Source organism: Rhipicephalus microplus, chromosome X (genome assembly GCF_043290135.1).
Source record: "Rhipicephalus microplus isolate Deutch F79 chromosome X, USDA_Rmic, whole genome shotgun sequence".
Classification (NCBI taxonomy): domain Eukaryota; kingdom Metazoa; phylum Arthropoda; class Arachnida; order Ixodida; family Ixodidae; genus Rhipicephalus; species Rhipicephalus microplus.
Window position 1 is genome coordinate 416553708 of NC_134710.1, and position 72089 is coordinate 416625796.

A 72089-nucleotide genomic window follows, 5' to 3' on the forward strand; every position below is an offset into this window, starting at 1 on the left:
TTACGAATACGCTGCCACCATGTAGTACGAGAGCCAGAGCAGCTTTTTAGGGGCCCCTGCCATTGTATAGTATTTTTAGAATGAATATAAAGAAATGAACGAATGAATGAAATTTTTAATAATTACTTACCTGAATAAATATTTATATAACTAATAATACAATCGAAAATTTCTTATATGAAACTTTTTCCAGTCATATCAAATTTAGGGTCCTGGAGCCATGATTGTATGGAATTTTATCAAAGAGCATTGTGAATATAAATTGACCGTAAAGGTGGAAAGGAGTAATCTAAATTAACCGTAAATAAGCTCTTCTAATTTATATAAAAACTAGGATCTCTCAGGGTATTCAAGAGTATAAGAAGCTGCGTGTCGGGAACTGCCTTGCAAGCAATGCTAAACAAGCTGTACGATATATAATTAATAATCAGACTGCAAACTTCAGAGAACAGACAACACGGCGAATAACAGCTATGATAACCAGCATACTGAGTAGCTTCAATAATGAACAGAGGTGAATATTTTTAGCATTCGAAAACAGAGATTCCTTGCTCATAAATGTCGTATTGGTGGATTCGAGGTCATGTAAATGTTCTAGATAAAATAAAAATATTTTGAACCACGAGAAGTTGTTCACGACTGCCTTTTTGTACCTCTTATTTTCTGCTCATAAACTGAAGACATTGAAGAGCTCATCGCCAAATACGCCTCAATGGAATTTGATGGCCAGGAAAGTACCTTTTCAAATAAACACTAGATTAGAAGTAATTACCTTGACATCAAACGCGAACTAAGATGGTAGTAGCTACGACAGTAAACTGAGAACAACATAGGCTGGGAGTGCTTCTCGTAAGGACGTTTCTGTTTTTAGGAAATTGTGCGGAGTTATAGCTAGGAGACCGTGTATATATATCCAATATGGTGGGTAAGCTAGCTTGCTGCAAGTAATTTTTAAATACTTGCACAATTTTAACAAATCATAGAAATAATCAAAAAATCATAGAAAACAAATCAAGGAAATAATTTTATATTGCTGCAGGTAACGGAGGTTCATAAACAAGCACGACATTTATCCTACCCACCATTTATCACTAGTTTTTCTGCGTTACCAGGTTACTCAGCCATATTCGTATTTCTTATTTTCTAGGGTACTGAGTATCGAAGAATAGACGAAAACTTTCACCGTTTTTAAACATGTAAATATTTTTTGTATTGAGGCTTACATTGCTGCTTTTGCATTTTTTATGTTGAAAAAGGAATCCGCGTTAAATACACACCCGTGAAAATGCTGAATCTCTAGCCGTGTGTACGTTCTGACTGTGTTTTCTCCTTCCAAACCGACCACCCGTTTTTGCTTTCGCCTCCTCTTTCTCTACTATTTAAATCGATAAGAAATGCAATCACTGACGTTTCACATCGGCTAACTGTGATATAATATTAAGAGACGCCGCAGTGAAGCACTGTGAAAATTTCTGACCATCTGACTTTCTTAAACATACTCCTTGATTTAACCACCGGGGCAGTTAATAAAGTACCTGGGCTCTCTGGAAATCCGGTCACAGCGGCCGGTATTCTGCACGGCGAACTTCGGTCAGTGTTCCAGCACAATAACGAATAGACCACCGCAGAGTTAGATAAGAGAAAGTGTTTGAAGCACAACCATACTCGCACTAACATGGGCAGTTCCTGGCTTGAAGAAGACACCACCACTTGTCTGAAAACTAGCTTTAACCATGGTGCCTTTTACAGTATTTTCTTGTTTTGTTAGTACACAGTAACACTAAAAAAGCTAAGTAGAGAGGCTTGGAAAATCACCTGGTGTCATTTGTGTGCACGCATGAAGTCATAAATTAAATATGTTGCTGATTTAGCAAAGTACAGTGGCCACATTTTCCCACTTGTTTACAACCAATAATTGTGTCTTGAACCTCAGATGGGGATTGACGCATTGAATTTGCCCCAACTGCTGTGGACTAAAGGAATGTTTCTAGTCGATGGTGTGACACAATGGGCACAGCTGCTGGGATGATTTCCACTCTCTGGAACGCACTGTTTCAAAACGAGGGGTGCTCATTTGAGCAGTCTTGACCTTGTGCCCCTCTAGGTAACGCTGAAAAGTGAAGGCAACCAGCACTGCTGGCCTCTGGCCAATCGTCCAGATGGAAGAACACAACGTCTAGGCACAACGCCGCAAACAGCGAGCAAAATCGCAGAGACAAAAGACATGATACTTAAGTCCGACATACAATAAACTATGCAGCATTTAAACAGGTATATCTACCACAGGGCTGAGCATTGCACGGCAAACAAGAGAATGAAGCCCCTTCAAATTTATCATCTGAGTCTAACAGTTCTCCTTCCATTCATTAGCCGGTAGCATGGTATGCGGATAGACTAAAAGATTAAGCACTTGAACATAGCCCATGAAACATGCCCGTGGTATGGCTGATGACTTTTTTTTTGGAGTAAACCTAGTCAAATGCATCAGTAGCTTGTGGGACTTGTACGGCCGAAACGAGTTAGGGCCTCCTCTTATCATCGTTCACGTCCTTGATGGGGAAACTCGTGCACGTGAAAGACAAAAAAAAGTGATTGACACTAGACTGACATTATTCATAGTTTTTACCAATCATTATAAAACCCCCTTGTCGATGACTTCAACATTCATATTAGGGCTAGCTTTGTCGTCAAAGCTCACTCCGCAGACATTGTGGTTATAAAATCATGGTTATCGTCAAAACATGGTGGTATTTGAATAAAACCAAGTTTCAACAGATGAGCTACAAATAAAATTGTGAGAAGAGCACTGTAAACTTGTGAGAGCACAAACGCTTTATACTAGTCCGTGACTACAAAGTAGACAATGTGAACCTCAAGACAGCTTTGTTTTCGACTTTATGTTGCTTTACGTCACTCAAATTACATTATGTGGGGAAATGCTCTTATTACATATTTTATTCACAAAAGACATTTAAATTTCACCAATAGCGATCATATTCTAGCAAAACCTTATAAAAACCTACAAGTGCAGGTCCTTTACACTTGTCAGATACTTTAACTTTGACATGGTGGAGCTTAGGTCCAAGCTTTTCCCAATAGTCATCATTGACTTCGTGGAGATTCCTGGATTTATAAAAACTTGCTCCTTTTTCCTCGTGGCTTGTCTAACGGTGGCTTCCAGCATGTACAGCAGTGTTGCCAGAGTGTGCATTTCTGCGGTCACCGATCACGATTAACCACCTTTCGTGGTTCCAACAATGTTTACTAGAAGGCGCGCCGCCACACAAGTCGTCGGTTTTCGATGGTCTGCGTGCTTGCCTACTCGAAGTGGCTTTGAAAGAAAGAGAACGGAAGAGAAAAGTGTGGCCTCAACACTCTCTCCAACTCAACTGGCCAATTCAACAATGTCACTAGGGGGACGGGAAGTGGGAGATAAAAAGGAATGTGAAACAGAGAGGACAAGAACAGGATGACAGTGGTGTTTGATCTGGCCGTACGTGAACGCGCGTTGCACCGCGCAGAGAGGAGAGAAAAAAGGAACATGAAGCAAGCCAGCTGGGTGAGGAGGATCCTCTTGACTATGTCCACTTTGTTTTCGTCGAGTCCCAGGCACAACAGCACGTGACAAAATCCTAAGATCAGTGTTAGACACGGGTATCGATATCCTGACAAGCATCTTCACCTGCCTGCTCTCAACAAATGAAGAACGCCTGATAGCTCCACGTCTCCACTTTATAAGCGTTTTAGACATTTGACTCACGGCAACAGCAACTATCGCATAGAAGTGCAGGAGATTAACGTGCCGATGACCGTGGCAAACATTGTGCATTTCCTGCCACCGAACGTGCTCAACAACGCCGCCTTGGAGGTACACAGCATGTGCCGGCTTGTTAACACGCATTACTACAGAAATGGTCTCGTCAAAATAAATGCCCCTTGAACTTCGAACAAGCTTCTCTAACATCCCGTTTGTGGATATTACGGGGAATTTTAGATGCAAAGAAGCTCTTCGACTAGCCAGTGAAATGCTGTTCGGTACGCCCGTACGAAACATCTTGCCGCAGGTGTTGGTGCGGGGCCAAGTAGGTCAAGTCACAGCTACGTTGACGTCACTCTCTTCCTCACTCGCATCAGCTGCCGGCCTCTCCGCACGCTGGCAACCAACTACTTGCTCGTAACACACTTCTCTCTCCCCTTACCCTCTCCATATGCGCAAAACTCAACCGCACGTCCAGTGCAAGCATTAGACAGAATTAGTTGCGCGTCCATTTCAGCCATAGAGAAGCAGCACACCAGCCATTCGCAATGGCCGTCTGCATACGTGCGGCTACTGCGGACGCGCAACTAAATCTGTCTACTCCTTCGGCTCGTTGATTGGAATGAAACTTACATGAAACACAACCCGCCTCCCTTGCCTTTTCGTTTCAAACAAACGTTTACTTAGAAAATGCTACACCTAGATTCGCTTCAAATCGTTCTTCAAGCATACGTGCCGATGGCCCTTTAAATCGGGTCAACGCCGTGCGCTCTACTGCTGCTTCGCATCCTTTTGTAATTTTTTGAGCCCAAAGTGTTTATGCGGGAGTCAACCATGTCTGCATTGAAATATTTTTTTCGCGGAAATGACGTCACGAAAATATGCCTCATCAGGAAATGAAGCCGAAAATTCCGTCAAGAGGAGTCGACCCGATTACCTCTCGGTAACGAGCCACATATGTCTGGCACGCTACGCACTGAGCCACGGCCACAGTCCCTGGACGCTCACAAACACACCTTTTATGTCTAGCACTGTGATCTAGCAGCGACCGTTCAAAATTGAAGGAATGCGTCATGACGAAGACAGCAATGATTCTTTTCTTCAACGCGTCGTTTCTACCTGTTCATCCTGTTCGGCGCATTTCTGATAGGAGAACTGCAATTTATCGATGCAACACCGCAACTCCACGTGCCCACATGACCCTTACCCATGGCTTCGCTCTTAGCACCCACCCATACAAAAAATTGTGCGTGGTCTGGCTGTAACTTCACATTCTCCGTTTACTCTCATCCGGAGTGTTTTTTTTTTTGCAGGTCAAACCGTTTCGCATAAGTGACCGATTCGTAGACGTCAGCAAAAGATCAGGGCTGCCGCGGCTAGAGCCCCTTCTAATACACTGTGCCGTGGTGCTTTTTTTTACCATTCGCTGTCCGTTTGAAGCCGTGACAAGCCGGGGCTATGGGTGAAAAAACACATGAAAAGACTTTGAGTCTGTGAGAACGGCAACAGTGTGACGGCTGAAGAGATGGCCACAAGTGTTCAAAAATGCCTTGGATATAGAAATTCGTTCCTCCGTTGAGCAAACGAAAGTCGTTAAAAAAACAAGTTCCGTGCCAGACCTGTTGACATGCAAAATTTCGCCTGCTGAGACGTGTTCGCGATTTGATTCGCGTCAGACTTCCGTGAACACAAACATGTGTAGGTGCCTTCGGTGGCAACGCTGTTCGTGCTTCTTGTTTTGTGAAGTCGCCTTGCTGTGAGAGAGCCGGCCAGTGCCGAAATGACCCATGGTAAGACTTCTTATTTGCAGCGTTTAGCGTTAGCAAACGACCACATCCACTGCTTACAATTTGTACGGACAAGCGCGTACTATTACATGCTGCTTATGTAAGCAAGACATGTTGGAGGGTTTTGTGATGAAATGGTGCAAAAGTGTTATTAGGCCATTCGTTTTTTTTGCCTGTCATTTATTGTGAAAACAAGCTATAGCTGTGGAAGTATTATTTCGCGGTGTTGCAAAACATTTGCGCATGCTCTATTAGTTTCGCCTGAACAGACAGGGCGAATGAGTTGTGCGCTACCTTGTTGAACTCTCATCTCTATCAGGAAACTATTCAGTGCCTTGATCGCCGTGTAGATGCTTTCATTCGCTGTTATCTTTTTGGTGAATTCCACATTTTACAATACCAGCGCGCGAGTTGTTTGAATCGCAAAGGCGACTTTCCGAATACTGTTGCGTTATGATGTCCGTCACAACTACTCGCTTCCTCGTTGTATTTACTGTAACATATGACTGTGGATCTCAGTTAGAGCTGGGATGCAAACGCACGCATGTTTTCTAAAATTGCTCCTATTTTTGATACGCTATGAGATCAAAGGGCTGCAAAGGTAGGCTTTCTAAAAATATTTCTGCGATATACCAGTGTGAGACTAGCTCTGAAATCTGTTTAGGGGCAGTGAACTGGGAGAAACACCGAACAATTCATGTCAGGAAGTCATGTACTATTATCCCGGAAAAAGATTTTTGCAATGCCAGAGGGCACCAAATTAACTGTGGTTTTTCAACAGCTGTATCAACTGTGGTTTTTTTCAACAGCTATTATTCAGTCTGACAGATTTTTTTTCCATTTTGAGTTGCTAGAATATAATAATGTGTGTTAGAATATAGTAATGTGTATTTCAGGTGGACAAGTATACAGCACAAAATTTGATGTGGGACTGTGAGAAATTCATTTCGAACGTAGTCTGAATATCTATATCTCACAGGACTCCCTTCCTCCCTAACCAGTTAGCAAGTTTACCCAAGGCAGTTTTATAGCGCAGCGTTTGTGTGCCAGTTCCTGCGCTAGAAGACATCACCGCCAGTGGCGTAACCGCAAAAACGATTGCATTTCGTAGACATTGAGCAAGCGCCACTGTCGTGTATAGCAGGTGTTAGTGTCCAATGGAAACGGAAGTGTCCACCACATTTGTTGGGCCGGCCAAGAAAAATATCCTCAGCAGGCCTCATTTTCTCACCAAAGTAGACAATGAAGACAGATCCCACTTCAGGAAACGCAATACGGACATAACGCTAGCCGATGAGTTTTGTATAGCTTGCTGTCTCAGAAACTCGAAACCGCAAAGAGCTACGCCATTAATGAGTAGGCACACTTCTTATCGCTCTATGTTTTCTCTCTGGCCAATCATGCCAAGGACATACTTCACAATCCCATTCTTAGCATTGCTCTTTATATTGCCTGTCTGATGAAACGTGTATGGATTAAGAACAACCCCTTGAAGTCGTGGACTATACCAGTATACTGCTGATGTCCTACCAGAGACCACCACAGAGTGGGGAGAATGGCTATTTAGTTGCTTTTGGAAATCTCCGCTGTACCCTTGGAATATTGAGTAGCTCAGATGAAGTTGGTGAACTGTGTTCCGCAAAACTGGACAATGGCTTGCTGCTCACTGCGCTTACCGAAGACATCGTGCACTTCCTGCGCCTCGCATTAGCCCGACATGAACCCACACCAATATTAGCTGTGGTTGACTGGATTGTAATGTTGACATAAAGACAAACGAGACCTTCCCGTCACAGTTCCAAAGACATCGTCTTTGAGAACCAGGCGATGGTGTTCAAGCTCAACATATCTCTGACCACAAAGCTCGCTTCATTGCTATAAAAGACAAGCTGACATATGTTCTCTAGTGAGAGGGTGGAAAATAAATAGTGGAATGCGGCAGTACGTACATACCTGTCTGTCTAAACAGTTCGTGTAAACTACCAAAACACCTAAAAAATTTTCATTAAGAAGTATTGTGATGGTCAGTGATATGTTTCTTTTTTTACTGTGGCACAGGGGCTGTATATAGATATACTGTCAATGCAGTTTGATATCGTTACTGCACGACTCATGCTCAAGTGGTTGGGCAATTTTGTATACAGCGCGCACATTCCCGAAGTCAAGGAACATTGGTTCCTGGTGCAGTAATTTCTTTACTTATTTTCAATACCACCAGTCTCTTTGGATACCAAGGCAGGTGGGCATACAGATAACAATGTCTGCATGCTAAAATGGCCCCGCCACAGTGCTCTAGTGGCTAAGGTACTCGGCTGCTGACCCGCAGGACGCGGGACCAAATTCCGGCTGTGGTGGCTGCATTTCCATTGGAGGTGGAATCGTTGTAGGCCCGTGTGCTCAAATTTGGGTGCACGTTAAAAAACCCCAGTTCGCCGAAATTTTCGAAACCCTCCGCTACGGCGTCTCTCATAATCATATCGTGGTTTTTGGACGTTAAACTCCACAAATCAATCAAAGTATGCTAAAATGCACATATTGCAGAGCACATTGCATTTCATACAACGAAGTGTCATCGTCTCTAATACAGCCTTAGTATTTACAATGAAAAAATCGAGGTTTATACAATTTATTTCAATATGAAGTCCTAAAACAATAAAAGATGAATGGGCGCAAATATGAAACTGTTATTTTCCATGGTTGGGGCTTATGTTTGATCACATGGTGAATAAACGTTTCATACTGCTGGGTTAAGGTTGTTCCACTCCCTAACTGCAGAAGGAAAAATGAGAACTTAATGTGTCGACTAGTAAACGTGTTCAGCTCATTCAATAATTTCTTAGGAGTTGCAAAAGTATTCACGCAAATAATTTGCTTAGTGACACCTCCCAGCCTTGCTAGTCTAAACTTTTTGATATCTAAGCCCGTTGTTTAGACGTTGCACAATTCACAGTATTTATGGGGATAATATATACATGAATAAATACAAGGCATGCGAGTACTTCAAGACAGGAACAAACTAAATACACTAGGTTAGGATGTATAGAATATATCAAGGAAGCCATGCTGGATTCTTGTCAAAATTGTGCAAGGAAACGCAAACAATTTACCAAAATATGCATATTTCAGTAGCCCCAGCCTGTGAAATCCTACAGTACTTGATTAGAAAATTAAAATAGGGGACGGAGTTCACAAAGAATCTCGGTAAGCTGCCGCTTGCTTAGAGCGCATGAAAGCTACTTTTCACATTTTAAGTTACAATCGTTTTTCTGGGCCTCCTTACACAGCTGTTGAGTGATCATCGACGCAGTTCAATGAATCCACGCACATAGCAAGAGGCAAATAAAGTCTGCTCGCTGCTATAGATTTACAGTGAGAAGTGTTTGAAAAAATTGCAATAAAATTATTTGCGCCCTAAATTACTGATTCTTTCTCTAGGCATTTAAGCACGCGTATTGTGATGGTTCTTACTAAAACGAAAGACATCCCTCGTGGGCATTCAACACCAGTACAAACAGCATAACTAGCGTGAAGGGGAACAGCATAATTTATCACAAAAAATCCTGACAGTTTGCAGAAAATAAATACTTGCAGAAACAGGAGCAACAATACTAAATATCGTATGGTTGCATGTTAGTTTCAGCTGTCATGCACTGTCATATAGTACAGCAAATACCACGACGAAGCGAGTAGGCCCGCCGCGATGGTCTGGTGGCTAACCACAGATCGCATGATTGAAACCCGGCTTGGGTGGCTGCATCTTCGATGGAGGCGAAAATGCTGTAGGTCCGCGTGCTCAGATTGGTGTGTAGGTTAAAGATTCCCAATTGGTCAAACCTTCCGGAGCCTTCCACAAAAGTGTCTCTCATAATCATATGATGGGTTTGGGACGTAAAACCCCACATAATAATCAAATCAATGGAGAAAGCGACTAGGCTGTTACGAGCACCATAATGTGAACGTGTCTCAAGAAAACATACAGAGAGAACTGTCTCGTTCTGTCTTCGCGATTCAAACATTTCACGTGCTCGAATTGTGAGATTGGAAAGCGACAAAAGAGATAACAGCGAAAACAAGCATCTACATGAAGATCAAGCACAGAACAGTTTCCTGATGAAGATGCGAGTTGACACAAGACAGCGCACGATGCATTTGCACTTTGTTTCCAGCCCAGACTAATTGAACATGCGCGAATGTTTTGCAGCATCGACGGAATAACACGTCCACATCTATAGCTTGTTTTCACCTTAAATGCCCCCCCCCCCCATAAAACAACAAATGGCGTAGTAAGACTTTTGCAAAATTTCATCAGAAAAAACCCCAATATATCTTGCTTACAAAAGCAGCATGTTATAGTACGCACTTGTCCGTACAAATTGGAAGCAGCGGATGCCGTCCTTTGATTACGTCAAACGTTGCGAATACAAGTCCTTACACGGAGCATTATGGCACTGGGTGGCTATCTGCCAGCAAAGAGACTTCACAAAAAAAGAAGCACAAACCGCTTTACCACCGAAGTGACCTCCGCATGTTTGTATGCACAGAACAGTGACCCGAAACAAAGTTCTAGCACCTCTAAGAACACTAAAGCCTCTATGACGACAGATGTGACACTGAACGTGCTTTTTGCCGACTTTCGTTTGTTTCAATTCAAAAGAGGAAATCATGCTCAGATCCAAGGCTTTTTTAGACACTTCTTGCCATCTCTTCAGTCGTGGTACTATTCCCGTTATCACAAACTCACAGTCTTTAGTTTGTTCACCTCGCGCCAGCTTGTCACCACTTCAAACGGACTGCAAACGGTAAAAAAAACCGCGGCAGCACTGATTATGGTGCCCAGAAAAGTTTTTCCTGGTGTCAATAACGAGGTCACAAAGCTGAAAGATTTTACGACAAAGACTCCAGTGGGTCCAACCGCTCGCTCGTGCAGCATTTAAATGGATGGATGGATGGATGGATGGATGGATTGATGGATGGATGGATGGATGGATGGATGGATGGATGGATGGATGGATGGATGGATGGATGGATGGATGGATGGATATGGCTGTACTCTTTAGATCGGGTGGTGGCTAGTGCCACCAAGCCGTAATACTTAAGGAACCAAACACTAGATTTATTTTTTTTCCTAAATTGTGAGGTTGAGGATTCGTACTTTGCAGCAAAGGGTTCAATTTTCACTCGTGCCTTGACTCCAGCCACCAATCAGATAACCTCCTTCTAGTTAATTCTACCCGCTTAAAGTCTATTTTGCCCTCACTGTCCCTAAACCCCAGTGCTTTGAAAAACTCTGCGCCATCAACCTGAACTACAGGGTGAAGCCCTTTACAGAACATTATCAAGAGTTCGGCAGTTTTTTCTTCCTCTCCACACGCAATGCGTACCGTGTCTACCCCTTCGTATTTGGCCCGATATGTCTTTATTCACAATACTCCCGTCCTGGCCTCAAACAGTAGAGAACTACCCCGAGTATTATGATAGATCCTTTCTTTGGCTATTTCCTGCTTAAAAGTTCGATAAATCTCTAGTGCGGACTTCTTAATCATGCCAATTCTCCATATATCGGTCTCAGCTTCCTTCGCCTTCTTCTCAACCGATAATTATTTTTGTTTTGGCTCCCTGCTGTTTTCCAAGTATTTACCAGGCAATTTTCTGGTTCGCTTCTGCCTATTTGTATCGACATTGTATCATGTACAAGTAGCTGAATACCTTCTTAGACCAACGCTCCTCCCTCATTTCCCTCAATCGCTTCTCAAATTTTATCTTGTTGCTAGGTTCCCTGCCTTCAAATGATGTCCATCACATATCACCTTGTACTCCCTGATTCGATGTATTCTCGTGAGCTCCTAAGGCAAGCCTACCTATTCCACGTTGCTTAATATCTAATCTTGCTTGAACTTCTGATCTCATGCACAAGACCACATTGCCGAACATCAGACCAGGAACCATGACCACTTTCCATACTCCTCTCACAACATCATACCTATTGTAATTCCACAGTGCCCTGTTTTTCATTACCACTGCATTCCTGTTACCTTTAGTCGACACGTATATTTCGTGTTCCCTTAGGTACTCATCCCCATTGCTTATCCATACGCCCAGATATTTATATTCATCTGTTACCTCTAGCGTGACCTACTGTATTCTAAGCTCAGTAGCTTCATTGTCATTAAAAATCATGACTGCTGAGTTTTCCTTACTGAATCTGAAATCTAACCTATCTCCCTCATTACCGCAGATGTACACCGATCTCTGCAAATCTTCTTTGTTGTCGGCCATCAGCACTATATCATCTGCGTACATCAATGCTGGTAGCGCCTATTCAATGAGTTTTTCTTGTTTGACGAAAGAGAGGTTGAAGCCCAGTCCACTTCTCTATAATTTGGCCTATAATCCTTGTAGGTACATCATGAATAACAAGGGTGACAGAGGAGACCCCTGCCTGAGCCCCCTTTCACCTCTGTGTGCTTAGATACCTGTTTTTCTCACTTTATAACTACCTTGTTACTGTTATGGATCTCCTTTAAAAAATTAGTGACTACATCTTCCACGCCTAGTGTGTCCAGTATTCCCCACGATTCCTCTTGAACCACGCTATCGTACGCTCCCTTGATATCCAAAAATGCTAGCCACAGGGGCCTGTGTTTCTTTTCTGCTATTTCGATGCACTGCGTCAGTGAGAACAGATTGTCTTCCAACCTCCTGTGTTTCCGAAACCCAATCTGCAGTTCCCCCAGCACCCCCTCATCCTCTATTCATGCCTGCAGTCTTTCGTTTATAATCTGCATCGCCAGCCTGTAGACCACTGATGTCACTGTTATCGGATGGTAGTTCTTTATGTCAGCTTTGTCCCCCTTTCTTTTATAGGTAATGCTCATCCTGCTAAGTTTCTATCCATGGGGAACTTCTCCATATATTATTATTTTGCTCAATGCCTCTCTCAAAGCCTGCTTAGACTTCGGACCTAATGCCTTTATCAGCATACTTGTAATGTCATCAGGTCCTGTTGATGTACTACTAGGAACCCTTTTCTCAGGCCTTTTCCACTCTTGTTATGAAAATAAAGCCATTGCGCAACTTGATTAATCCTTGTCTATTGTAGTGCATAAAGCACTCCTGTGTTGAAATTTTTCCGTCACCCTTGTTCTTATATGTTCAATAGCTTCGTCCCCTTCTAGCCTAGCACTTTGAGATGTAGTTATAAACCTCTCCTCTAGGCTCGTCTCATTTCTTAGGGAGTTTAGATGGTTCTGAAATTTCGCAGCTGCCTCTCCATCTTTTTGATGTACTTCTGCCAGCCACTGGGCTCCTATTCTTCTAATCTTTTCATTGATCAGAAGGGATGCATCCGTTCTACAGCTTAGAAAGATTTCCCATTTTCTTTCAACATCATCTGTCGGTTCACCCCGCTTCTTAGCATATCTGTGTTCCCTAGAGGCTTTCTGACGTTTTGCTATGGCTCTCTTAACTTCCTCATCCCACCAACTTTTGGGTTTGTGTCTGCTTTTCCGGGGTGACTAGTCACGTGCCTTAGCAAGCTCTAGCTCAAACAGTCTAATAAATTTCCTGTATGTCCACACTGTTTTATTATCCTCAGTGATTACTTTCTCAATTTGTTTAGTGGCTATTTCAAATAGCTTTTCTGAATAAAACTTTTCCTGTAGTTGCTCATCTTGTCTCTTTCCCACTTTCACTGCTCTTCCAAAACTTAGCTTGATACGTTTATGATCACCACCCAGACTTCTGGAGCCACCTTCATCTATGTGCATTCCCCTGAGCTTATCATATATCCTATGTGACATCAGTGCGTAATCTGTCGTCGACTGCAGCCTTCCTACCTCCCATGTTATTGCCCTTCACACTTCTCGGTACTGTTGCAAACGATAAAATCCAGCCTTTCACACATATCCATTATCATTTTGCCTGTTGGGTCGGTATACTTATTCATATGCTCTATGTGTGCATTCATATCTCCTAGTAAAAATATCTCGCATTGTCATCCTCATTCCTCAATGTTCTTTGATATACACTCCACCATTTCTTGGTTTTCCTCTCTGGTCTTTGCTCTCGTCTACAAGTACACGAACCAAGGAGTGTCATTTGCCCTGCCACTTTCCCTTTTAGCCATAAATTTTCCTTGCACTCCTCTTTGGCCCTTTGCCAGTCTGTACTTTTATGATAGAATGCCCAAATACCACCCCCCTTTCTGCTGCTTTCTGCTCTATTACAATATTCCCACGCGTAGTCCACTTTGTTAAGAGGTTGTTCCATGTCCCTTAAATGTGTTTCTACAAAACCGTATACCATCGGCCTCTCCTCCCTTAGCTGTTCTTCTATCTCTTCCCACTTCAGCCTGTTCCTACCGCCCTGCATGTTAATAAACCCTGTGCCAGAATTAGCTCGGCACTCGTGGCTACCTCTATTTCTGCCCCGGACTCTGCCTATCTTAGATACTGGTGCCACTTTGGAATCGTATCTGTCCATACCACCTGTCAAAGAGTCTTCCTAGTTGTTTTCCTCGTTACTAGCTATCCTGCACCCCGAAGGGCCCGCTTGCCCCCAAAAAAGCTACTGCGCGTCCTGCAAGTCACCAACCTAACTCATGACCTAGCCGCCCATCGAAGTGAATTCTGTCCCGTTGAAAACTACCCCCCTCCCCCTATGCACCTCTCTGTTTATTTCCACTACCTCAAAGTCTTTCTCTCGACTTATCCGCCATATTTCTTGGTTTGCGCTGACAACCACTGTTTGCAGGTGGCTATCACACAGCGGTACCTCCGGTATCATGCATATCGCTACCAGTATCTCAGGAGAAGTGGCGCGCATATCATCGACGCCTTTCGCCAGTGTAGTTGCTAGTCCTGCTGTATCTACACTTAAGACATCGTTTAAACCGCCTGAAATTATCACGAGGTTCCGTCTATCCGCTGTAGTTTTGAGTTTTGCGCTCGCTTGCCTCATGACTGCTTACAGCTTGCGTCCTGGAAACGCCCCCACTGCAACCCTCTTGTCACCTCTTACCCTCTCTTTGATGGCTTCTGTGTATGAATTTAAATTCGAGTCCCCAGTGATTATCACATGCTGTGACTTTTTAGCTGGAGCGTCCTGCACCTGGGGGACTCGTACCTGTGACGCGGGCTGCTTTGTCCCCTCCCAGCCCCACCACTACTTCGCTGAAGCTGGGCCTTGCGACAAATGAACTGGCTGAACCTGTTTTTTCAAAACTTGCTAGCTCTTTCTTCTCCTTCGTTCTGGTTGCCCGTTCCCTACTGTCCTCTCCGTAGGCCAATCCTCTGTTTACCTTGGCTAGTGCTTTCTCGGCGGACTTCAGTTTTCCTCCCATAGCCCCGTTTACTCTTGCTCTGTCGCCAACGCAGTCTCGAGCTCGGTGATTCTGCTCAGCATGTCACTCTGGGTAACCATCATTTTCTCCATTTTTTTCTCAACCTCACATTGCCTACACTTCGCGTCAGCCTCTTCTCCTTCCACTTCTACACTTGGGTCCACTTTCAAACCAACCCCACATCCTGAACAGTTCACAGTCTTTTTAACCATGTCTTTCCAACACTGACTGTTCTATGACTTGTCTCACTCGATAATTACAAAACTCGAGCCCTGCCCTACGAAAAAGAGAAAGTTTAAGCTCTGCTACAAAAAATTGCGTTCTCAATGTACGTGCACCTCCCCCACGTGGTGGCAAAAAAAAGAAAACCAACAAAAAAACTTAAAAATCAAACACACACACACAAACTAATAAATACCTCGTGACTGACCCCCGAAAAAGCCGTACAATAAAATAAGTGCTACAGGGATTTCAACTGCTGTCCTCGAATTATAAAGACAAGCTCAAAACATGCAAAACAACTTATCTGCGCAGTCGATAGGGAGCGCCCAAAAAACACGTCCATCCACCGTGACAGTCCGAACCGAAAGACTTGTCTAAGTCAGCGCTCTCTGGCGTTACTCATTCAAACAAGCTTTTTGATTGATTGATTGATTCATTGATTGATATCTTGGGTCTGACGTCCCAAAACCACCATATGTTTATGAGAGACGCCGTAGTGGGGGGCTCCAGAATTTTCGACCACCTGGGGTTCTTTAACGTGCGCCCATATCTGAGCACACGGGCCTACATCTCCGCCTCCATCAGAAATGCAGCCGCCACAGCCAGGATTCGAAGCCGCGACCTGCGAGTCAGCAGCCGAGTATCTTAGCCACTAAACCACCGCGGCGGGGCAAGAAGCTTTTTGGGTAATGGTACCAAGTCGCTGCGCTCGTCACACAGGCCACCGATACATTGTAAACGAAGAAAAAATGATTTTCAGAGTAAACTAACGGGTTATCTTCATCTGAACAGCACTTACGAAAAGTAAGCGCAATTTATATCGCGTACGGGATAAAGATGCAGAAGATTCAGGATTTCGGTACCAGTTTATTGACATTCTTTTCCACACAGTTGCGTTTGAGCATATAGACATCAGTTTATTGTCTTATCAAGCTCAACTTTAGTGAAGTTATTTATTTTTTATTTAATTTTTATTTACCTATTTATTTATTTTACCCTCAAGGCCCGAGGGCATTACAGAGGGGAGTGGTGAACAGAAAACTGTACAAACTTGGGTAGTAAATAACAGAATAAGAACGTATTACAAAGGTGCAATACAACAAACGACTAGAAATAGCAGTACATACAATGTAGCAAGGGAATGCTTTGCAATGATAATAAAAACAAACAGAGTAGCATGACATTAATTCCTGTTTATACAACTTTACAAGAATAATAAGGGGCCATGAATTCCATGGCAAGTTAAACAATGTTAGCTATAGCCTTTCGAAAAAGTTTATTACGAATGATGGTGTCTATGTCATTGGAAAGGTGGTTCCATTGTCGAGATGTTCTAGGGAAAAATGAATGATTAAAGGTGTTGGTGTTTTCTGCTTGAATTCCGACTTTGGAGCGATAGTCTACAAAGTGCAATAAGTAATGTGGCTGTGAAATGAAGTTATTATTAAGAAATGGGTGATGGGATATATTATAAAACAGAGTTAAGCGAGCTATTTTTCTCCGTGACGCTAGTGATGGAAGACATAGGTTAGCTCTCATTGAAAATATGCTGGAAGTGCGGTTATAATTGGAAAAAATGAAACGAACAGACGTGTTTTGAAGGAGTTTTAGAGAGAAGATGAGGTTTTCGTTGTGTGGGTCCCACACTGCTGCGGCGTATTCTAGTTTCGGGCGCACTAATGACTGATAAAGTAGTAATTTCAATGTTGACGGGGTGTTAGAAAATTTGTGATGTAAGTAACCCAGCGTGCTGTTAGCTCTACTGGTTATGTATTCAATATGAAGCGACCAGGTTAGGCTTGAAGTTATATGAACGCCTAAGTATTTATATGAATTCACAGAATCTAAGGAGATAATATTCATATGGTAGGATGGAAAGGTGGTGAAATTTCTATGAACACGTATAATTTTAAATTTGTTAATATTTAGTTGCATTCGCCAGGTAATACACCAATCACTCATAAGGTTTAGATCTGATTGAAGAGCATTACAATCGTCAGTACTGTGTATTTCACGGCAAATTACGCAATTGTCGGCAAATAAGTGAACATGAGATGTCAATGTAGATGGCAAGTCGTTAATATAGATTAGAAAAAGAAGTGGTCCTAGTACTGATCCTTGAGGCATGCCGGAATGAACTTCAGTAACAGGTGAGTCATGATTATTAGCAGTAACAAATCGATGGCGGTTACAAAGAAAATATTCAATCCATTTCAGTATGTTATTATCAAGGTTCAAAAGACTAATTTGAAAAGAAGTAGTTGATGCGAAACTTTGTCAAACGTTTTACGAAAATCTAAAAACACACAGTCAGCAAATGAGGCGTGATTTAAAATACAAATTAGTCCATGAGTAAACGATATTAGTTCCGTTTCGCATGAGTACGTTTTACGGGAACCATGTTGAGCTGTGGTGAAAAATGAGTTGGAGTTGAGGAAGTTAACCAGGTTGTTGAAAATCACGTGTTAAAGATGTTTGCAAGAGGTGCTGCTCAGTGAGATTGGGCGGATATTCAAGGGTGAGTTTTTCCTGCCGGGCTTGTGCAGAGGAACCACCTTCCCTATTTTCCATTGCGAAGGAAAAGTAGAGTCTTTGGATTATTAAAAGATTTTGGTCAATATGATGGAGCTGAATACGCTAGTGCTTATTAAAAATTTGCTGTTGATGCCGTGAAAGCCTGGACCTGAGTTAAAGGGTAATGTGTCAATAAGCTTAGCAATGCCAGATGAATGTGCTGTTACAGGATCCATGATAAGATGCATGCGCTGGTGTCCGCTAGGTGAATGCTGCTTGAAACCGAGAAATTATTGAAAAATGCGTCATTTTGCAACAAGCGTTTATTAAGATTATGTTGCCTTCTGTGTCTTTTAGAATAATAATGCTATCGCAAGAAGGATTAATGACGCGCCAGAACTTGCGAATGTCTGTTTTGATCATGCCTGGACGAGTGTGGGTTAGGTAAATATTTTTAGCTTTCTTTAGGGCAGATAAATATGTACGATTAGCAGCTTCATAAGATTCCCACCCTGCGCTGATAATGCACACCCTGCGCTGATGATGATGATGGTCACCCTGCGCTGATGATGCAACGCTTGCAAGAAAAGGAAAGTGTTTTCAACGCCTTGCTAAGACAACATGGTGGTGGCGCCTGCCCGTCGCCTTGAATTTTACACCTTCTCACCTCCGAGACAGGCGCGCACGCCACGCGCTTAGTTTTTCAAGACAATAGCCAGATAGCGCTCATGTCTCACCTGTGACGTGACTTGACGCACTCGCTCCCCTCCACTGCACGCTCGAGGCACTCTAACACAGCACCTCAAGAATGCCGTTCAACAGTTTTCTTGCCAAGAACATAAAACAAACGTTTTGTTTCCTCCGTCCAGACGCAAGACTAACGTCTTTCGACGAGATTTGCCGTGACACATGCAGATATGGGGCCAATTTTTCAACCCTCCTCATTTTCACTGTTTTTATTCTTCTCTGCTTTTATTCTGTCTTTCTTTCCCCTCTTTATTCTTATTTGTCTACCTCTCACTTTACGTATTTCTTACTCATTCGTGCTCTTTCAATTTATCTTCCCGTTTTTCCATTCCTTTCTATTTCGCATTTGACTACACTCTTCCTATTTCTAATAAGTGTAGTTAAGCCTTCTTTACGCCTAGTTCTCCTCTGATTGTGATAAGAGATCATAATTATTGAGGCGCTCGAAAAACAAGTCTTCTCGCAGGCGGAAGAGAACGCTCAAGGAGTTAAACAAGGAGCATTGCCACCACTTACTACAGCATGTTACACACGACATGTCACCATACGAACGCGGGGCCCACATACAGTGATTCGCACTTAGTATGCGTGGCGGCAACTTTGACCACGCACACCACCTTGAGTGTTACGAAGACAAAAATACTTGAACAAAATTGCTCGCACTTCGTGCTAAAAAAGGCTGAAGACGTATTACGGAACTTTTTTGCCTTACTAGCACTAGCTAGAACAACACACACATAAGTGTAGCCCAACCAGCCTGAAGCATTTATTAACCATATGCGGCTGCCGCTCAAGCACCGCTATCTTGGAATCATAACTCTCCAGTTTGGAATTCTTATCAAATAAACAAAAACTGCTACGGTGAACTAGCACGCACGAAAGCGCTCGATTCTTTGAATTGAACGTCTCATGAAAATTTTCGTTTCATTTTACGACCCGGAAAACCGGGAAACACTCGTTTAACACATCATTATGAAGGCGCCCATAAATCCAAGTGTGCTCCCAAATTTATTATTTTTCATAAGTATTACTAAGTATTATCAAGCACCCAGCACTGTAGGAAAGCGCTTCGCATAAAGACCTCTTATCTATATAGAGGAGCCTTAGTTTCTTAAATACCGAAAGGTCACCTACCAACCTAACGGCCGCTTCCAAAGCTAAGCGAATGCTTGAAAAATAAATCCACCAGCAAGTCCTTCTTTTAACAGATGTCATTGTTGCAAACTTCTTCAAGTTGTCTTTGTAGTTGGAAGAACTGAAGAATATATCTATATATAAAATGTTCAAGGGTTTTTGGCACACCTGCCATGTTATATAAACCTTTTCAAGGAAGCTACCAAATTTGTCCGATATAGTAAGAACACAAGGGAACGATAGAGATTGAAGGCTTTCATCGTGAAAAATTTAGCTGCATTTATCACCCCAAACTTAATCGTTCTTTAGCTAGTGCTCTGTAGTTACCACCGCGATGTGGTAGATTACACTCCCTTTTCTCCCTTCTGTCAATTTTCTAACGCCTCTTCACACCCTCTTCATGTTTTTTTTATTTAGTCTTGGCTCATTCTGATTTCGTGATGCAAGAGACAGCACAAAGAACACACATGCGTTAAAGTAAGCAGTTCACGCTTACAAACAGACACAGCTCTTCTCTTCTCTACTACGCAATCGTCTATAATGTGCACATACTGACTTCAAGGCAGGTTGACAGTGAAACATATATGGCCTATCATGTACTTTTATTTTAAAAGCATACACCAAATAAACTTATTCGCGCATATTTCAATACTAACAGAATACTCTGGCCATATTTCTTCACACGTTTGCCATGGACAACTGTGTCTCGATCTCAGACAGGGGACCGAGGCACAGTTTTCAGCCCCTCTGCAGCGAACGCCGGCGGTTCTGTTCGATGACGCCGCTGTTGTCGGCGACGCAGCTGCACGAACGGCTACCGCCGACCGGGAAGCCCTGCTCCGCATAGGGGCCGCCGAATTCCGCAACTCTCTCGCTACATCCGTTCAGGGATAGACGGGAAAAGCGGGGCTGCTGACGCTGCTGGCTCCTACGGTGTCTCCCAGACGGACACCGACACAACGGAGCAGGCTGCGGTTAAAGAGCGAAAATTCTGGGTAACGTCACAGCAACCTCACTTTCGTTGAGACATTTTAGCTGCTGCAGGAGACAGTTGTCATCTAATCATACGGTCAACCACGATGTTTAGCCTAGTACGTACGTCACACCTGAGTACGAAGGCTCTTGAATTTGAAACACCACTGACCGACAGTTCCTCTTGCATTAACCAGCTGGCAGCACCCTATGCACAGAGCCTGCTACCTTTGAATGTAACCTTGGAAACACTACAACCAAAGCCCCACGTTCAATTAAATGTATGAATTAGTGTAAAGGCGCCGTCATATGCAGCTCGTAACGGGGCATTGTAATTGTTGATTTAGAGGCCATTAACAGTTCATATTTCCCAACAACGGTGATAACAGAGGTTGATCATTTGAATGTGACAGCGTCATTAAAACCCCACATGAATGGCAATACAAAGTTAGAAACAGAAGACCTCCCAGGATCAAAGGTAGTCATTGTTGAAGCATCTTTGGATAAAGATCACATGCAGACGTAATGTCATGCAACAACTGTGATTACAGTTCAGCCTATGCAATTTATAGACAAGATAACAAATGTAAACATCTAATCGTATGACTCAGGGGAGGTTACTGATGTCAGCTTACTGTTAATCGGGGTGACAGTGTAAGCTCTGCTTTACAATCAGCATACTAGAGGTTACATATATACTTCTAATATTCAACAAACAATATGCAAGCGTTTTATACACCACTTCAATACGCTAACAGCTGATACATTACGTATAATGTCGACATATCAACGCCCAGTTGCATTTATTTTGTTTTCATAAATCTTACGTCTCTGGTCCGTCGTTAGTGATGTGTTACGGAACACCACGAGTTACAGTTTAACCACCTGGGCGACCGAAAAGCCTCGAAACCGATTATATGTACACAGCTACTTTATTTACATAAACAAACGAGAAAGGTTTGTTCTTCTCGTAGCACTTTGCTCAAAGTCAAAAAAGGTAATCACTGAAAGGCAAAAGGGTGTTAAAAGGGTGTGTGGTTCGTCCTTTAGGAGACTAATGGGGCATTCAATTTCAACGCGCTCACAACGTATCTACTCAGAGCCACGTTGCCAGCTTGATGAGAGCGTACCTGTTGAGACCTTGTCGTTATATTTATGTGCAATATTTGATAGAATCGAAACGACCAGCACGAGAGTGCTGCATCTTCAACCTTACTGCCTTTGAGTGTGGAAATTTCTGTGCTGCAGGTGGATTGAAAGATCCTGTTGGAAAGAGCATAAACGCTCACGAACACACACATTCTCGAAAAACAATTGCCCGCACCTTCCCTGGGGGGAACACTGAGGAGGATGCGGAGCATATTGTTACGTGGAAAATAACAGTTGTCGGTCCGCAGCCACAACGCAGCTCACTGAGAACGTCCACTTCTTTTCTCTCAGTCTGAGGCACCTCCTTGGGTATGCCCCACTATGCCCTCTTTCAGTCAGACGAAATCACGTAACACAACCCCCGGCGGCGAAAGCGCCGACCCGGCGAGTTTACGGGGCCACAGCAGGAGCAGTGTGGTAACGCTTGAGCCTTGATACGTGGACGATGTCCCTTGACAGCAGAGCGGAAGAGGTTGATGGATTATCAGGGACAATTTCATATGTAGTTTCGGTCACTCGTCTAAGCACGCGGTATGGGCCCGTGAAACGAGAGAGAAGTTTTTCTGACAGGCCTGCATGTCGCGTAGGGGACCAAAGAAGAACGAGAGAGCCTGTTGGAAAGTGTTCGTTGCGATGCCGCTCGTCGTAACGATGCTTCTGCGAGTCTTGGGATGCCATTAACCTGCTGCGAGCAAGCTGACGAGCATGGTCGGCTCGGGTAATAGCGTCGCGTGCATATTCAGAAGTATACTGCGGAGCAGCTGGCAGGAAGGTATCCAACGGCAATGTTGGTTCGCGTCCAAACAGAAGGTAAAATGGCGAGTACCCGGCAGTGTCATGCCGGGAGGAATTGTATGCAAACGTCACGTAGGGTAGTGCAAGGTCCCAATCACGATGGTCGGCCGAGACGTATTTTGATAGCATGTCTGTCAAGGTGCGGTTTAAACGTTCTGTAAGCCCATTTGTCTGGGGGTGGTACGATGTCGTGAGCTTATGTTGGGTAGAGCAGGAACGCAGGACATCGTCAACCACCTTCGAAAGGAACGTACGGCCTCGGTCTGTCAGCAGTTGACGAGGGGCTCCATACACTAAAATGAGATCGCGTAGAAGAAAATCAGCGACGTCTGTAGCACAGCTTGTTGGCATGGCTCGCGTAACTGCATAGCGGGTCGCGTAATCCGTAGCCACCGCAACCCACTTGTTTCCGGAGGCGGATGTTGGGAAGGGACCGAGAAGGTCCAAACCAACACGGAAGAATGGCTCCGATGGGATGTCGATGGGCTGAAGATATCCGGAAGGTAGTCTTGACGGCTTTTTGCGACGCTGGCAAATTTCACAAGCGTTGACATAGCGACGTATAGAACGTGAAAGGCCAGGCCAGTAGAAGCGGCGGCGCACACGGTCATATGTGCGGGAGACACCAAGGTGACCCGCGGTTGGCGCGTCATGGAGCTCGCGTAGGACTGTAGAACGCAGGTGCTTTGGTATGACCAGAAGTAGGTCGTGACCATGGGGCGATAAATTACGCCGATATAAGGTGTGGTCCTTTAAGGTAAACATGCGAACGGAAGCGTCTTGCGGTGAAGATTCGAGCTGTTGTATTAGGCGGCTGATATCCGGATCGCGACGCTGCTCGTCCCCAAGATGAAGCAGCTGGGAGATGGAAAGGACGCAGCCCACAGAATCAGTGCTCGTAGGATCGCAGTCGGCCACAGCGTAGCGTGACAGACAATCCACATCTTTGTGCAGTTTTCCTGATTTGTACACTACGGTGTAAGAATACTCCTGGAGGCGGAGTGCCCAGCGGGTGAGACGACCTGTGGGATCTTTGAGGGAGGCGAGCCAGCAGAGAGCGTGGTGGTCGGTAAGAACTATAGATGGTCGGCCGTATAAGTAAGGGCGAAATTTCGCGACTGCCCACACCAGCGCTAGGCATTCGCGCTCTGTGATGGAATAATTACGCTCCGAGGTGGACAGCAGCCTGCTGACATAAGCTATCACGCGATGCTGCCCACGTTGTCGCTGAGCCAACACAGCGCCTATTCCGTAACCGCTGGCATCGGTGCGCACTTCCGTCGGTGCCGTAGGGTCGAAGTGAGCCAGCACAGGAGAAGAAGTGAGCCAAGTGGTCCGGTCGGAAAATGCTGCTGCTTGCGAGGGACCCCAGGTAAACGTCTCATCCGGTTTGAGTAAATCTGTTAGGGGCCGAGCGATTTCCGCGAAGTTCTTGATGAACCGCCGAAAATAGGAGCAGAGCCCCACAAAGCTGCGGACATCTTTGGCGGTTTTTGGCACAGGAAAGTCCTTCACAGCTCGAACTTTTTCTGGGTCAGGCTGTACACCGTAAGCGTCAACAATATGTCCAAGTATTGTAATGCGACGGCGACCAAACCGGCACTTAGATGAATTCAGCTGAAGGCCGGCGAGACGGAATACATCAAGAATTTTTGACAGTCTCTCAAGGTGCGCTTCAAAAGTGGGAGCAAACACAATCACGTCATCCAGATAACAAAGACACGTAGACCACTTGAATCCATGGAGCAGGGAGTCCATCATTCGTTCAAAGGTGGCGGGGGCATTACATAAGCCGAAAGGCATGACTTTGAATTGGTAGAGGCCATCGGGTGTTACAAAAGCCGTCTTCTCTCGGTCCATGGGGTCCACGGCAATCTGCCAATAACCAGAACGAAGATCTATGGAAGAAAAGTAGGCGGCACCATGGAGGCAATCAAGGGCGTCATCAATGCGGGGCAGAGGGTATGCGTCTTTCTTGGTGATGTTGTTAAGGTGGCGATAGTCCACACAAAATCGCCACGATCCGTCTTTCTTTTTAACTAATACCACCGGGGATGCCCAAGGACTGGAGGATGGTTCAATAATGTCCTTCGCTAGCATCTTGTTCACCTCCTTCTGAATTATGCTCCGCTCAAAAGCAGACACTCTGTAGGGACGGCGGTGAACAAGGTTGGCATCACCTGTGTGTATGCGATGCTGGACAAAGGACGTCTGCCCAAGAGGTCGGTCACCAAAATCGAAAATATCCTGGTAGGCCTCGAGAAGATGTTGTAGGGCTTCAACTTGCGGAGATGGAAGATCAGTGGCGATCATGTCTACAATTTGACGGCTGCCCGAATGTGTTGCGAGTGATGTGCACTGCGGTGAAGCAAGTGTGTCTAAGGCAAGCACTTCAATTTGTGAATCGAGCAACGGACACAGGTGGGCCACAGAAATGCCTTGTGGAAGCACATGATTCATGTAGCCGAAATTGACAAGAGGTAGACATGTTTTGTTATCTGTAATGCTGAGCACCGTATAGGGCACTGCAACATTGTGCGCAAGGAGTACGTCGGTGAGAGGCGTAGCGTAATAGTCACCGTCGGGCACAGCTGGTGAGCACAGAAAATCGACGTACGTCACAGTTTTCGAGGGCAGGCGAACAAAATCGCTGCATTGTAATCGGCATGTAGGTTGGTACGGGGCGGCACTGATTTGTGGTAGTTCAAGGCGGAGCACACCAGCGGAGCAATCAATCAGAGCAGAATTGGCGGCAAGAAAATCGAGGCCTAGTATGAGGTCGTGGGGACATGTTTCAAGCACGGTAAAAAGGACGACCACTTGATGACCGGCTACGGTAAGTTGAGCTGTGCACATACCGACGACAGGGACTTTTGCACCATCTGCAACTTGGACGACACTGGTCAAGGGGGGCGTGAGGACCTTCTTCATGCGACAACGAAAACGCGAACTCATAATACAGACGTGAGCGCCCGTATCTATCAAAGCTTCAACAGGTGTACCATCAACATATACTTCTAGGGTGTTCCGGTTCAAACGTAAGGGCAACAGAGGATTTTTGGGTAAGGTCGACAGGGCAGCTTCACCTCCAGAAGCTGCGCAGCCTAGTTTTCCGGGGACGAGCGGCGGTTGAACGATGGCGAGGGAGAGCAGCGACGCGTGTTTGAACGAGAAGGGCGGCTTTGAGGCGGTGGCGACGACGGGGCAAAGTGGCCGTAGTCCTCAGGGGCAGTAAATGCTGTAGATTGAGTGCGGGTTGGATAACGGTGGTTTGGTGGACGGAACGAGCTACTGTAAGCGGGGTACGAGCCAGAAGACATAGATGGCCATTGACTGCGGCAGTAACGAGCGATGTGTCCTGCGCGACCACAGCGAAAGCAGATTGGCTTATCATCAGCTGTTCGCCATTCAGACGGGTTCCTGGTTTGAATAGAGTACGGACGGCGACGTCTCATATCCACAGAAGCTATCGAGGGACCAGTATTATCCAGTGTGGATGCAGTGGACAGGATACCAAGGTTTGCGAATTACTGGCGGACAACAGCCTGGATCAAGGCAACAGCTGGCGTTGAGGCATCGGGCAACGTCGGTAGTTTGTTGGCAGCCGGATAAGCGGCCTCGAGTTCACGTCGGACGATGCGCGTCACGTCTTCGGTTGTAGACGGATGACAAGGAGTGGCTTCGCAAGACGACGTTGCCGCGGTGTTGGGTAGGCGCTGAAACTGCTGCAAAATGCGTCGACTCTTCGCCTGCTCGAGACGGCGGCACTCTTTGATCACAGCGTCCATGGTCGTTACGTTGGTGAATACAAGCAGACTGAACGCATCGTCGGCGATTCCTTTTAACACGTGCGAAATCTTGTCGGCCTCAGTCATGTTGGGATCGGCCCTTTGACACAACGCTAAGACGTCTTGAATATAAGTCAAGTAGGGCTCAGTGGACGTCTGTGTACGGACAGCCAATTGCTTTCGGGCATCAAGTTGTTGACCAAACGGGTTGCCAAAAAGGTCGCGGAGCTGTTGCTTAAACATTTTCCAGCTTGCGATTTCGTGCTCGTGGGTCTCAAACCAGGTGCGAGGGGTCTTGTCAAGATAGAAAATGACATTCGCAAGCATAACGGTTGGGTCCCAGCCATATTGCTTGCTGATACGCTCGTACATGCTAAGCCACTTGTCCACATTCACGTTGTCCTCTCCAGTAAAGGTACCGGGATCACGGGGTTGCGTTAGGGCGACGTACCGGGTTGCTGTCGTTGCTGAGGTAGGTGGCGAAGCCGTAACCTCACCCGGAGCCATGGTAGCAGACTTAAGGAGGCGTCCACTGCGTAGCTCCATTGTCAGAAGAGCACCCAGCACTTCCACCAAAATGTTACGTGGAAAATAACAGTTGTCGGTCCGCAGCCACAACGCAGCTCACTGAGAACGTCCACTTCTTTTCTCTCAGTCTGAGGCACCTCCTTGGGTATGCCCCACTATGCCCTCTTTCAGTCAGACGAAATCACGTAACAATATAATTGGTTAACGGGGTGATAAAGTCCGACTTACTTGGGTCGATGGCTAAATTGGTTAACGTGGTTGTGAAATGGGGTGTTAAATTGCGACTTACTTGGGTCGATGGCTAAATTGGTTAACGTGGTTGTAGGAGGGGGTGTTAAATGAGTGAACACGTACACACGTATGCGAAAGGGCGGCGCTGGTCGAAGGGACGTCGATCATTGTGTTTGTGGATTCGTTGGAATTCATTTCACCGCGACCTTGGACGTCGACGCGCCGTACAAACCAACCGACGAGCGGCAACTGAGCGAGCGAGCGCCGACTTTGAGTATAATACAGCGCGACGGCGCATGCACTGTCAGCTGTCGAATGTTCGAGAAGGGGGAGAAGCGCAACGGCGCATGCGCGTGCGTCAGCTGCCGATGTTCTCGAAGCGCGACGGCGCATGCGCGCGCGTGAGCTGCCGATGTTCTCGAAGCGTGACGGCGCATGCGTGCTACATTATACAGCTAGCGAATGTTCGTGAAGAGGAGAAGCGCACGCGGTGTGTAGAGGAGGAAGGGTGCACAGATGGTGGAGGAGTGAAGCGCGCGCGGTGTGTAGAGGAGGAAGGGATGCACAGATGGTGGAAGAAGGAGGAGGAAGCTTGCGGACGGCGCCGCACTACAAGCCTCGAGTATTAGATGCTCCGCATCTAAAAAATCTGTGTTCTGAGTGGCGCCGCGCACGTGCTCACAAGTGGTATTTCTTTTCAAAAGCCGCAAATGGCTCACATGCTTTCCCAACGCCAAACGTAGAGTGAATCAACGCTTCTATCACGCGCCCCGCACTTTCTTCATACCATGGCCGCCGCAGAGCGAGCACGGAGCTAACTCGTTTGCCCGTGAAGCTCTGCTCATCCTGCATAGCCCCACAGATCCCACGCACTTAGGAAACTGGTGTCCTGCGCAAGAGGCAACAAGCAGCTCTCTATGCTGAATAGCTGCAAGTTCTGCCCCATGCTACAGGAGCATCCACGACATCACGCAAAACGTGTAGTTGGCGGAATGTTGACTTAAAACCCACGCGAAATACACAGGGACGCTTGATGGATGGATACGGTTCTACACAAAATCGACAGCCACGTTGGCGCGTGCCCCTTACTTTCATTGAATAGAGACCGTTCGCTTGGCGCTAGCCTTCTGCTAGTAGCAACAATCAACTAACGTATCACCTTCCGAGCTGAGCACATGTAGTACATGTCATGATGCAGAACAAGCTAATAAGGAACATTGCCCAATAGTCGCCAAAAAAAACTAGAATTTGCCAGTGCTAGCCAACCATTATTTACCTTTAGCACCTTACTCAGAAGCGTACAAGGTATGTTGCAATAGCCGGTGCTACAAAACGGTGAGTCAATACGCCCCTCACAGACCAATACCCTACATGACAAGCAAGCAGCAGTCAGCATTATATTGCCAACATTTTTGCATAACTTAACGAAAGTTGGTTATAAACCATGGTTATCGAAAATGTTGACATTATCTAGCACAACTGAACACTAAAAGAAAGATTAAGGCTCTAACATACGAAAAGCACGTTTCCCTTTTGAGGCCACGGTGCAAGAATAATTTGGGTGAGCGAACGCAGCGAAGCGAGCGCTAGGCGGAGAGGGGCCGAATGTGTTCTCTTTGGGGCATGCCGATGGATAGCTTGCCGGAATGAGGGTCATGGCGGGCTGCTGGCGAATTCCACAAAGCAGAACTGGTACGTGGGCGATGGTTTCCGAGTATGAGAAAACTGGGTTATCGCACGATATCGACCACGTGACACGTATACATCGGCACCGCGAAAGAAGAGGTGATAAGAGAAAAGGTTGATGGTGTAGCGAAGGTGTTGTGGCGACCATTCAACACTTTCACAACCTGTAGGTGGCGTGACTGTACATCCATCATGGTGGTCGTTGAGTTGATCCCCGAAAGATACTCTAGCGGAAAGAACACTTTTGGCGAAGAGTGTGATTCTTCGCGCTTCGGTGGCCGTTCGATTTATCTTTTCGAGAAAGTAAGAGAGCGCTAACATATTTTAAGTATATAAATGCCGAGCAGAACTTGCATAGATTAAAATCCGCAAAATTTTAAGTAAGGCTCACACGTACGCTCTTCACATTAGGAAGTTTTAGAATAGCGCACCACGAACCCTTCCGGTGCGGTCGCTGCCACTACGCATGCGTCGTAACGTGAGTCGGCGTTCGCGTTCGTGGACCACACGCGAAAAAAATCCGAAATTGCCTGCGGTGATGGCGGCCCGCAAGTGGCCCACAAGGGCTGGTTTCGAGGCGACGGTGTCGCTGCGATCGTGCGTTGTGGATCGCAGCAGGGCAAACGCTATTTTGAAACTCCTCATCGCTGTCTGTGCGTAATGGCGCATTACGCCTGGCGTCTTGTTGTAAATGTATTATTACACTAGGCTCATGTACATATTTCTCAGTAATATCAGAAACTTCTTTGGTGATGTGGTTTTACAGTGTTGCTTGGAATGCATTTTGGAGGCGGAAATGTTGTAGGCCCGTGTGCTCAGATTTGGGAGCACGTTAAAGAACCCCAGGTGCTCGAAATTTCTGGAGCCCTCCACTACGACGTCTCTCATAATCATATAGTGGTTTTGGGACGTTGAACCCCACATATCAATCAATCAATGCATTTTGCGCGAAAGCTATTTGTTCAGCTCACCTTTAGAAGCCTGAAGTAGATAAAGCAGACAAAAAAATGTTTTTCCATATCGGAGCACCAGCACAGGCTGAGTCTTGTCATAATACCGGCGATATGATTTATGGTGCTTTCTTGATTGAAGAAAACAGCAACAGAATACCAGGAATATAATGTCGGCAAGCAGCGAGCTAAACCTGTGGAATTTTCTCGTTTAAAGGAGGACTTTACCGTTAGTAGTCTTTGTTTAGCTGTTTAAGAAGTACAAAAGATTGCATGGTGCATGGAATAAACGAAAAAAAAGCGCCATCAGCATGTAAGACCGAACACAAGTTGCTGCAGATGTGAAGGTTTCGGAAGCACTTTGCAGACGCCTATGATGTGTAATCACGTGATGAACGTTTTGAAACCAGCCCTTTCATTCTATCCTAAAGACGGAACGCATTCCTATTTTAGTTCTGGTACCGTTGGCACAGCGACCACATCGAGCAGAAGAACTAAGCGGGAAGACTGCAAACCTTGAAGTTGCTGTACTCGTACACAAAATGGGTGCGGCGTACTTGCAGGTTCCTTTGTTATTTGCCTGCTATATTTAACCCTCTCAACCACTCATGGCACTTTGTGACTCTAACTTAAACGGGAGGCTTACTTCACCTTTCGGTGTATATAGGCTGTGAGCGTCAAGGCTAGCAGTGATATCAGTAGGAATTTTTTCTACTTTTCTTTCAACTTGAAAAACTCAAAAGGTTGCAGTATTATTGTGGTCATTCAAAATCTTCAAAAACGACCACAAACGCAGGAAAACAAGCAGCAGCATCTGCTGTTTGAAGCAAGTCCAACACTTCCATTATCTCAACAGAGCTTCCCGCCATCACCGCTCTGCGCCACCACGCTACCTGGAAGCTGCGAATAGTGGCTAGAAAGGTTTATAGCCACTATCGACGATAAATGATTGCGTTGCGGCAGCTATACTAAGTCACAGGGCTTTCCTACACTGAAAGGGAGGGGAAAGCCGGGCAATGTTCATAGCGCCATCTCTCGGCCACCTTGCAAGCAGAACATTAAGGGGCAGTGGATAGTCAAGAGTTCGCTCATCTAAAGTATTCTTGCACCGTGTTTTAGGCACACCATTTTGGCATGTTCCGGAAGTTTACACCATCAACTACTGTCTGACGAGCAAAGGCATACCTCAGTCAACGCTACTTTAGCATGTCACCTCCATTAAAATGTGACCGCTGCAGCCTGTATGTTGCCTGTCATGTAACCAGAATGCCAATACTGTAGTCAACATTTCATCTTGATTACGCATCCATCACCGCCAATCATTAAGCACAGTGCCAGTAGTTCGTGAAATTGTGGCTCGCCTGGGACCAGAATTCCACACGGATATGTCGGCTCCAACTCCCATTACCGGTAACGGGAACTGTGGATAGACTGCCACCATGGAGAATATAGAGGGGGGGTGGCGATAGAGACAATCGGCCCATTCGAGGCCTTTTTCACACCACCCAACCACGTCTTCAGTGCTTCAAATCCACCTGTTACCACCAATTGGAACATATCAGTGGAACAGCTGTGAGCCTACATTAACAGTACTTACGCAATGATGGGGTTTTCTTACAACTAAGAACGAAATACGCCGGACCCAGCTCCTCACCTCCAGCGTTACTTCAAGCAACCGCCCCCTTCCCCTCAAATGAGTCCTTGATTGATTTGATTGATTTGTGGGGTTTAATGTCCCAAAACCACCATATGATTATGAGAGGAGCCGTAGTGGAGGGATCCAGAAATTTCGACCTCCTGGGGTTCTTTAACGTGCACCCAAATCTGAGCACACGGGCCTACGACATTTCCGCCTCCATCGGAAATGCAGCCGCTGCAGCCGGGAGTTGAACCCGCGCCCTGCGGGTCAGCAGCCGAGTACCTTAGCCACTAGACAACTGCGGCAGTGCTCAAATGAGTTCTTGAATCCGTGAAACTGCATATGTACAACTCCGCGACACTCTTACCTAGCATCTCGTTGAAGTGTGTCATTATTGGTAGTATTACTAATCAGTGGGCGTTCTGCTTCTCTTAGGTATATATCAGAAAATTGGATAACTAAATTTAAAAACGGAAAACATCAGTTGAGTTCTGATGAAAAAGCAGTGGTAGAAATCAGGAGCACCTGATCTAAGACAGATAGGTACACGCACTGTGTCATATGCCCGAAAAACTGCACCTAATCAACATTGCACCAACCTAAATGGTTCAGCAATGATATTGATTTTTCACGCATAGGTTTATGCATATCGATTTTATGACTTCCTACGGTGCTTTTCCTGTAGTTCGGATACCAGGAGCTTTAATTCGTCCGTGGATTACTCGTCAGTGCAATATTATCAGCCAACCGCAATTTTTATAGATATTTTTTATCAGCTCATATTCTTAACTGTTCCTAATCTAGGGCCCTGAAACGTCCATACCGTGCGGTTATTGGCAATGGAATGATCGTGTCTCCCTTCCCCACACCCTCCTTCATTGTATTCGGTCACTTGATTTATGAAAGACTATGTTGGAGTTATTTCCACTGTAGAAAACTTCCAGTAGGTTTTTATAGGCTTCGGTATTGCCCTGATCTCACAGTGCCTGCATGATTGCTCATGTCTTAAGGCGATCTAGAGAGTTGGTTGTATTCCGTGCATTCTTCTATCACCTTATTGACTGAGTGAATATGGTATATTGTTGAGTACCCTCTAGGGAACTTTTCTCGTCTTTTGGTGTATTCAAGTCAAGTTTAGTCATGAAATATTAGCTATTTTTTGCAAATAGCTTGTAGACAACGAACCAGGAGGTGATCGGTCTGTAATCATTAAAATTCTTGAAATTTTCTTTTTTTGTGGATCCAGATATAGGTATTCTTAAATATCCTGATACCCATCTTATCAAGAAAAACTTGGTTTATAAAGTCACCCGCTTTTCTAACTCAATCTATCCACAGCTCTGATGTTAGCTTTTCCCCTACAGCGGCTCTGCCTCCTGACATTACCTCTATGATTTTCTTTAATTTTCCTGTCGGTATACCTGTGTGGCGTCAGATTCCTATGGTCTCTTACTGCTTCTTACGTTATCTCTCTATTTGCCTCAGCTGCTGTACAGATCTGTGTAAATATACACAGCAATCTCATCTATTCTTTCTTTATGCGTAGAGATCTTGCGTTCTTTGTCGCATATTGTATCCCTACATCCGATCTTTGCCTATGCAGAGTTTTTTCTTTGCAACTTTTAGGCTCCTCCCACTTTTTAAAAATGATCGACTCTTTCAATGATATATGTTTTTCTAAGCGAAAACTCCACAAGCTCTACTTTGTCCGTTCATCTCTTGCCGTTTCTTAAGGTGCTTTCTCGTCTTATACTATAGCTTGCCCGTGTCTTGTATAGTGACAGTACCTCGACTTCCATCGCACACTCTTTGATTACACTAGGCAGATTATCGCTGATTGTGGTAATGATATATATGTCGGTTTCCTCGTATCTAGCCGCGAATCTATTGTAAAGTAAACTAAGTTTCAGTACTTTTCATTTCAGCTGGAGCTCATCAATTGCCTTCTTGCGTGTTAGTTTGTCTTGCTTTTATTAAATCTACGTTAATTCAAAATTTCACCAATCTAAGATCACTGCATCAAATCTTCCCAACTACTTCTACATCGTTCACAATGTCTGCATCTGCCCAGGTAATCAGAATTTTTTTATTTATTTTCGCAATTTATAATCTTCCGCGTGTTAAGGTTTACCTCCATTCAGTATAAAATGTATATTTTGTGATTTATTAGTTTATTTCTGTGCCATTTTGAAAGCCGATGGCTATTTTCCACGCTTCATCGTATCCAGCCTCCTCCTTACCTAGCTTGACATTAAACTTGCCTTTCGGTACAGGTTGCTCTGTATTTTCTAATCACTCATTGCCGACACTACGTCTACGTGGAAGCGTTCAACCAAATACTTACCTCTTATTAAAGTTAATTCCGATACTTGCCACTTTCCCACTAATACTTTACAAAAAACCAAGCTGAACGCAATAACTTTGTAGATAATGAAGCACAAAACATAGTACGTGTCCCTTCTACAGCAGTGTAGAAGCTTCATGTGTCCTTCTACCTGCGTTAAGCTCTAGTCTATCCCTTTGTACACCCTATAATTCCCCCAATAGCACAGCTAGACTCGCCTCACTAGATAACGTACAAGCGTCAGGCATGACCTTTTTTTTTCAATTGCAGCTATCCTGCACCCAGAGATTTTTAGCGCTCTCCACTACGTCGCAGGTCTGGCTGCCACTTTGGGGAGGTGCTTTGGAGTTCTGGAGACTGAGGGCCACGTATTATTGGTGTATTTATGTGCGAAGTAGGGTGGCCAGTCTTTCTATGGTGTGGGAGTGTATTACCGGCCGTTGTCGAGATTGAGTCGGCACACCTGCTGTTTTTTTTTCTTGCAATCCCTTCACCTCCAGGATTTTGCTTTTTAAGTGCTTGAAAATATCTAGCGCTTGATTCGAACCACCGACCTCTTGAATGCGAAGCTGATGCTCTACCTCTAAGTAGGAGTTGTGCCACGCATTATTTGAACTCATGAGTTTTACACTTCCTGAATATCAAATCTCAACTTGGCCTTCCTTGCAGCTCACGTGGTCTTCCCGTAACTCCAAGGATTGAGAATAGAAACGCGTTAAAACCAATCCCAGTAACGTACAGAACCACCAACGGCAAAGAAAATGTGCAAAGTAAGGTTCCGTGCATCCCTTTTTTGTTTTTTTTTTTGCCATTGCTGGAATTTGAAACAAGGAGATGAAAACACAGCAGCAGCTGTTCACGAAAACCTGACTTTTGCTGCTACAAAAATACCCTATCTTCAGTACTGTGCCATGCATTCACTTCAACGGGTCTTGTTATTTGAATAAATGCGCAATACGTTTGCAACCAAAATTTTCAAGTGCTTGAAGCCTCCCCAACTTGATGTCTACATGCATGCGGGCTAATTATTCTTATAAGCCTTATCATAGATGCTATATAGGATGGCCCCAAGGTTGCCCCAAGATCACCTTGCGCGGTCATAACAGCGAAACAGTGCGGAAAGCGAGAAAGCAGTGCGGCATAATGCTGCTTCAAAAACACACGTGGAGTATTAAATGAATGAGCGGCGTTTGAGACGTTCACTAATGGACACAGCGTGCAAATGGGTTAGCGCCGCCACTGAGCAAACGTATCAGCGTTGCTGAAACGCCAGCAATCATGTTAAACTATTTAAATGGCAACTGAACGTCGCTCAATCCATACACATATTCGGCGTTGCCGTCCTATTTCGAACAAACCCTTTCGTTCCCCCTGCAGTATGTAAGTTCGAACTCTCGAAGGCAGCAGGCGTGCACACCAAGCACTCTGGTACTGCAGCTCTTCACTCTTGTATCGAATATTGAAGCTCAATACAAAAAACACGTTCTGCATAGCTGTGTGTTTCCTGAATGGGAAAGTGTGTGTATTTGTGAGTGTTTTAGGCTTTTGTAATTTGGGTCAAGTGTAGTTGCAGGATGATAAAAATCAAACTAGCATAACTAGCAATTTTATGAACCGTGCTCTTCACGTTGCTCGAGTGCATACCTTCATCGTCAAGAAGACTAAAAAAGGAAGAAGCGAAATACCTTCCTCCCGGCAGGCAGCGGGTGGCATGGCCACATCTCCCGGCGACGTCCAGGCACCTGAAAGTGACGTGAATAAAGCAAATTATTGGGAAGCTGAGTAGAAGCAGCGCTTTGATAGCGGTGCTTTTTCAGCACAAAATGGGCATCTTATTCTACAGTCAAGAAGTGGTTTCATTTTTTCAAATAAGAGTACAGGAGCAATAAAAATAAGTCACTTAGGAACAGAGAATCCTTCAATATTTCATAAGAATCACCACGCTTTGATGAGGGGATATCTCTTGATTTGATTGGTATTGTCACTGTTCTAATAAGTTGGAGGAGACGACGTGCTTCCGTTTACAGTAACTGACAACTGTGCTGGTTTCATTATTGGCATTTATACCAATTCTTCCTGGATAAAGACTGCAATTCGCGTGTTTAAAACAAAATGTGATGCTCACCAGGGGCATTGTGTCTTGTTAGAAAAAAAATAGATCATAGAGAGCCGATAGTTTCTTTAATGGCCCAAGTATAGTTCAATATACGAATATCTCTTGCTTTGTTAGGCAGGGAACTAAGCAGCATAGCATCTGAAAGAAACAAGTTATTGAAACGCAAGGGCAATATCTGTCGGTAGTAGTGCACGTCTGAGTTTCATTAGCTGAAATATTCCTGATGTCTTACACGATGTTATCGGAAAGCGCGAGAATTGCGCTTTGCATTAAACATTTGAAGCGCAAAACCGAAGAAGACATGCAGGAAGGAACACACAATTACAAATCGTGGATTTCGCGCTTCCAAGTTATCACTTTATGAGCCAACTAAGCATGCCATGCATTTTTTGTGCTTTGTGTACTGCTCAGTTTTAAAGACCTCCGACTTTGAAGTGATGAGGATGATGATGATGATGATTATGATGGGTGGCTGTTTCCTTTGAATGGAGTGGTCAAAGTTAGTGTGACCTAGCCGGTAAGAAAAGAAAAGAAAAACAAGAAAGAAGAAGGCGAGAGATAGAAAGTCTCGAAAGGGACAGCGGGGCACACACTTGTCACATAAGCTTTTTGCACTATATAAGGGCCCTGTCTGTCCTGTCAGTCCCTATCGCATCGTAGCCATTCACCACATTTGTAGACGAGCCTTTGTTGTCTCCATGGCAGTGGCGTCCTTGGCGTCATGATATTCTGCTGCAAATCCAAGCGCTTGAGGCAGAGTGGTGCCCTCTGGTGGTCGTGGAGAAAGACGGGCGCAATCCAGAATCATGTGCTCAGCCGTATCGTTCGTTTCAGAACAGCGGCGACAGATGGCAGCTTGAACCTCTGGGTTCTGTACAAAGCGACGACGGTACGTCAGCGTACGCAACGCTCCTGCACGTGCCTCAAACAGCAGAACACTGCCTACGCTGTTGTCATAGAGTTTTTCTCTGCCTAGTTCAGTCTTGTATTTGCCATACATCCGCAGGGTAAACTTACGCAGCACTTCTGATCGCCATTGGGTGCTCTCTACCTCTCGGACCTAAATGCGCACCGAACGTGGTTTGAGGCCTTCGGGTGAGCCACTGTCTGTTTCCCCAAAAAAGCCGAATTTCACACAAAGCCAGTGAACTCTATTCGACCACTGGGTCCGTATACTCTTGAGGGAGAGGTACCGGAAATTGCGTTTGGCCAACCATGAGTAGCTCAAACACCGGAGGCGGGCCTCAAATGCTATTTTGCTGCACGCCTCCCTGGCTTCGATTGATGACCAGCTGATGTCTCTCTGGACTGCCTCCGCGGCCACCCTTCCATGACAGCCGTGGGCCATGCGGCCCACCTCTTTCGGCGCACGCTCGAGCCATTCACGGGTGCTCGTTCATAGGCACAGGGCCGCGCATGCGAAAGTCAGGCAAGGCACATGAACCGCCTTCCATAGCTCGCGTACAATTACACACCGGTTGAAACCCCACAGGCAGCACTTCCATAGAATGCCGATCGCTCGTTGTGACGACTGCCTCAACTTGGCCTCGTGAGCATCTTAGCACTCTCTATCACAAAGTGTCACACCGAGGTATCGGTACTCGATGCTGCGAGGGATCGACTGGCCATTCGGTAGCACTAGCTCGCGTTCGTCCGCTGGCCCAGAAAAACGTAGCACCACCAATTTTTTCGCATTGAACGTCAGTTTCAGTGACCACAGGTGGTGGGCGGATGTCCCTATGAATTTCTGCGGCTGATCGGTGTTTTTCGCTAAAAGCACCTGGTAATCCGCGAAGACCAGTTCCGGTAGTGTCCAGAACTGTGGCGAACCGTCATATTGGAACCGTAGCACAAAGCCAAGGCCCGAGTCAATGAGGTCCCGCTTTAGCCCCGCAGTGTAAAGCATGTACAGCAGCGAAGAGAGCGGACACCCTTGTTTCAGACCTCGGCGAACCGACACTGGCTCCGTACTTGTCTGGCCAAAAGTCGCAATCACCATGTTGTTGTTGTAGAGACGTTTGAGGAGGTCGATCCACGTTGGCGGCATGTCGATATTCTGCATGCGGCTGAGCAGCATATCGAATGGAACGCTATCGTACGCTTTCACCACATTCAAAACGCAGGCCACTAGACCACGGGACGCCTTTCTAGTGATCTCAATGGTCTGTGTGAGGACAAACAGGTGTTCGTTCAGGCGTCCTTGTTACCTGAAGCCATTTTGAAGCTCAGAAAGGATCCCATTCACCTTTGCCCATCCGTTCATCCAGCGTTTCAGCACCTAGGTGAATACCCTGTACATAACGCTGGTTACTGTGATGGCTCTGTGGTCACTGAGGAAGCTGGCATCTCCTCCTAGTTTCGGCATTAGACACACACTACTTTGGAGCCAGTCAGCTGGTATCGGGTCCCCTTGAATGATGCCTGTGTAGAGCGTCGCCAGGTGTTCCCGGGCTCGTTCGCCAAGGTGCTTCACGAGTCCTGCCGCAATGCCATCCAAGCCTTTTGCTGTCTTGGAGCTACTTTTGGAAATAGCGCAATCGATGGCCACTCGTTTCACTTTCCATAGGCTGGGTTTGGGGTTGGCAGTCCCAATTGCTGTGAGAGAAGTGGGCGAGTTGTGAGGTTGAGTGCTGTCGTATATCCCTCGAATGTGAGTGGTGAGATGCCGCGCAATATCTTCCACCAATTTTTTTCGTGTTCTCCTCCCGAAGTTCACACACGGGCGCTTTGAGGTCAAGTGATGCCCTGTACGACCAGAATTTGCCAATGCAGTTTCTTCCGGCGGTCATCAGTGAATGCAGAATTCGCTGATTGTTCGCCGTGATATTTCTCTGAACAATCTGTTGCATCTGCCTTTTGCTGTAAATGTTACTCACCCAGCTATGCTGTGCTTCTTTGGGACCGAAAGATTTGACAGCTCGCCGGTGAGCTCTGTTTACGGCCCGTCATGCTCCGAGAGCCCTCTTCACTTCATTGTCTCTCCAGGTCCTGTGTTGTTGCCCTTTCCACCTCTGTGGCAGGACTTCATGCTTCTGCATGATCCGACGGAGGTTCGAGATATATTAGTCATACGTGGCCAGAGACGAATAGACTGTGCTTTTCTTTCAAATTTTTGTGCAACAGCCTCGTACGCAGTTGCCGGTAGGTACTTTTGGGCGCTCGCGGCTGTCGCTGTATAGCTGCGTTGTCGAAATGCGGACGTTTAGAACGGTATCTCTATGCGAATATGGTCGCTTCCAAGACTGTGGTCGCCAGCCTCGTCGACATGTACCCGAGACGTATGCACGGATAGTTTGCGTGACATCAGGACGTAGTCGATTGTAGACTTGTTCCTCGCGCACCATATAAAAACAGCATCACACTCACTGCCCAAGTTGGCTACCTTGAGGAGTAAATCTTCGACCAATTGTAGCAAGAAAGACCCGTTCGAATCTGGGTGTCCGTCGAGAGGCTGAATATGGCCATTGAAGTCCCCCATCAGGACCACCTCTCTCCCCATTCCCCGGAGTGCCACAATGTCTTTGATGCACTGTAATATTTGACAGTTGGCGTCATTCAGTCTTCGAGTCACGCCTAAGTAGAGAACTCCGACAAGAATGGGGATGTTCAGGATTTCACCGGCGATCCAAGTGTGTTCTTGGTAGTTCTCTGGTAGCCGTGTCCATGTCGTACCGCTTTGCCATAGCACACCCACACCTCCACCTTTTCGTTCTCCTACGGAACGGTTATTGCCAGCCCATGGCCAATCGAGATATATACGCGGCTCTTCCAGGTCCCGCATATAGGTTTCTGTAACTGCAAATAGGCTAATGTTCTCGGCTGTTATAGTTCTGTGCAGTTCTTCACATTTTTGGGGCTTCCTTGCCCCATGGAAGTTGAGGAACCCCACGTAGCTCCAGGTATCCGCGGATTGCTGAGGGGGGGGGGTGTTGTCTGCGCCTCAATGAGGTATCTGCGTGGCAAGGATCAGGTGGTGCTTGACCAGCTCTCCGACTAAGTGGTACATGATGGGTGAGACAGGTTGGGGGCCCCATGGCAGTACTTCTTGTCGACCCATGGCAGTACCTGTCGACGAAGTTTTGAGTGTCGAAAACCCTGACTCCTTTGCACAGTTTGCTGCACAACCAGGTGCAACTACAGCGTAAATAACCGCAATATAGCTAAACAATAGGTTTATTGGAGCATTAGACTCTTAGAAAAAGGGCTACCAGATTTTCTCCGCTATTCCGGCGCGTCACGGAACCGTGGTGAAGTACTTGCTGGTTCACTCGCCAGAACGATGGCGAACACAAGAGCAGACGCAAACAGCTCCATGCTCTACGAAAAAAGATCCCAGCCAGCGCTACAGTTGCGTTGTGAATTGTTACGGACGTTAAGAACTTCAATTTACTGTTTTCGGCAGCTTTCGCGAAGGATAATGGCGAGAACACTAGACATGGGCTGTTGTATTGTGTAAACGAATCACTCGCGTTGTCTACAGCAGTTCGCTTGAAAAAGTGTGATAATGTAGGTCTCCCTGATGTTGTTCAGAGTAGCTTTTGTATGAAATGGAACTGTAGCAACTTTGATAATGAAGCTTAACAGAGCCTCTGACCGCGGTGCGCACCATGCCGAGGCAGACAGGTGACTGACGCGATAAACATCGCACGCGCCACGACTGCCGATAACCTGAAGCTCCACAGCATTACGTCTGAGCGCTTTCAAGGCTTTAAGTTCCTGCCTTATCTATGAAATGCGAGCTACACGTCATACAGGTGAATCGCAAAAAGATGGTCACGAATATGAGCTTTTTTTTCTTGCCATTGGTCTCCGCGATGGTCGGACCTATCTTGGAGGCCTTGGTTTCGCATTTCGTAGTACACCGAGAAAGTAGACACGCATGCATGCCCGTTCGCAGTATATACAAACGGATGACAACCGTAAACAGAACATTCTATAATGCGTATTAAAACAGTTCAACGCACAGGAAGCAAGAGACCAATAGAGCATATGTAACTGCAATAGCGAAATTGTGCCGAATAAAGTGAACATTGTACCACTAATCGTAAGATAGATTGCTCGTGTATGCGTGGCGTTTTGGCATTATGTGTATTCGCAAGTTTCACGCATTTAGGCTTTATAGAACGAACGTCAGAGTGCTTGCCTGTAACTCGATGTAATGCGAAGTTCGCTTGCAGCTAAAGTGCATGTCACAGTACGCCGAATTAACTGAAACAACTTTCGCATTGTACCCCCAGTTCGTTTGTTGAGCTTCCTACTTTTCTGAAGCGAGGTTGGATTGAAGTCAGAAGCTTGTCAGGTCCTTGATCAGGAAACCGCGCCTCAAGGGCAACGAAAGAGAAGGGCCTATGCACGTTCATTTGCGGATGGCTCGCTTTGCACTACCCATTTATGGCCGGCACGTCGGTGAGGGCGCCTATGACGGCGTTTTTCGCAGCACCACCTGGGCAGAGTCTCACGTCTATATGGCTGAAACAGGCGTCGGTAGTAATGAGGCGGTCAATTCCGCAGCCCACGCACTCACTCTACGGGCAGCATCCACCACAGCGCACCAATACAGACCTCAAAACCAATCACGCCTAATTCATTCAGGAAATCGCATGACATTTCAAATTCAATTGTCACATTCATATGAAACCGTGTAAGGGATTCACAAAGACGGTGGAGAGAATCCTTCTTCGGCTTTACACAAAAATTCTGATATGCCCAGAAATCCTAAAGAGCATATTCACAAACCTACCTTGGCTTTACCTCAAGATTTCCCCAAATAACTGTACGCTATAGGCGTGTCTCAAGGCCCAAAAATAGTAACAAAGTAAAAGACAACAACAATATCGACTCATGAAATCTGGCCTACACAGCTGAATACGTGTGCAAAACACTTTAACCTCGCTTCTACATGGAGGTGCGCACACTGCGATTAGAATTCCTGCGATATTTTCCACATGGTATGGGCGTTCCGAAGAACCCTATACCTCACCCATCTACCCGATTCTTCCCGGAAGGCCTGGGAGGCCACCCTGCTCGCGCTGCCCTTACATGACAGCCCAACGGGCCTTAGTTGAGCGATCCCGATTCGTGGCTGACGCAAATGGGCTCCCGTACGGGGGAACCCACCAAGTATTTTTACGGGAAGGGCCTTTAGGGACCCTCCCCCTTACATCACTTCCATAACTAAATGTATTTCATCATCATCATAACACCTTCATAATCATCATCACTTGCCCTGTTGGTGAACGAGATGCATATTCGGCTCTCACACACTAGCAAGAAGAAAGTCTTTTTGCAGTTTCCTGCGTAGGCATCGCCTCCAGTCCCTCTATTGTTCCGCTTCCAGTGCACAAGAGTCAAACTTATGTAAATGGTCCCCTTAAAAACGTAGGGATCAGAACCTTTAGTTTCCAAATGACAACCTACATGACCTCAGTGATGACTTACTATTTGTGCCTTTTATCCGACACATTTTAAATTCCGAGCATTTCTCAGTGGCACGGTGTCACGCATCGTGTGTCGGCGGGGATGTCAACAACCCCGCTTCGAATGCTAGCACCTCGCGGATCGGCTGCATGCTTCCGTCTTGCGCCAACTGTTTGCCCCCCCCCCCCACCTTTTCAAGCCTCGCAAGGCCGACGCAGGCAGCGTGTGCAAGTAAAAATTTACTGCTCGAGCTACACAATCGTTTACTGGCCACCCTGTCTATGTAGATCTTCGATCACACATCAGCGTCCCACTACTCGCTGAAGGCAACGCTTGCCCTTCATTCAATAAGTAAGACTAATATAGACAAAATAACAGTTCATCATTCCCAAGCCATACACGATTCAGACACATTCATTAGATACCCCGACACTCTGCGACGCATTTACTCGAGCTCGAGTCCCGCCGCAGTGGTCTAATGGCTAAGGTACTCGGCTGCTGACCCGCAGGTCGCAGGATTGAATCCCAGCTGTGGTGGCTGCATTTCCGATGGAGGCGTAAATGCTGTAGGCCTATGTGATCAGATTTCGATGCACGTTAATGAACCCCAGGTTATCGAAATTTTCGGTGCCTTCCACTACGGCGTCTCTCATAACCCCAAACAAAACTTATAGCGTAAACCATGCTTATCCGCCCAATCTTTGAATATGCGACTGTGGTCTGGTTCCCCTTCACAAACAAACATGTAGCCGCGCTTGAATGAATACAACGTAAAGCAGTCTGTTTTATCTATAACCGTTATAGGCGTACCGACTCACCTACTGCTCTTTTGATAAGAGCGGATCTGCCCACCCTGGCAAGCCGTGCCAAGCTTGATAGCCTGAGATTTTTGTATCTGGTGCTACACAACTCTTTCAAAATAAATCCGGGTAAATATGTTAAGGTTAACAGTAAGCGCCAAAGATGAAATAAGCATAATCTCACACTTCATAAGTATCCCTTCAAAAACAATGTTTTTGGCCACCCTTTTTTTTCCGCGAGCCATACGCGCTTGGAATACCCTGCACCCCACCGTGTTGACACAGCCGACATTTCAGAAATTGGTAATCAAGCGAGTGAATGTGTGCTGACTTTTATTTAGCCGTGATTTCCTGAATCGGTGATGTCGCAAGTTTTAACTCTGTCTGTACAATTACGTTTTGTATGTTTTTGCTTGCCCCAGCAATTCATCTGATGTTTATATTCATGAAGACTCTTTGCCTATCACTACGGCGAATTTCGCACTCCGTTTGAGATATTTGCTTCAATTTTCAAGTGCTTGCAACATGTATTTTAGTCTGTGTATTGCTTGTTTTTACAATATACAATGTGACACCACTCCTGTAATAATCCCACACGAGATTGACAGTATTCGGAATAAGTAAATAAATGAATAATCATATGATAATTTGGAGACGTTAAACCCAACATATCAATGAATCGATCAATTAATCAATCAAGCTCGTCCCGTGGGAAGATGCGGGTGGCTTTATTTAAGGCTTTGCGTTCGCATTATGAGGCAAGTAGTGAAAAATCTCACAAACATTCATAGCACATGTAAGCACGAATATTCCATGTTGCACTGATTTCAAAGGTAATTGCTTTCTAAGAGACTGAAATAGACAGGATGTGACTAAGGTCACGTCACCTGCTCAAGGCGGTAAGAACCTGCTTTGCCATCACATTTTTGCACACATCAGGCTCCACGTTATGTAAAGCTATGTTGGGGTTATTTCCGCTGTAGAAAACTTCCAAAAGGTTTCTATAGGCTTCGTTGATGCCCTTATCTCGCAGTGCCTGCATGGCTGCTCATGCACCGGAAACTCACAAATGGAGCAAGGACGACAGAAAGCACCGGAAACTCATTGACGAAGCAATGACGAAAGAACACGCTGAATCGAGGAGCATAAAAAAATGAATTATCTGCCGTTTCCAAACATGCTGTGTTATGCGTGATAACTTCATCAACCGTTGTGTATGGTCGTATTCGTACAGTCTTGCTTATCCAACTAAATGCTTCCCTTCAACACCTAGATGTTCTTCTAAACATAAATACTCAACTGGATCACCTGATAACAAAAGGCCATACTCCACTAATCATAATCAACAGATGTGAGAAGTTCCTAAGGAGCTGTATGCCTCAAGCTTTGAGAAATGCTTGATTCATGGGTGTTGCTGCAGTTAGCCTTCTACCTAGTCTTTTTTGACATTCCCATAAGGCTACTTGTTGACGCAATGACTAGAGACCTTAGCTATGTTGAAGTGTTTTTGATCAACCCTGTAGAAACAGAAAATATATATGTCGCGCTCGAAAATAAATCATTTTTCATTTTTCATCGGGGCTAAAAAAGAGTTATAGGGTGAAAGCATTCCTCTGAAAGTAGTAATGAATGAAAAAACAAAGATTAGTTCACGGTTGCGAAAGCATTCCTGATTTTGCAATTATTAGAGAACAAGCTGATCTTGCTGCTTGTCCGTAATTGTCACAAGACTTATTCTTGAGGCTATAGCCAGCCAAAAATATACGTGTGTTTGATAGAGTAAGCAACAATTGTCGCTAGACTCAGAGGCAGCTAAATAAGATGCAAGTAATAACATGAGAGCCGGGCAATACGCAAAAACATAATCACACTCAAGCAGTGAAATCATAAAATATAGTTTGATGCTTGTTTATTGGTTTTCGCATGAAGTAGATATAAATGCAAATTCTCAACATCATACGTAATCTAACGAATGAAAGCGGAACAAGGGAAACTTATTGTATCGTCTTTGTGGGAACGATACACGGGCTGAGAAAATGATGGAAATGATTTTTCTGTGCCGCAATGGATGGCTTCGGCTAATGCATGCCGCACGTAATCTCATTGAGTCCTTTCATTATTTTGACAGTTGCATGCCAGGTGTAACTCAAAATAGCCACTAAAAACGTACTGACAAGCCGACCATGGTCGTTTCTTTCTTATTAATTTTACTACTACACCTCTTCTTCTATAAGACCCCGTTATCTCCGTCTTGTCGGCTGCTGTATTTTACGAGCCAATGCGATCGGCACACATTATATTTTACAGAGTCCTAGTTACTTTGCGATATCTTGTGCCAAATAATCACCTTGTGGAGTGTCTTTGCAAGTTCCTCGGAAGTGGCAGTAACTTCTCCCGAGCTTTTCTCCGCAGCCGACGCATATGTGGCCCAGCAATCGAGTGGTGCTGCAATCGATCTTTGGCTCGAGTGAGAATGTACTGGCGGTGCCTTGGTAGCAAAGAGCGTGTCTTTCCAGTCAAGCTTGTCCTCTTTAGGAGGAAGCGCATGAAATATCACACCATTAACAAATTGATTGATTGATTGATATGTGGGGTTTAACGTCCCGAAACCACTATATGAATATGAGAGACGCCGTAGTGGAGGGCTCCGGAAATTTAGACCACCTGGGGTTCTTTAACGTGCACCCAAATCTGAGCACACGGGCCTAAAACATTTCCGCCTCCATCGGAAATGCAGCCGCCGCCGCTGGGATTCGAACCCGCGCCCTGCGGGTCAGCAGCCGAGTACCTTAGCCACTAGACCACCGCGGCGGGGCACCATTAACAAATTCAGAACTGCAGTTGCAAAGTGCCAGAATAACATATTTCAAGCTAGTTCATTGTCAGTCAGTGGGTGCGTCTGTATATTTCTTTTTTACTGTTGTTTTTTGTCAAAACAGGATGTTTTTGCCTGGGTACAAAGACTAAAAGCGTTTGCATTTCATAGGAGTGGATTAACTGTGGGCTGCAGTAATATAAAAATAGAGTTGTTAAACAAAATTTAAAAATTCAGCACTATGCATCTCCTAAATTGTCTTGAAGGAGCTCTTATTACGATGGCGCTACATGCCAAGATCGATATATGTCCTTCCACAAAGGGTCTGAGATACCACGAAGGAAAAGCAGTTGTGGATATATGCTCCACTAGGTGCAGCCACAATCAATATTTCAATGAAATCAAACTAATTTTCAACGCGCATTTTAACGGGTAATAGATATGTCAGTTTTAACGTCCCAAAACTACAATTTGATTATAAGAGACGCCGTAGTGCAGGGCTCTGAATTTTGACCACGTGGGGTTCTTTAACGTGCACTCAAATCTGAGCACAAGGGACAGCTGCATTTTAGCCTCCATTCAAAACGCAGCCGCCCCACCCGGGATTCAAGCCCGCGACCTGCGGATCAGCAGCCAAAAACCTTAGGCACTGGACTAATGTGGAGGGGCTATCTTAATAGTTAAGCTAAGAGTTCGTTTATCAAGTAAGTTTGTCGTGAAACACAGCTATCAAATACATAGCGGCCTCTTTAACAATCAATGATGTGTCAGTTTTCTGAAGTTCATATACGTGGCTCAAAAGACAGTGTGTTTATATGCGCGGCTAGAGGCCGCAACAATGTGGGCTCCCCATACACTTTTGCCTCGCTGCGGTGGCCTAGGTGCTAAGGTTCTCGGCTCTTGACCCACAGGTCGCGGGTTCGAATCCCGAAGACAGCGGCTGCATTTCCGATGGGGGCGAAAATGTAGGCCCGTGTTCTCAGATTTGGGTGCACGTTAAAAAACCCCAGGTGGTCGCAATTCCCGGAGCCCTCCACTACGGCGTCTCATAATCATATTGTGGTTTTCGGATGTTAAACCTCCCATATCAATCATCTCCATATACTTTTTTAGAAGAGCACGAAATAATCTTTTTCTACCATCCCGATAGCTTTGGCGCCCTCTTTATAAGCCAGGCAATGGTTCAATGTAATACCTGCCCTCAATATTTCCTGGTCTCTAACCATCAATTTTTATTCGTAAAAACCGACTTTATGAATATGAAACATCAGCGCTCTATAGAATTTCATTGGCAAAAAAACAAGCTTGTCACCCTGGGCTCCTGCAACTCGAATTATACGAAGCAGAAGCTTCGGGTGAATGGCTTTAATTTGAGGCACGTTTTACGAGTACCATCAATGATGTTATTCACCCTAGTGTGGAAATAAGATTGTTTGCAGGTGATTGTGTTTTGTTCAAAGAAATACGCTCCACTAACGATTTCAACGATGTGAGCACTAGTCTTTGCAATACATATGAATGGTGCAACAAATGGGGAATGTGTCTCAACGCGAACAAATGTATGTGCCTTCCAGTGACTCGCCAAAAAAATCCACTATCGTATAAAAACTTATTAGGGTCTTCACCACTGCAACAAGTAAACACGTATACGAATACCTTCGTGTGACACTCACTTCCAACTTATCTTGGAATCTCCATATTGATAACGTTTGTTCATCTGCCTTTCGTAAACTATGTCTTCTTAAACATAAACTTCAAAGTGCTCCCACGAATGTTAAACTACTTTTTTACACAGCCCTTGTGCGGCCAAAACTAGAGTATGCGAGCATAGTATAGGATCCATATACAAAACGTAATATTTACACTCTTGAGCGTATTCAAAGAAACGCTGTTAGATTTATATTGAACAAGTACTCCAAGTTAGACTCACCCTCAAATTTAATGCTAGCCAACAACATTCCCTTACTGCAGGTGCGAAGACAAAAAGCTAGATAAGAATTCCTTGATAAACTTTTGAACAAAAAATAGCTCTCGACCTATCCCCGTATTTGACACCCCATAGTAGCTGGCACACTCGACACCACCACCCAAAGGTCTTGATCCCACATTTTGCTTGCACAGACCTACTGAAGTATTCGTACTTTCCAAGAACCTTATGTGAATGGAACTGTCTAACTAATACATGTAATGAATGAACTTACCTACCAAACAACCGTCTTCGCCATTTATTGTTTCGTTTCGTAATTATTTTATTTGTATGTGTATTACCACCCGGCTTGGACCTCGGGCCTGCAGTATTGAATGAATAAGTAAATAAATAACGAAAATGCCATCTTATTAAACGAGTTGTACGCGCGACCCTATCTTAGCAGACACGCAGAATACACTGGGGTGCCTGATGAATAGAGCTTGAGCCACCTAATTTATGTTGCCTCCTCGCAAACACGCATCACTTTTGTCCAGCAGAAATGCATTCAAGTGCTTGAAACTGCTTTTCTATCAGTAGCGTACGTTTGGTGGAATGCTCCGGGTAGTAACAATGCTAATCAAAGGTAGCATCAATGCAGCATGCTATACGGACTATATATTTCAATGTGGTACTGCTCGCTGCCTAATAGTTCCCAACAAAAAACATTACCGAAAGCAAGCCAAGAATGAGTGAAAATAAGAAACACCATATAATATATATTACGCAAAATATTACAAATTTTGAGAATGCTAGCGTACAGAACACATCGAGCAAGCATACCTCCTAGCCCCGCCGTGGTGGTCTAGTGGCTAAGGTACTCGGCTGCTGACCCGCAGTTTGCGGATTCAAATCCCGGCTGCGGCGGCTGTATTTCCGATGATGCGGAAATGTCGTAGGCCCGTGTGCTCAGATTTGTGTGCACATTAAAGAACCCCAGGTGGTCGAAATTTCCGGATTCCTAAAGTACGGCGTCTCTCATAATCATATGGTGGTTTTTGGACGTTAAACACCACAAATCAATCAAGCGTACCCTCTAAACGCATATAGTCAACATCGTAAACAAACACAAGTGACATGATGTTCCCAACACTGCGCTGTAGAATGTTTGGTGTCATCAATGTGAGACATTAGATAACCCAACTGAACACAATCGGAAGTCTGCGACCAATATCTAGATCTAGACAAGAGTATGCAAAATTAGCAAACGGTGGCAAGCACCCTATTCCGATTATTCAACCAAAGTCGAGATATTCAATTGTGGCCAGGATGACCCCAAGTTATTCATTAGAATGATTAGCAAACTTTTCCGTACTAAACTACTTTTAATTACGAGGCTTGCCATAGTGGTGGACTGCAGAAACTTAGACCATTAGTTTTATTTACCGAGCAGTTATCGCGCAACGGGAAGGTCCTCTAGGCTTTTGCTTCCACCGAAACGCGACCGCACGGCCGTGATCTAACCTGTTACCATCAGGTAAAAAACGAGCGCCGTAAGCAGAATATCGTAATGGTGGCGCAATGAGCCAAATAATGCTTTTTGTCTTTGAAAACATTGTTAGCACATATCAGCCTGGGTATTCTCAGTTGCACTGTTCTAAAATGTAAGAGATTCAAGTTCTCTTACAGTTATATCTAGTTAACAAATTTATACGGACCCGAAAGCCACGTTGAGTAGAGGCAAATAGGCAAATGCAATCAATAATACTGTGGCTTGATATAGTACACTGTACACTACACGCACTCTGCTATGTGTCGGAAAGGCTGCGCCTATGTATCAGGGCACTAACCTGAATGACGCGGCCTTGGTCAGCACGTCTGCCCTTGGAATGGGGTCGGCTGGAATTACGTGCTGCATCATGGCAGACGAAGAGGCTTGGATCGTGTCGGACACCGATGAAGGCTAAGTAGCCGAGTGCTGGTGCGATGCTGCACCGATCGGCTGTGCGTTCGAGGACATTCTGTGCAGGAACGAACCAAGGTTGACCGAAGGCACCCACGCCGTGTTCCCGCTTGTGCTGCGGATGCGTCCAGTAGGTGACGTAGCCCTCCTTTTCTGCCGTTAGGAAACAGTCACCGGTGCGAGGTAACGGCGTTTCTGTCATCACGGTAGAAGGAGACGATGACCCCATAGTTGAGATTCCAGATACGGAACCGGAAACCCTCAAAAGCACCGAAAAAGAAGCCTGCCTAAGGTTTTAGAACACTTTTTCGCAGCCTGCGCGTGAGTCGACTCTCCTGATGATGATCCCCACTCCCAGTCTTCGTTTTTCTTCACCACGTAGCGTTTGCCTACAAAAATATACTGAAAAACTTCTGTTTTAAACAAAGAATATTTAGAATATTCATAATTCTGAAATTTTTATTTATTCTTACCTTATTTCAAGAGCTTCTTCGTAGTATTTTTTTATTCATGAAATCCCCCATAAGGTAAAACACTATCTTATGTGAATAATATGGAATGTAAATATTAAAATTGCATGTTTCTGTACCGGTCTACCTTGCAGTTTCTTTAGTGAATGAATATTTCCAGAATTTTCATACTCTACGCCTCTCGATTGCGTAACATCTTCTTGAGAAAAAAATATATTGCTTGTGTGCTAATTTACATCACTTTTCATTGGGTCGTAAAACTAATATGACTGGTAGGCGCTTGTAAAATTGGCCGAAAAAAAATTTGTCATGTATGGAGACGAAATCTCCCACTCATTTTTAACCAATATTTTTCTGAGGTTTAACTGACTTTCAATTGGCCCGGCATAAACAACTCTAGCTTATTTACTTTTAAGTACAAGTGGAGACGATATCCCTCGTTTGTTTTAGAGGCTGTTCCCAATGAAATCAGTCATCAACTTCTCGATTACTTATATAAATTTAAGATTGAAGAGAATTATGAATACGCTGCCACACTGTAGTACGAGAGCCAGAGCAGAGTTTTAGAGGCTCCTGCCATTGTATAAGATTCTACAATGAATATAAACAAATGAACAATTGCATGAGAGATTGAATGAATGAATCAGGTAATTATCTAATTATTATTTAAATAATTATTTGTTTAATACAATTGAAAACTTCGTATGTGAGGCTTCGTCCAAACAGTCGGATGAAAATTAGGGTCCTAGAGCCATGATATCATGGTATTTTATCAAAGAGCATGTGAATATAAATTGACAGTAAAGGTGGAAAGGTGTGATCTAAATTGACCGTAAAGAAGCTATTCTAATTTATGAAAAAACTAGGATTCTTGGGGTGATTCCATACTAAGAGAAGCTGCGTGTCGAAAACTACCTTGCAAGCAATGCTAAACAAGCTGTACGATATATAATTTATAATCAGACTGCAAACTTCAGAGATCAGACAGCACGGCGAATAAGAGCTATGATAACCAGCATACTGAGTAGCTTCAATAATGGACAGAGGTGAATATTTTAGCATTCGGGAACAGAGATTCTTTGCTCATAAATGTCGTATTGGTGGATTCGAGGTCAAGTAAATGGTCTAGATAAAATAAATATATTTTGAACCACGAGAAGTTGTTCACAACTGCCTTTTTGTACCTCTTATTCTCTGCTCATAAAGTGAAGACATTGAAGAGCTCATCGCCAAATACGCCTCAATGGAATTTTGATGACTAGGAAAGTACCTTTTGAAATAAACACTAGATTAGAAGTTATTACCTTGACATCATTAACGAACTAAGGTGGTAGTGGCTACGACAGTATACTGAGAAAAACGTAGGCTGGGTGTGCTTCTCGTAAGGACGTTTCTGTTTTTATGAAATCGTGCGGAGTGACAGGAAATCATGCGGAGTGCGGAGTGATGCGGAGTGAATTTAAACAAATTATAGATTATTAAGGAAATAATTTTATATTGCTGCAGGGAACGGAGATTCATAAATAAGCACGACATTTATCCTACCCATTAATTATCACTAGTTTTTATGCAATACTAGGTAACTCAGCCATATTCGTATTTCTTATTTACTGGGGTACTGAGTATCCAAGAGTAGACGGAAGTTTTCACCGTTTTTAAACATGTAAATGATTTTTTGTATTGAGGCTTTCATTGCTGCTCTTGCATTTTTAAATTTGAAAAAGGAATCAGGGTTAAGTAAACACCCGTGAAAATGCTGACTCTCTGGCTGTGTGTAAGTTCTGACTGTGTTTTCTCGCCCCTCTTCCAAACAGACCACCCGTTTTTGCTTTCGCCTCCTCTTTCTCTACTATTTAAATCGATAAGAATTGCAATAACTGACGTTTCACGTTGGCTAATTATGATATAATATTGAGAGACGCCGCGGTGAAACATTGTGAAAATTTCTGACCATCTGACTTTCTTAAACATACTCCTTATTTAACCACAGGGGCAGTTAAGCAAGTAACGCTGCCCTCATGAAATCCGGTCACAGCGGCCGGCATTCTGCACGGCAGACTTCAGACAGTGTTCCAGCACAATAACAAAAAGACCACCGTAGAGTTAGATCTGAGAATGTGTTAGAAGCACAGCCACACTCACGCTAACATGGGCAGTTCCTGGCTTGAAAAAGACACCGCCGCTTGTCTAAAACCTAGCTTTAGCCATAGCGCCTCCTACAGGATTTTTCTTGTTGTGTTAGTACACAGTAACACTGAAAAAGCAAAGTAGAGAGGCTGGGAAAATCACCTTGTGTCATTTGTGTGCACGCATGAACTCATCAATAAATATGTTGCTGATTTACCAAAGTACGGTGGCCATATTTTCCCACTTGTTTAGAACCAATAATTGTGCTTCGAACCTCAGATGGGGATTGAAGCACTGAATTTGCCCCAACTGCTGTGGACTAAAGGAATGTTTTTTAGCCAATGGTGTGACACAATGGTCACAGCTGCTGGGATGGTTTCCACTCTCTGGAACGCACTGTTTCAAAACGAGGGGCGCTCATTTGAGCAGTCTTGACCTTGTGCCCCTCCAGGTCACGCTGAAGAGTGAAGGCAACCAGCACTGCTGGCCTCTGGCCATTCGTCCAGATGGAAGAACACAACGTCCAGGAAACAACGCCGCAAACAGCGAGTGAAATCGCAAAAACTTACGACATGCTACTCGAGTCAGACATACAATAAACCATGCAGCATTTAAACAGGTATATCTACCACAGGGCTGAGCATTGTACGGCAAACAAGAGAACGAAGGCCCTTCAAATTTTTTCATCCGAGTCTAACAGTTCTCGTTCCGTTCATAAGCCGGCAGCATGGTATGCGGATAGACTGAATAAAGGCTTAAGCGCTTGATTGATTGATTTGTGGCGTTTAACGTCCCAAAACCAGCATATGATTATGAGAGACGCCGTAGTGAAGGGCTCCGGAAATTTCGACCACCTGGGGTTCTTTAACGTGCACCCAAATCTGAGTACACGGGCCTACAACATTTCCGCCTCCATCGGAAATGCAGCGGCCACAGCCGGGATTGGAACCCGCGACCTGCGGGTTAGCAGCCGAGTACCTTAGCCACTAGACCACCGTGGCGGGGCAAAGGCTTAAGCGCTAGAACATAGCCCATGAAACATGCCCGAGGTATGGCTGATGACTTTTTCCTTTTAGTAAACCTAGTCAAATGCATCAGTAGCTTGTGAGATTTGTACGGCCGAAACAAGTTAGGGCCTCCTCTTATCGTCGTTCACGTTTGTGATGGGGAAACTCGTGTACGTGAAAGACAAAAGAAATGATTGACACTAGACTGACACTATTCATAGTTTTTACCAATGATCATAAAAACCCGTTGTCGATGACTTCAACGTCCATAATAGCTAGGGCTTGTTTTGTCGTCAAAGCTCACTCCGGAGGCATTGTGGTTACCGTGAAAACATGTGTGTATTTGAAAAAAAACCAAGTTTATACAGATGAGCTACAAATAAAATTGTGAAAACAGCACAGCAAAATCGTGAAAGCACAAACGCTTTATACTAGTCCGTGACTACAACGTAGACATTCGGAACCTCAAGACAGCTTTGTTGTCGACTTTATGTCGCTTTACGTCAGTTAAATTACATTATAATGGGAAATGCTCGTATTACATATTTGAGTCACAAAAGAAATTTACAATGCACAAATAGTGCTCATAGTCTAGCAGAACCTTATAAAAACCGACAAGCGCAAGTTCTTTACACTTGTCAGAAACTTCAAATTGAAAAGGTGGACCCTAGGGCCAAGCTTCACCCAATTGTCATCACTGACTTCGTGGAGATGCATGGATTTTTAAAAGCTTGTTCCTTTTAGGAGCGAAGCTCCTTAAGGCGTGGGCTGTGCGTCCCCTGTATGTAGCCACCTCTCGTTCAGTTCTAAGTATTACGCTAGCCACCGCCCGATCTAAAGGGTACAGCCATATCCATCCGTCCATCCGTCCATCCGTCCGTCCGTCCGTCCGTCCGTCCGTCCGTCCATCCATCCATCCATCCGTCCATCCATCCATCCGTCCATTCGTCCGTCCGTCCGTCCGTCTGTCCGTCCGTCCGTCCATCCATCCATCCGTCCATCCATCCATCCGTCCATCCATCCGTCCATCCGTCCGTCCGTCCATCCATCCGTCCGTCCATCCGTCCGTCCGTCCAAAAGATGCAAGATGTTATAAACTAGACTGCGGTACGTGTAGTTGATTATGAAAGATGCGAGGTGTTATAAAATAGGAATGATGCCACATATGGCGCGTGTCATCGTTCGATATAGTGCGGCGACGTAGGCTAGGGGGAGCGTTGCAATAAAATCGAGTGGGCAAAATGTACGGAGGATTCATGGTTTACCAGGTTTACCTCCGGAGCTTCGCCCACTCATCATCATTCACTTTGTGGATATGGCGGCATTTTTTTCCTCGTGGCTTGTCATGCGGCGGCTTCCGGCGCGTACAGCAGTGTTGCCCGAGTGTGCACTTCTGCGGTCAACACTCACGATCAACCCCCTTTCATGGTTCCAAAAATGTTTACTGGAGGGCGTGCCGCCACACAAGTCGTCGGTTTTCGAAGTGGCTTTGAAAGAAAGAAAAGTGAAGAGAAAAGTGTGTTGTCGGGACTGTCTCGAACTTAAGTGGCCAATTCAACAACGCCACTAGAGGACGGGAAGTGGGAGAGTAAAAGAAATGTGAAACAGAGAGGAAAAGAACAGGATGACAGTGGTGTTTGGTCTAGCTTTGCGTGAACGCGCGCTGCCACTTCGCCGAGAGGAGAGAAAAATTAACGTGAAGCAAGTCAGCTGGGTGTGGAAGATTCTCGACACTAAGTACACTTTGTTCATGTCGCTTCGAGGGCACGGCAGCATGTAACGAAATCCTAAGATCAGTGATAGACACGGGTATCGATATCCTGCCAAGCCTCTTCACCTGCCAGCTCTCAACAATTGGAGAACGCCTGATTGCTCCACGTCTCCACTTTATAAGCATTTTATACATTTGACTCACGGCAACAGCAACTATCGCATAGAGGGGCAGGTCATTAACGTTCCGATGACAATGGCCAACACTGTGCATTTTCTGCTACAGAACGAGCTCAACAACGCTGCCTTCGAGGTACACGTCATGCGGCGGCTCGTTAACATCCCTTACTACAAAAATGGTATCGACAAAAAATGCCCCGTTGAGATCCGAAAAATTCCTGTATCATCCACTTTGTGGATATGGAGGTGAATGTTAGATGCGAAGCAGCTCTTTGACTAACGAGTGTAATGATGTTCGGTACACCGGTACGAAACATCTTGCCGCAGGTGTTGGTGCGGGGCCAAGTAAGTGAAGTCACAGCTGCGTTGACGTCACTTTCTTCTTCAGCCGCATCAGCTGCCGGCCTCTCCACACGCTCGCTACCAACTACTTGCTCGCGACACACTTCTCTCTCACCTTACCCTCTCCATCGCGCACAACACTCAACCGCACGTCCAGTGCAAACATCAGACAGATTTAGTTGCGCGTCCAGTTCAGCCATACAGAAGCAGCACACCAGCCGTTCGCAATGGCAGGCTGCATACGCGCGGCTGCTGCGGACGTGCAAATAAATCTGTCTACTCCTTAGTCTCGTTGATTGAAATGAAAGTTACATGAAACCCAACCCGCCTCCCTTGCCTTTTCGTTTCAAACAAACGTTTGCTTCAGAAAATACTACACCTAGATTCGCTTCAAAGCGTTCTTCAAACATACGTAACGACGACCCTTTCAATCGGGTCAATGCCGTGCGCTCCACTGCTGCTTCGCATCCTTTCGTAATTTTTTTAGCCTAAAGTGTTTTATGCGGGAGTCAACCATGTTCACATTGACATATTTTTTTCACGGAAATGACGTCAGAAAATTACGCCTCATCAGGAAGTGAAACCGAAAATTCTGTCAAGAGGAGTCGGCCCCATTGCCTCCCGGTAACGAGCCACATTTGCCTGGCACGCTACGCACTCAGCCAAGGCCACACTTCCTGGACGCTCACAAACACGTCCTTTATGTCTAACACTGTGATCAAGCAGCGACCGTTCTAAAGTGAAGGAATGTGTCATGACCATGACAGCAAGGATTCTTTTCTTCAACGCGTTACCTGTTCATACTGTTCGGCGCATTTCTGATAGGAGAGTTGCAATTTTATCGATGCGAAACCGCAACTCCAGGTGCCCACAAGACCCTTACCAACGGCCTTACTCTTAGCACCCACCCATACAAAAAAAAAAAAACTGTGCGTCGCCTAGCTGCAACTCCACGTTCTCCGTTTACTCTTGACCGGGATGTTTTGTTTGATTTGTTTTTTTTGCAGGTCGAACCGTTTCGCCCATGTGACCAATTCATTGACGTCATCAAAACAATAGGGCTTCCGCGGCTAGAGCCCCTTCTTGTACACTGTACCGTGGTGCTCTTTTTACCATTCGCAGCTTGTTAAAAGTCGTGACAACCCGGGACTATCGGTGAACAAACTATGAAAAGACTCTGAGTCTGTGATAACAGCAATAGTATGACGGCTGAAGAGATGGTAAAAAGTGTCGAAAAATGCCTTGGATATGAAAATTTGCTCCTCCGTGGAGAACACGGAAGTCGGTAAAAAAACATGTTCCGTGCCAGAACCGTCATCCTCGAAATTTTCGCCTGATGAGACATTTGCGCAATTTGTTTCGCGTCGGTCTTCCGTGCACACAAACATGTGGAGGAGACTTCGGTGACAAAGCTGTTCGTGCTTCTTGTTTTGGGAGGTCTCCTTGCTGTGAGATAGCCGGCCCGTGCCGTAATGACCCGTGTTAAGACTTCTTATTCGCAGCATTTAGCGTTAGTAAATGACCGCATCCGCTGCTTCCAATTTGTACGGACAAGTACGGGCTATTACATGCTGCCTATGTAAGCAAGATATGCTCTGGTGTTTTGTGATGAAATGGTGCAAAAGTGTTACTACGCCATTATTTTTTTCGCCTGTGATTTATTGCGAAAACAAGCTATAGCTTGGACGTATTATTTCGCGTTGTTGCAAAACATTTGCGCATGTTCTTTTACTTTGACCTGGAAAGTAAGTGCGAACGCATTGTGCGCTGCCTTATTGAACTCTCATCTTAATCAGCAAACTATTCAGCGCCTTGATCACCATGTAGATGCTTGCTTTCGCTGTTATCTTTTCGGTGAATTCCCCATTTTACCATACCAGCGCGCGGGTTGTTTGAATCGCAAGGACGTTTTTCCGAGTAATGTTGCGTTATGGTGTCCGTCAGAACTACTCGCTATCTCGTGGTATTTACTGTAACATATGACAGTGCATCTCATTTCAAGTTTGGGTGCAACCATACGCATTATTTCTGAAAATGCTCCTATTTTGGATACACTGTGAGCTCAAAGGGATGCAAAGGCAGGCTTTCCAAAAATATTTCAGCGATATACCAGTGCGAGACTAGCTCTGAAATCTGTTTAGAGGCAGTGAACTGGGGCACACACTGAAAACTTCATGTCAGGGGGTCGTGTACTATTACACTAGAAAAAGATTTTGGCAATGCCAGAGGACATCGAATTTCACTTCGCGTGACTTCTTATATCAACTGTGGTTGTTTTGAACAACCATTATACAGTCTGACAGATTTTTGTTACATTTTCGAGTTGCAAGAATAAGTAATGTGTATTATAGGATGAAAATTGTGCAGTACAAAATTTGATGTGGGACTGTGAGCACTTTATTTCGAACGTAGTCTGAATTGCTATGTTTCACAGGACCCCCTTCACCCCTAACCAGTTAGCATGCTTAGCCAAGGCAGTTTCATACCACAGCGTTTGTGTGCCCGTTCCTGCACTAGGCGACATCACTTCCAATGGCGTGACCGCAAAAACGAGTGAATTCTGCAGACATTAAGCAAGCGCCATTGCCGTGTATGGCAGGTGTAAGTGTTAAATGGAAACGGAAGTGTGCACCACATGTATTAGGCAAGCCAAAAAAAATATTTTCAACAGCATCATTGTCTCACCAAAGTAGACAATTAATTCAGATCCTACTTCGCTAAACGCAATAGTACAGAACACTAGCCGATGAGTTTTGTACTGGTTGCTGTCTCTGAAACTCGAAACTGCAAAGTGCTACGCCATTATTGAGTAGTCACAATTCTTATCGCGCTATGTTTTTTCTCTGGCCGCTCATGCCAAGGCCATACTTTACAATCCCATTCTTTAGCATTGCTCTGTACTTCGACTCTCTGATGAAACATGTATGGATTACGAACAACCCCTTGAAGTCGTAGACTATACCAGTATACTGTTAATGTGCTACCGGAGACCACCACAGAGTGGGAGGAATGGCTATTTACTTGCTTTCGGGAATCTCTGCTGTACCCTTGGAAAATAAGACGCTCAGATGAAGTTGGTGAACTGTATTCCGCAAAACTGGACAATGGCTTGCTGCAAACTGCGCTTACCGAACACATCGTGCACTTCCTGCGCCTCGCATTAGCCGCACATGAACCAACACCAATATTAGTTTTGGTTGACTGGACTGTAATGTTGACATAAAGACAAAGGAGACCTTCCTGCTACTACATCGTGAATGATTCTACTACAGTGATGACCTTGCGAAACAGTTCGAAAGACCTCGTCTTTGAGAACCACGCGATGGTGTGCAAGCTGGACATATCTCCGACCACAAAGCTTCCTTCATTACAATAAAAAACAAGCACACGTGTATTCCCTAGTGAGAGGGTGAAAATAAATTGTAAAATGCAGCAGTACGTACATACCTGACTGTCTAAGCTGTTTGCGTAAACTTATCGCAATACCAAAACACCTAAAGAATTTGCATTATAGAGTATCGTGACGTTCATTGATGTGTGTGTTTTTTTTACTGTGGCACAGGGGCTGTATATAGATATACTGTCAACCAAGTTTGACATCCTCTCTGCACGACTCATGCTCAAGTGGTAGGGCAATTTTGTATTCAGCGGGTGACACGCCCGTAGTCAATGAACATTAGTTCGTGGTGCAGTACTTCTTTTCAATACCACCAGTCTCTTTGGAGACCAAGGCAGGTGGGCATACAGATAACAAGTCAGCATGCAAAAACGCAAACATTGCAGAGCTTATTGCATATGATACAATGAAGTGTAATTCTCTCTAATAAAGCATTAGTATTTACAATGAAACAATCGCGGTTAATTCGCGGTTAATAAAGTTTAATTCAATATAAAGTCATGAAAACAACAAAAGAAGAATTGCCGCAAATATGAAACTGTTTTTTTTTTCATTATTTGGGCTTATATTTGATCACATCATAAAAGGTGAATAAATACTTCATACTGCTGGGTTAAGGCTGTTCCACTGCCTAACTCTAGTAGGAAAAATGAGTACTTAATGTGTCGAGTACTAAGAGTGTTCAGCTCTTTCAATAATTTGTTAGAGTTGCAAAAGTATTCACAGAAATAATTCGCTTGGCAAAACCTTAGACTCTTGCTAGTCTATTTTTTGTTATCTAAGCACGTTGTTTCAGAAGTCTCACAATTCACTGCATTCATTGGGATAATATATACAACAAAAAATACAAGGCATGCGAGTACTTCAAGACAGGAACAACCTAAAAGCACTAAGTCATGATGTAAAAAATATATCAAAGAAGTCATGCTGGATTCTGGTCAAAATTCTGCTAGGAAACGCAAACAATTTACCAAAATATGCATATTTCAGTGCTCCCAAGCCTGTGAAATCCTACAGTACTTGATAAGAACAATAAACTAAATTGTGGAGTTCACAAAAGAATCTCAGTAAACTGCTGCTTGCTCAGGGCGCATAAGAGCTACTTTTAGCATTCAAAGTTACAATTCTTTTTCGGGGCTTCCCTACACAGCTGTTGAGTGATCATCGACGCAGTCAATTCACGTACATAGCAAGAGGCAAAAAAAATCTGCTCGCTGCTATTGATTTACAGTGGCAAGTGTTTGAAAATATGCAATAAAATATACGCGCCCTTAAATTACTGCTTCTTTTACCAGGCATTCAAACACGTGTGTTTTGATGGTCTTTACTAAAAAGAAAGACATCCCTCGTGGGCATTCAACAGCAGTGAAAATGGCATATCTAGCGTGAAGGAACACAGCATAATTTCTTACAAAGAATCCTGGAACTCCACAGGAAATAAATATTTGCAGAAACAGGAGCAACGTTGCAAAATATACGTATGGTAGCATGTTAGTTTCAGCTCTCATGCACTGTAATATAGTACAGTAAATACCACGACGAAGCGAGTAGCCCCGCCGCGGTGGTATGGTGGCTAACCACAGGTCGCATGAGTGAATCCCGGCTGGGGCGGCTGCATTTTCGATGAAGGCGAAAATGCTGTAGGTCCGCGTGCTCAGATTGGTGTGCAGGTTAAAATTCCCAATCGAACAGAACTTCCGGAACCTTCCACAACAGTGTCACTCATAATCATATGATGGTCTTGAGACGTTAAACCCCACATATCTATCAAATCAATGGAGGAAGCGTCTTGGCTGTTACGAGCACTATAATGTGAACGTGTCTCGAGAAAACGTACACAGAGAACACTCTTGTTCTGTCTTCGCAATTCAAACAATTCACGTGCTCGAATTGTGAGATCGGAAAGCGACCAAAAAGATAACAGCGAAAACAAGCATCTACATGAAGATCAAGCACAGAACAGTTTACTGATGAAGATGTGAGTTCACACAAGACAGCGCCCGATGCATACGCACTTTCCTTCCAGGCCAAACTAATTGAACATGCTCGAATACTTTACAGCATCGACGCAATAACACATCCACAGCTATAGCTTGTTTTCACCTTAAATGACCCCCCCAAAAAAACAATGGCGTAATAACACATTTAGAAAACTTCATCACAAAACACCCCAACATATCTTACTTACATAAGCAGCATGTAATAGTACGCGCTTGTCCATACAAGGTCAAAGCAGCGGATGCAGTCATTTGCTAACGTCAAACGTTGCAAATATAAGTCCTAGCACGAAGCATTACAGCACTGGCCGGCTATCTCACAGCAAGGAGACTTCCCAAAACAAGAAGCACAAACCGCTTTACCACCGAAGTTACCTCCACCTGTTTGTGTGCATGGAAGACTGACGCGAAACAAATTGTGAACACGTCTCAGCAGGCGAAAACTTTGGTGACCTCGGGTCTGGTACAGAACATGTTTTTTACCGACTTTCATTTGCTCCATAGAGGATTGAATTTTCATATCCAAGGCATTTTTCGACACGTTTTAACATCTCTTCAGCCGTCCTACTATTGCCGTTATCACAGACTCAGAGTCTTTTCATAGTTTGTTCACCTCACCGCAGCTTGCCGTGACTTCAAACGGACTGCGAATGGTAAAAAAAAAGCCCCACGGCAGCACTAATTATGGTGCCTATAAAACTGTTTCCTAGTGTCGTGAATAAGGCGGAAAAGCTGAAAGATTTTACGACAAGGGCTCCAGCGGGCGCAACCGCTCGCTCGCGCAGCATTAACGCGTCTGAGTCAGCGCTGTCTGGCGTTACTCATTCAAACAAGCTTTTTGGTAACGGTACCAAGTCGCTGCGCTCGTCACACAGGGCGCCGTTAAACTGTAAACGAAGGAAAAAAAATGATCTTCAGAGCATACTGCCAGGTTATCTTCATCTGAACAGCACTTAAAAAATTAAGAGGTATATATATTGCGCACAGAACGAAGATGTGAGAGATACAGGATTTCAGTCCCAGCTTATTGACATTCGTCTCCTCACAGTTGCGTTTGAGCACATAGACATCAACATCCATATATATTTATATATTTTACTTAAAAAACAAAATACAACAACCAGATAAAATAACGGAAGCTTAAGTGTTTTGATGCAGGGTGCGAGCGAACAGAGAAAAAAAAGGAAGAGAAGTATGCCTCCACAAAGTGGGATATAAATAATGAATAATTCACTAAAATGAGCATGATCAGACAACAAATTGGAATTCATGCACATATGAGGAATAAGTATTGAACATATTAGGAAGCTGCGACAAACAAAATATATGTATTTACTTTAACATAATAAATACGGAATAACAATAGGGAAAAGTCAAGCAACAGCTGAATGCAAATTTTGACTTCTCTGCGCGCCTATTTGAAACGAGACTTTGGAAAAAACAATATCAAAATTCAAACAGGACACCCCCACCCTCCAGTGGTAGCGGCTGTCCTAATACCCTTCAACGTGCGCATGCTTAGGCTGCACATTCTAGTCAATTGATTGATCGAATGATTGATTGATTGATTGATTGATTGATATGTGAGGCTTAACGTCCCAAAACCAACATAAGGTTATGAGAGACGCCGTAGTGGAGGGCTCCAGAAAACTCGACGCCTGGTGTTTTTTAACGTGCACCCAAATCTGATCACATACTGGTTTTTAGATAACTTTGTCGCTGCTTTTTTCTGCGTACGCAGAAGAGCACAATGAAGCCCATGCATTTCCTAAATTAACACATTGCAAAGACAGCTAACTCAGTTGAAAAAGAAAGGTGCGGCCTGTTGCCTATGCACTCTTTTCCGTGGATGCTTTATCTGTCCGGCAGTTACTATATATGACCATTCCAGCCTTTGCCAGCTCAAACATCCACCTTGGAGGAGGGTGAAGGTTCAACGCAGCAGCTTCCCTCCCTATTAATCTAATGTTAGGGGCAGACTAGACGTGCTCCCTCCGCTCCCTTTAAGTTAGGTCGGCTGCGCTCCTTCCTTCTACCTGCACACACCTATGAAAATGGCACGCTGATTTTCGAAGAACTTTGTCGCAGCTGCTTCCTCCGTGCGTAGAGAGCACAATAAAGCGGGTACGTTTACCAAAATAACAACAGCAGGTACATGCAGCTCTAAAGAAGGGGTGCTACTTTGTTGCATACTTTTTTTTTCGTTGGTGATTTATTAGTCTAGCAGTTACTTGTTGACTATTTCAGCCTTTGTCGACTGAAACATCAACCTTAATTAGGGGGAGGGGAAGCTCTGGTCAAACTGTATTGTGAAGTAGATGCCATTTTAAGACAACTAAAATTGGGTGCACGCGGCAAAAATACCTCAAACTTATAGTTTAAGCATCAGTAAACAATACAGATAGTAAAATTTATTTTTATTTCTTTCTATCTCTACCGCAGAGATAATTATTGATAATATCTACAGTTAAAATAGATGTTTCCGAGAGCAGTTTCGCGGAAGGGACGCGGTTTCACCACCGCCAGCTGCACGCTCTCGTCAGCCTCCCCCGTCACTCACCAGCAACAAAGAGCGCCGCGTCATGGGGCATAAAATGTTTCTGCGCCACAACTTGGGCGGTATCCCGTTCATGACACTAGGAAAACCTTTGTAGCCACTATACCCTGATGTTCTTCTGACGTCGACGGATTGGTCACATGGGCGAAACGGTTCGACCTGCAAAAAACAAAAAACAAACAGACCCCTCTAATCCCACAAAAAGATTGTGTACGGCCATCACCAAAGCCTACGAGAGCGTTGCGCTTTTCGTGAGTCAGGAAATGGCGTTTCATACACTACGTGCCACGAGTAGGAAAACTTAGCTCTAGCTCAGCGTCCATTGATGACGACTCTCTTGGTTGTCTACTCACTCTCTCTCATACAACTCTCACCGTTGATACTTGAAGCAACGACATGCGTCTATGACTGCAAAAGCTCGTTTCTTGATCGCGAGAGTCGTTTGCGAAGCGTCAGTGTGATTTTATTCACATTAAACGAGGATGTAGCTGTCAAACATCGAGAGACGTTGTGAGAGTTCTCTTATGTTATTGGACAGTAAATTGAACTACGCCTGTGGGAGAAGCTTCACTTTTGTGTCATACTGATTCCTAGGACGCAGGGATCAGCTAGGTTTTTCTTTTTTTGCTATAATGCACAGGTGCACTCACAGTAAATTATTGCAAATCCCACGCGTTGTCAGAGTCAATGTCATTCGAAGTAGTCAAGGAAGTGCCCCACACGCCTCATTTCCTAGATTTCAACCAAATTTAGAGTTATTTACCAAGCTTGATCTGAATCATTCGAGAGGTGGATAAACAAATTTGCCTAAACTGGATTGTTGTGCCTATGTTTTGGGCTTACAAAGCACGTCGACATGATGCATCGGTGTCTTCAGGGTCTACAGAGCGTGTGTTTTGACTTCACATAGGCTCTGACAATTGAATTGATGCTAATGTTATAATAAAGAAGTGCAGAATGCAGAGCGCATATGGGCATAGCGTATGCAGCATTCATTGCCCTAACCCTGCAGGGGCAAAGCGGAATAAGCCGAACGAAGAGAGAAAGTGCCTCAAATAGCCTTTGCGACGTTTCTAAGGCGGACCTATCTTGGTAAAAGACGCTTTGTCATCCTTGGCACGTTTAATTTATTGCATTTGGTAGTGACGTCATGTCTAGTGGTGGAGCGTGTCTCAGGTGGTCATTACCGTCTGGGAAGAACCATTTTTTTTCCATACAACGTTTATCTGCCCACCTGGCCATCATGCTCTGAGGAAAGTTTTCATGCTGTGTTGATTTTGTGCTTCTATTCATTCTCCCAATGTTTTTTTAATACATAGCTTTAGTAACCTACTCATGCTCGTGTTTACAAGTAGGTCTATCACTTGATTCATGTTAGCTTTTTAGTTTAAACTGTTCATCACTTCGATATCTTCTCCCCGACCTAAGAATTCTGGGAGAGGGATAGGGTACGTACGTTACTGAGCACATGGCGAAGCCAGATCACGTTGTTCGCTTTTATGCAGCTGTGTCAGTCGATATTGTTTATCAGTCAACTGTGGTTATGAGCGATCGAACCTTCAAGTCTTCTTATGGTTTTGCTGTCGTGTCCGTTTGCCCCATGTAATCCCAGAACGCCGATGTTATTTTTCTACAATAGGTACTGCTCACCCACCGTACTTCGTTAGTCCTTTGTTCCTACCGGGATCTTCATCGTTTAGTTTATCGTGTGCCCTTGGGGCCTCTTCGCTTGGGTTTGCAAGGTAAAGGTATCAATTTTTTTCTAAAGAGCAGCTCATGGAGGTGCTCTTTAGATATTGTTCAACCATCAGCATCGCGAGTTTCAACGTCTGTTCTACCTGACCATTGAAGCTCCTGGTAACACACGTATGTAATTTCGTCGGCGTAAATGCTGTGAGTGAACCCTCCGATTTCTTGCAGCTTGGCTTGCAACCCCAGAGAGCTGTAGTTAAAAACATTGGTCATATCACAGACCATTCTGCTATATCAGCTCTATCGAGCAGCTCAGAAGTAAGCTCCCCGAAGGTAAGCATGGTAATTCTGTTCTCGAGAAAATCGGGAACGTAGTTGTACGTTTGTGCGCCGAGGCGAAGTTCCTGCAGTTGGCCAGTAAGTTTGAATTCGTCACGTTGTCAAAGGCCTTAATGTACAAGCCAAGTATGACATATGTGGACTTAGTTGACCTATCAATCGCCTCGTGTTGTCATTGTAACATCTCGTCTTGCGTAAGAAAGCTTCCCCTGAATTTTAACATATAGTATGGCTAAGTAGGTTGCATTTATTGAGGTGGTTGGCGTTGTGAAGCACCGTGCTCTATTGCACTCCCCTGGGCAGTGGCCTGCGCAGGAAGGCTTCTCCTGAGGCACATCATAGAGAGGTCAAGCATATAGTGGTCCTTGAAGTAGTTTGTCCGCGTGATAAGGACCGATTGCTTCATCAGTTTCCGCATACACGAAGTTAGCGAGATTGGTCTGAGATTCTCTCACTAGCTAGAACCACCTTCCTGGCTTTGGTATCAGCATGAAGTGTACAGTGTTCAATCGTTGAGGTAACTTTCTGGTTTTTTTAGAACGCGTTGATGCACTACCAGCTCTAAATAATCATCCATCCGCAAAATTGCCGAGGGTTTTCTTTGTGATTCTGTAGGGCTCATCCACCAATCTATTCTTATGTAACGCTGTAAATCAAGAAGAAGAAGAGCCTTAAAACTGATGCACAAAGCCTCACTGAAGTATTGGCCAAGAACATGTAGTTCTAACAAAATACTTTTAATTGATAGCTTACGGCTTTTAAAATAATGAGAGGGATCAAGAGAAAAATGAATTTTACAATTTGGCAAATAGAATTATTGATGTATAAAAAGTTGCAGATAGTTTAAACAACAGCAATATATGAAAGAAAAACTAAAGCAATTTCAAGGATTATTGTGGAGCAATAAGCGGGTCTACAATTTGAGCTTATTTGCCTTTTAATGAACTCCAGCAATCCATCGGTAACTTTCCTGTAACTGAATCTTGGAAAGACAGCCTCCTAAGAAAATTACTTACGGAACGTTTAAATTCAGTCTTATGGGACTGAAAGCGGTACCTAATGTATATTGCGACATGCGGCGTATCTTTTACAAAATATTAGATAATGATCGGTTTGGTCAAGAAATCTAAAACCCCAACAATCAGGGGAAACAGTCAGAACAACTCCGGTCTCACTGTTTACAAACAGCATGCGCTGGAACATTGCAACCGAGTGGCTGGACAGCACTTCGGCGTCGATTCGTGCACTTTCCTTACGTAAGGAAACAAGAACAGCTTAGCGCTACAAAAAAGATTTATCACGCATTTCAAGGGCCAAAACAACCAAGGTCGTCACGCAAAATTCTCACTGTTATAACTCACGTGACCTTTTCTCCCGCCTAAAGAACCCCCCATCTTAATTAGCGTCAACTTTTCTGAATAAAGGTGGGTTCATTACGCTGGTAAATACAGAAGTTATAGCACCTTCGTTTGTCATTTACTGGTGTTTTCGTATATAATCACACAGATGTAGGCACCTCTTTTAACAGGATGGTATATTATTGCTGAAATTTTTAATATTATTACATTCAAGTTGTTTTTAGTGCAGGCTGCTGAAGGCTTCATTATTTAAATGCTACTTATTCTACAGTTTCCCTCATCATTGTGCTGTTCGCCGGCAAAAAACATATGTCCTAGTTGGAAACCCACCTTAGTGGATGTATTTTGTTTATTAAAATACCTGATGGCCTGAGTTTTGTCCGTTGCGGTATCAGAAACTCGAAACTGCAAAGTTCTACGCCAGGATTACGCAGCCACAATCTTATCGACGGATGTTCGTTCTGTTGCAGCTCATGCCACGAATATGTATCACAATCCCATTTTTTTGCACTGGCCTTTACTTTGCCTCATTGAAACATGCATGGATTCCAAAACACCCCTCAAAGTCACAGACTACCAGTACTCTTGTGGTGCTCGCAGGGACCACAACAAAGCGGGGAAAGCGCTATCTACTTCCTTGAACCGTGTGACGCAAAGTTGGAGAATGGCTTGCTGGTAGTGGCTGTGCACTTTTTCGCCCAGCATGCTTACCAATAACACTGTGCACTCTCCGCGCCTCGGATCAACCAAGCAGTAACTCACACCAATGTTACTTGTGGGTGACTTTAATAAAAACATAAAGACAAACAGGACGTTCGTGCCACTTATAGGCACAAAAAGATCCCGTTCCTCTCGTTTGTGAATCATTCCACTGGTGTATATACCTGGCGAAACACATGCGAATACCTCGTATTTTAGAGCAAGGCAATGATGCCAAAGATGAAGATGTCTGCGACCACGGAGCTTTCTTCAATACAATAAAAGAAAGGCAGGCGTGTATTCCCTAGCGAAACAGTGGTGGAATATAAAAATAGGTATGTAAATCTTCATAGATACATGCCTGTTTCAAATTTTTTGTTTAAGCTCATCGCCCAATTGAAGCTCCGAAAAAGCTGCACTCAGAATTACCATCAGGTGGTTTCTTGATCACCGGTGATATTTGTTTACTATGATACCTGAAACGTACATTGGTATAGTTTCAAAGCAGTTTGATATTGTTACAGCATGACTCATGCTAATGTGGTAGGGTATATTTTATACAGAGAGGGGCATGCCCAAATTTAAATACCGTTACTTTCTGGTGCAGTAACTTATTTATTTTCAATACTCTGGCCTAATATATTCACCTTTACCGACGACCTAGTGCGGCTAAAGACAGAAAACAGGTTTGGCAATTCTATTTGCGTCATTGGATAGCTGCACTTAGAATAAATATAACTAATTATGTTGTTTTGTTGATCAAACGTGCACACCTCAATTACCCCTTAGTATGCGAGGGTAAACTGTACCGCCATCTCCGGATGATCTTCGAGACACAGTCTTTACACCCGCTGCTGAGAACTTCGATGCTGGCGTACGCTGAGCAGCTGACTAAGGCGACACAACTGGTGAAACCACACTCGGGAAACACGTCTGCTGAACAGTGGTTACTGATTTCAGCAAGCCGCCTGCTTCTGCTGCTCCGCAAAATGCCGAATATTCATCAAAAGAACCACTGCGAGCCGCTGCCCATCCGCCCATGTAGACAGAGACACAATGACGGAAACTGTGAGGATGGGTGCCCAGACGGATGTTATGCATCTTCATACTCACTTCCATTCACGCATCCTTCCTATATGTACATATATATATATATATATATATATATATATATATATATATATACCACCTTATCGCATAGAGCAGGACAAAGGTAATTACGAAGGGCCTTAACATTTTTAGATGCGGAGCATCTAATACTCGAGGCTTGTAGTGCGGCGCCGTCCGCAAGCTTCCTCCTTCTTCTTCCACCATCTGTGCATCCCTTCCTCCTCTACACACTGCGCGCGCTTCACTCCTCCACCATCTGTGCACCCTTCCTCCTCTACACACCGCGTGCGCTTCTCCTCTTCACGAACATTCGCTAGCTGTATAATGTAGCGTGCATGCGCCGTCACGCTTCGAGAACATCGGCAGCTGACGCGCGCGCATGCGCCGTCGCGCTTCGAGAACATCGGCAGCTGACACGCGCGCATGCGCCGTTGCGCTTCTCCTCCTTCTCGAACACTCGACAGCTGACAGTGCATGCGCCGTCGCGCTGTATATATACTCAAGGTCGGCGCTCGCTCGCTCAGTTGCCGCTCGTCGGTCGGTTTGTACGGCGCGTCGACGTCCAAGGTCGCGGTGAAATGAATTCTAACGAATCCACAAACACAATGATCGACGTCCCTTCGACCAGCGCCGCCCTTTCGCATACGTGTGTACGTGTTCACTCATTTAACACCCCCTCCTACAACCACGTTAACCAATTTAGCCATCGACCCAAGTAAGTCGCAATTTAACACCCCATTTCACAACCACGTTAACCAATTTAGCCATCGACCCAAGTAAGTCGCACATTAACACCCCGTTAACCAACTATATGCTCCGCATCCTCCTCAGTGTTCCCCCGAGGGAAGCTGCGGGCAATTTTTTTACATCAGCGCTGACATAGCCCAGTGCCCAGCCGGCCGACTGGCTTACGCGTAGACTAGGCCATAATGCTTCAATATATATTTAAAAACAACAGACAGAACAAACACAGCGCATAATAATCAAATGTCCAAAGTCCCCTTAAGGTCGTTATGGAAATTTCTATGTATCTTTCACATATACGACAATGGACAACAAATAGTCGCGCAAGGTTGTTCGGACAACAAACCACGCCGAAGATCGATATTGTAGTCTCGTTTTCAATGACCAAATCAAAATAACTGAGACAACAATTTTGATACGGAACAACCACGCCCTTGCACCTGTACCGAAACGCGAATAAATATCACATTGCTCGAATTACCAGGCAGACGCTATCTTGATTGCCTGGCCAACATTGTGAATATTTCTTGAATGACGTTTTAAAGACCAAGACGACGAAATGGTTTCGCTGCTGCAGAAGTTCGCATGTATAGAACGTGTACGTACCACGGCTATTTTCGCAAATGATACCGTAATAGCAGAGTTACACGCGTTTGGTGATGGAATGGTGGTCCCTGCTCGCTTCCCTACACTGCTTCCGTTTGCTTTAAATATCAAAAAACAAATATCGAAAGTGGCTTAGGGGTGCATCAAATTTACCTGTGACTCGCATTTTAGTAAGCTACGTGGCGGTCTGCAGAGCTGTCAACGTGCCTGTTCTGAGTAGAGACTTTTGCACGCACGACAACAGCACTCGCGAAATGTGCAATGATTACGGTTGTCTACACTCATGCACTACCGTAAGGAATCACTCGCAGCCGCGCTATGACCGAAAGCCTTTTTCCGGCCGCGTCCAGTCTTGACAAGGGTTTGACGCACTAGGAAGCCGATCGCTTCAACCTAGACCGATAATTTCAGCAACATGGGCGCGTCCGTTCCTTCGATCGAAGCACACTAGGGTGCCGTACAATATATCATAGTTTCATTTCATTTCTTTTTCAAAGCGCCAGATGAACAATTCTGCCTGTCGTTTCTGAATGCCCTCGAATAAGCAATGAAACGAAATTGGTTTATAGTGATTTTAAATAATTTGATTCACTGATGTTAGATAACTTGGTGAAAATATATTTGTAGCCTAAATAATAACGCTGCACGTAAAACCATATGTAGTGCATTTTATTCTCTTGCCAGGATTCATGTGTATGAAATATTGAACATATAACTATGCTGGACGCCTCAATATTGCTGTTGTGAATAGCATACTGCTGATAGTTGATCTACTGGAATCACTCAATTGCAGATCATTTTTCCTAACTTTGTTTTTGTTTGTAGTTGAAACTATGCTGCGCTTCCATAGAAATTATTCTTGAAACCGGTCCGCCTCGTTAGAGCCCTAGATATGTTTTTCCGTCCCGCTGACTAGAACGTCGAGCCACTGAAAAATAATGCTGGGTGGAGCGTTCCAATTTTCATAGACTTGCAAAGTTAAAGGTCCGTGTACTGGGCGATGTCAGGGCACGTCAAAGAACACCATGTGGACAAAATTGCCGGATCTCTCTACAACGGCGTTTCTCATAATCATATAAGGGTTTCAAGCCATAAGAGGAAAGATCATAGTAATAAGAAGCAAGCTGGAAAGAAGTTGTACCCACAACCCTTCATTGGCACGTCCAACAAGATAGGAAATATCTTTCAAAAATATTAATATCTTCATTTTCCGAGTAAGTCAGATGAAACCTAATACAAAACAAAATTAAACTATGTCCCGCTAAAGAGCACCATATGTAGATGCGATGCAGTGGGTGCTCCGATTACACTGGCGGCGACGTTGACGCTGGGGCTCATCGCGGCGTTGCGCTGGAAAGAAACCTTGGGAGGCAGAAAGCAGGCAGCGATGGACTGGTGTTTCCTATTCTATAGCATGTCAATCGCTACTAAGGGCAGTGAGAGACAGAGGACCCCGATTGTACACAAAGACCCGCAGTCAACTTTTAGTTAAAGCGCACGCTGCGAATTTTTATTGTTCAACAGCGCACAGGAATTATCTCCTGCCGTCGATACCTTGGAGGTCAAGATCCAGTGCCTGTATATACGGGGGGCCAGTGAACGGTAGGGCAGCGCGTGCAGCCAGTTTTTTTCATTCAAGGAACTCACTACTGACGCGGCCTGCACCGGCGTTGCGAAGCTTGAGAGGGCGAGCTTAGGAGAGGCCAGAGAAGGAAGGGGACGTGCGTGCACAATGGGACTGTAAGTACAGCAGGAAGGAATGCCTAGACGAGAGAGGAAGGGGGGAGCAAGCGTAGGTTAGCAGACGCAGTCAGCGTCGTCGTTGCGAGGCGACAGAGGTCAGGGGTTCGAAGAAATGAGAGCGGGAAGGGAGGGACGTGCATGCGCAGTAAGTGTGGTCACGCCGCACACAGTATTGAGCTCGACCATACGATGGTTTGCATCTGAAAAGCTGCCGAAAATCACAGCTGCTAGATATTCACAATAAAGACTCATGACACTCGGGGGTTCAGTTACACAGCAGTACGCCGCATAAGACAACATATTTGGGCCAATAGTGCTCGGCGAAGATTGTTTCGAAATTTCCATTTAACTATGACTACAACACGCAGTCATACAGCACAGCCGCCTGCACGCCCCTGTACTGAAGAAAAG

The 72089-nt window shown here is 44.8% G+C and overlaps 1 protein-coding gene across 1 annotated transcript; it reads right to left on the minus strand.

The window, feature by feature from the left end:
* Positions 1 to 18924: 18924 nt before the first annotated feature.
* LOC142776501 (uncharacterized) lies at positions 18925 to 50225 on the minus strand. The gene is made up of 4 exons (XM_075880294.1): positions 49488 to 50225; positions 45264 to 45443; positions 35269 to 35325; positions 18925 to 20470 (listed from the first exon to the last, which is right to left on the minus strand). Exons 1-4 carry the CDS (start codon positions 49827 to 49829, stop codon positions 20240 to 20242), a joined length of 810 nt encoding a protein of 269 aa, XP_075736409.1. The 5' UTR covers positions 49830 to 50225; the 3' UTR covers positions 18925 to 20239.
* Positions 50226 to 72089: the final 21864 nt, after the last annotated feature.

Bases quoted from the DNA above. Each gene is read 5' to 3' on its own strand.
- LOC142776501 (XM_075880294.1), bottom strand. From the start codon at position 49,829: ATGGGGTCATCGTCTCCTTCTACCGTGATGACAGAAACGCCGTTACCT. The intron at 35,326-45,263 runs GTGATTATTTGG...CGTCACTTTCAG, and splicing joins TTGCAAAGACACTCCACAAG to GTGCCTGGACGTCGCCGGGA. The intron at 20,471-35,268 runs GTATTTCGCTTC...CTTTAACCGCAG, and splicing joins CGCTGCCTGCCGGGAGGAAG to CCTGCTCCGTTGTGTCGGTG.